The following is a 72089-nucleotide window of genomic DNA, read 5'->3' on the forward strand; positions in this document are numbered from 1 at the left end:
TTTAATTTTTATTTCTTTAATGGCTGCTGATCTTGAACATATTTTTTATGTGCTTATTTGCCATCCACAGATCTTTTTTGGTGAAGTGTCCGTTCAATTGTTTTGCCTATTTTTAAAATTAGGTTGTTAGTTTACTTGTTGAAATTTGAGAGCTTATGTATTGAATATCAGTCCACTATGAGATATGTAACTAGAAAATATTTCCTCCCACTTTGTGGCTTGTGCTCTCGGTTTCTTAACATTGTCTTTTGTGGAGCAAAATTTTTAATTTTAATAGTAAATTTTTCTTTTATGGATTCTGCTCTTGATGTATTTAAAAATTCTTTGCTAAATGAAGATCTAACAGATTTATGATGTCTCCTAGAAATTATATAGTTTAATCTTTTGCATGTAGGTCTAGATCCATTTTGAGTTCATCTTTATATAAGGTTTATAAGATTTAGATCAAGGTTTTATTTTGCATATGCATATCCAATTTATTACCATTTGTTGAGATTACTATTCTTTCTCCCATTAAATTGCCTTTGTATCTTTGTCAAAAATCAGTTGACTATATTTATATAGATCTTTTGGGGGGCTCCTTCTTCAGTCTCAGGGCTACCCACTCCTGTATTCTTGCCTGGAGAATTCCATGGACAGAAGAGCCTGGCAGATTAAAGTCCATGGGGTTGCACAGAGTTGGATATGACTGAGAAGCTAACACTTTCACTATTTTTTCTTACTTTTGAGACTTTTATTATTTTCTAATAATAAGCTTTTAATGGCACAAATTTCACTCTGAACACTATTGTAGTTGCATTTCATAACTTTTGACAAGTTATATTTTCATTTTCATTCAGCTCAAAATAAATGATTCATAGCAAAATATAAACTACCAATTCTGACCCAAGAAGAAGTAGGAAACTTAAACCAATTACAAAAGAAGAGATTGTAAAGTTGATAAGGGATCTGCCAGCTAGCTTAAAAACCTGAGGTCTAGCTAATAAATTTAACAATCAGATAATTTCAATATTATTAAAAAGTGTTCTAAACCATTTAAAGAGGGAAAGCTCTTACAATTCATTTTAGAAGATAAATACATTTTTGGCACAAAAACTTTATAAAGTGGTAGAGGGGAAAAAATACTAAAGACCAAGCTCATTTGCATCAAGACAAATATAAAAATATTATGTAAAATATTATCTGTTAGAGAGTCAAGCAGCATAAAAAAGAATAATGTATTATAATCAAGTAGGGTTTATTCTAGGATTATATCTGACATTTATGGATTAACTGATTAATAAATAAATTAAAGGAGAAAATTATATGATTTTGATAAATTTAAAAAATCAGTTGACACAACTTAGCATCTATTTCTAATAAAAAAATTGTTAAAGCTAGTAATAAAAGGAAGCTCCTTAAACATAATAAAAGTAAGTAACCAAAATTTAACACCGTTATCAATCTTACATTACACTAAACCCATTTCATTAGTTCTAGTAAACTGGATAATAAAAGAAAATTAAATAAATATTACAAATAAAATTTACTTTTATTGATATTATTGCACATATAAAAACAAGAGATTCATAAAAGAACTACTATTTATTAATAAGAGTTGGTAGGGTAGTCTAAGATAAACATACAAAGTTGATAGATTTTTCTATATACCAGCTATAATGAACCAAAAGAAATGAGAAATTATTCTATTCATATAGTGACAGAGTATCAAATTACTGGAAACAAATTTAACCTGAAAGGTACAGGATATATGTTCATGTGTGCTTAGTTGCTCAGTCGTGTCTGACTCTTGCAACACCATAGACTGTAGACTGCAGGGCTCCTCTGTCCATGGGATTCTCCAAGCAAGAATACTGGAGTGGGTTGCCATTTCCTTCTCCAGGGGGTCTTCCCAACCCAGGTATTGAACCCAGGTCTCCTTCACTGATTGCAGGCCAGATTCTTTACCAACTGAGCTACGAGGGAAGCTCTATGTTCATAGAATAAACTAATTTTAATGAAAGACACAAAATATGTTCAAACTGAAAGATATATTATACTCTTGGATGAGAAGACTTAATGTTACCCCAATACTAATATATTAGTATTCAAGCAATACTAATATATTTTTTGTCTTCGAAGGGGGAGTATGGGAATCAGTTTACATTTTTATGGAAAAATAAATATCTGAGAATGGCTAAAATTGTTACAAGATTTGAGGAATTTTAAGAAGTTGTTCCATATTGGTTTAAAAAAAGAGTAAATAAGTCGTTGAAAGGTAATTAAGAGCCCAGAAATAGATTTTGATATGTGAGAGAATTTAATATGTAAAAACAGTGATATTTTAATCTAGTGGGAAATTGACTCTTTAATAAATAATGCTGGCAAATTGGCAATCCATTTGGGGAAAAAAGTAAAGTTGAACTACTTTTTTACACAATATAAAAATAACAAATGGATAAAAGACAAATGTAAAACATAAAAGCCAAAAAATCTTAAAAGAGAAAATAGATTACATGTGTAAACTTGGATTAGAAATACCATTTTAATCAAGGCAACAAACCCAGAAATTTTAAATAAATAATAAACAGAATTTTAAAAAGTACAGCCAGAAAATATAATATAAATAGATTATTTTTTTATTTGAATATTCAAATACATTTATATAAACATAAACCATATTAATCAACTACTGGGAAACTAAGATGGCAGAATAGAAGTACATGTGCTCATCTTCTCCTGTGTGAACACCAAAATCACCACTAGCTGCTGAATAACCATCAACAGAAAAATGCTGGATCCTACCAAAAAAAGATACCCCATGTCCAAGGGCAAAGAAGCCCCAAGATGGTCTGGGAAAAAAAGATTATGAAATGCAGCACTTGGGTGCAATCTCAAAAATGACAGAATGAGTTTTGTTCATCTCCAAGGCAAACTGTTCAATATCACAATAATCCAAGTCTATGCCCCAGTCACTAATGCTGAAGAAGTTGAAGTTGAATGGTACTATGAAGGTCTACAAAATCTTCTGGAACTAACATGCAAAAAAGATGTCCTTTTCATCATAGGGGACTAGAATGCAAAAGTAAGAAGTCAAGAGGTACCTGGAGAAACAGGCAACTTTGACCTTGGAGTACAAAATGAAGCAGGGCAAAGGCTAGCAGAGTTTTGCCAAGAGAACCCACTGGTCATAGCAAACACTCTCTTGCATCAACACAAGGGAGGACCCTACACGTGGACATCACCAGATGGTCAATACTGAAATCAGATTGATTATATTATTTGCAGCCAAAGATGGAGAAGCACTATACAGTCAGCAAAGACAAGACCGGGAGCTGACTGTGGCTCAGATCATGAAATCCTTATTGCAAAATTCAGTCTTAAATTGAAGAAAGTTGGAAAAACCACTAGGCCATTCAGGTATGACCTAAATCAAATCCTTACGACTATATAGTGGAAGTGACAAACAGATTCAAGGGATTAGATCTGATAGACAGAGTGCCTGAAGAACTATGGACAGAGGTTTATAACATTGTACAAGAGGTAGTGATCAAAATCATCTCCAAGAAAAAGAAATGCAAAAAGGCAAATTGGTTGTCTGAGGAGACCTTGCAAATAGCTAAGAAGAGATGCGAAAGGCAAAGGAGCAAAGGAAAGCTATATCCATCTGAATGCAGAGTTCCAAAGAATAGCAAGGGGAGATAAGAAAGCCTTCACAAGTAATCAATGCAAAGAAGTAGAGGAAAACAATAGAATGGGAAAGACTAGAGATCTCTTCAAGAAAATTAGATACCAAGGGAACATTTCATGCAAAGATGGGCACAATAAAGGACAGAAATGGTATGGAGCTAACAGAAGCAGAAGATATTAAGAAGAAGTGACAAGAATACACAGAAGAACTAAACAAAAAACATCTTAATGACCCAGATAATCACAATAGTGTGATCACTTATCTAGAGCCAGACATCCTGGAGTGTAAAGTCAAGTGGGCCTTAGGAAGCATTACTGCGAACAACACTAGTGGAGGTGATGGAATTCCAGCTGAGCTATTTCAAATCCTACAAGATGATGCTGTGAAAGTGCTGCCTCGATATGCCAGCAAATTTGGAAAACTCAGCAGTGGCCACAGGACTGGAAAAAGTCAGTTTTCATTCCAATTGCAAAGAAAGGCAAGGCCAAAGAATGTTCAAACTACCTCACAAATGCATTAATTTCACACACTAGCAAAGCAATGCTCAAAATTCTCCAAGCTAGGTTTCAACAGTACATGAACTGAGAACTTCCAGATGTTCAAGCTGGACTTAGAAAAGGCAGAGGAACCAGAGGTCAAACTGCAAACATATGTTGGATCATCAAAAAAGCAAGAGAATTCCAGAAAAACATCCTCTTCTGCTTCACTGACTACGCAAAAGCCTTTGACTCTGTGGATCACAACAAACTGTGGAAAATTCTTAAAGATATGGGAATACCAGGCCACCTTACCTGCTTCCTGAGAAATCTGTATGCAGGTCAAGAAGCAACAGTTAGAACTGAACATGGAACAGCACACTGTTTCAAAATTGGGAAAGGAGTACATCAAGGCTGTATATTGTCACCCTGCTTATTTTACTTATATGTAGAGTACATCATGCAAAATGCTGGGCTGGATGAAGCGTAAGTTGGAATCAAGATTGCTGGGAGAAATGTCAATAACCTCAGATATGCAGATGACACCACCCTGATAGCAGAAAGTGAAGAGGAAGTAAAGAGCCTCTTGATAAAGGTGAAAGAGAAGAGTGAAAAAGCTGGCTTAGAACTCAACATTCAGAAAACGAAGATCACGGCATCGGTTCCATCACTTCATGGCAAATAGATGGGGAAACAGTGGAAACAGGGAGAGACTTTATTTTGGGGGGCTAGAAAATCACTGCAGATGGTGACTGCAGCCATGAAATTAAGACACTTGCTGCTTTGAAGAAAAGCTATGACCAACTTAGATAGCATATTAAAAAGCAGAGACATTACTTTGCTGACCAAGGTCCATCTAGTCAAAGCTATGGTTTTTCCAGTAGTCATGTATGAATGTGAAGGTTGGACCATAAAGAAGGCTGAGCACTGAAGAATTGATGTTTTTGAACTGTGGTGTTGAAGAAGACTTTTGAGAGTCCCTTGGATAGCAAAGAGATCAAACCAGCCAATCCTAAAGGAGATCAGAATTGAATATTCCTTGGAAGGACTGATGCTGAAGATGAAGCTCCAATACTTTGACTACCTGATGCTAAGAGCTGACCCATTAGAAAAACCCTGATGCTGGGAAAGATTGAAGGAAGTAGGAGAAGGGGATGACAGAGGGCAAGATGGTTGGATGGCATCACCGACTCAATGGACATGAGTTTGACCAAGTTCTGGGAGATAGTGAAGGACAAAGAAGCCTGGCTGCAGTCCCTGCTGCAGTCCATGAGGTCACAAAGAGTTGGACACGACTGAGCAACTCAACAACAACAATAACAAAACAACATTAATAGAATAAATGATGGATAAAAACGTTCAGAAAAGCACGAATTCTTTTTAAAAACAGCCAAAGAAAGTCTAATGTGTTCATATGTCTGGATATAATTACATATGTTTGCAGAAAGTTCTGGAAAATATATGTGCAGTTGTTTCCATTGGTTACATGATGGGATAGCAGAGAGAAAGAATTTGTAGGGAAGGAAATGGTAACACAAAAGTAAAAGACTTTCTAACATGTGGTCATGACAAAATATTTGTATATAAGACAACCAGTGTATCAAAACTGTATATTTGTATACAAATCCATAAAATATGTTTTAAAAGAAGGCTAACAAAATTTTGTTAATGATGGATACCTCAGAAGTTGGGATTCCATTCGATTTTGTTTACCTACAACCTCATACTTTAGTATATTGCTCATTTTTTTTATAATGAAAATGTATCATTTATTTAATCAGAAATATAAAGCATTTCCACCATGAGAAATAAAAATGAAGCAAGATGTAGTCACCAATCTAAAAGAATTTAATGAAAAATTTGAAATTCAGGTGAGAAGGTAGAGACTCAAGGTAGTCCTGAAAGCAATGAGAAACAAGTTTTCTTTTAGTCTTAGTCATGGCATTGGGGTCAAGGCAAATGCTATGAGTGGGAAAGTGTTCTCAAAGCCCCCAATTGGACTTAAGTCATGTGTTTGGTTTCTTTATCTCAACATCAAAAAACAAACAAAAAAACCCCAAACTGTATAATAGAGTCCAAATCCTGGGGCCGAACACTTAGGAAACATTTTAAGGAGCAAAGTTTTTCAATTTACACTCCAGTTTTTGGACAAAATGTAGCTCAGAAGGAGAAACCAGAAGACAGACTGTTTTGTCCCCATTCAACAAGGAAGAAAGGTTTAAACTAGTTATCATCTTGTTACAGAATGAAATAACTGATTTCTGATTCTGTTTTTGCAATAGGACCAGTGCCATTGGTGAGAAAGACTTGATCAGTTCCCCAGAGATGGTGTCAAAGAAAAGTTATACTGTTACATTCTGCAAGAATTGTTGCATTGAGATGATTTTCAAAGAAAATCCCAAGAAAGGAAAATTACAGCATTCTGTCCTCCAGATGATAAAGAGCTACATTCCAGCCTGAACTCTGGCTTTGGAATCTGGTGCTCAGAACTCAGTTTTTATCTAAAACCTATTTTCACTTATCATATTAGGTTATGGGAGTTTTTCATTCTTTCTGACTCTTAGTTTTTTCATCTATAAAATGGGAGTGATGATAATAATGTAGCATAGAAAAGAACACTTACTTGGTCTATTGTATGTGTTAGTGGCATAATTCAAATGCAAACATAATCATGAAAATATTCATTCGAGCAGGTAAAGCTCACAGATGCCATAACCAAAGAAGCTCAAATAAATGTGTATTTTTCCCCCTCTAAAGCTATAATTGGAAGCTTCTTGAGATCACTGATGAGGCCTGATAAGTAAATAGCAGCAGAAAAGGTTTTTAATGTATTGTCAAATCATGAAACAGAGGAAAGTCAGACATCATGTGGGACAATGTCTTGCTCTAGCTGAAACAATAAAGGCTCCAAGTGGTAAAGTGAGTGGCTCAAGTTTGCATGGCTTCTCTGTGATGGTTTTGGGACCGAAATTTCCTTGATTTTCCACCGTTTTGGTTCTTATGAGTCAGAGGAAACTCACTTTTTGCTAGAGACACCCCCACCCCTTTGCAAGATGTGAGCCTATAAAAATTTTCTTGGCCCTACCTCCTATCCAAGAAAATGACCTCTTCTGTTACCCTTGTATCTGCCTTTAACACTGTACCTCAATGACTTGTTGCATTGGTCTGTCTTCTCTACTAATCTAGTGATTTCTTATGGGCAGGAGCTAGGATGAAGATATATATCTTCTGTCTACTTCTCTCCCTCTATTCCTTTATATCATGGTGCCTCAGTTCTTGCTCTGATTAGATGAGGCCCATCCACATTATGGAGAGTAGCCTGATTCACTTTCTGTCTACCAATTTAAATGTTAGTGTGTGTGTGTTCAGTCATGTCTGACTCTTTACGATCCCATGGACTATAGCCCACCAGGCTCCTCTGTCCAGGAATTTTCCAGCCAAGAATACTGGAGAGGGTTGCCATTTCCTCCCCCAGGGGAATCTTCTGGACCCAGGGATCAAACTTTAATCTCTGGTGTCTCCGGCATTGGCAGGTCGATTTTTTACCTCTAAGGCCACTGAGAAGTAAAAAATACTTTCACAGCAATGTCTAGACTGAGTGCTCAGTTGCTTCAGTTGTGTATGACTCTGTGTGACTCTACGGACCATAGCCCGCTAGGCTTCTCTGTTCATGGGATTCTCTACGCAAGAATACTGGAGTGGGTTGCTATCCCCTCCTCCAGGGGATCTTCCTGACCCAGGGCTCAAACCCGTGTCTCTTACATCTACCTGCACTGGCAGGCAGATTCTTTACCATTATTGCCACCTGGGAAGCCCTATATCCAGACTGCTGCTGCTGCTGCTAAGTCGCTTCAGTTGTGTCCAACTCTGTGAAACTCCATAGACGGCAGCCCACCAGGCTCCCCTGTCCCTGGGATTATCCAGACAAGAATACTGGAATGGGTTGCCATTTCCTTCTCCAATGCATGAAAGGGAAAAGTGAAAGTGAAGTCACTCAGTCATGTCAGACTCATAGTGACCCCATGGACTGCAGCCTAGCAGGCTCCTCTGATATTCCAGGCAAGAGTACTGGAGTGGGGTGCCATTGTCTTCCCCATATATCCAGACTGGTATTGGCCAAACAACTGGGCACAAAGCCTAGCTAAATTGATATATAAATAAAATACTTAAAAATATATCTACCTAAAGAAACAAAAGACCTATATATAGAAAACTATAAAACACTGCTGAAAGAAATCAAAGAGGACACAAATAGATGGAGAAATATACCATGTTCATGGATCAGAAGAATCAATATAGTGAAAATGAGTATACTACCCAAAGCAATCTATAGATTCAATGCACTCTCTATCAAGTTACCAATGGTATTTTTCACAGAACTAGAACAAATAATTTCACAATTTGTATGGAAATACAAAAATCCTCGAATAGCCAAAGCAATCATGACAAAGAAGAATGGAACTGGAGGAATCAACCTGCCTGACTTCAGGCTATACTACAAAGCTACAGTCATCAAGACAGTATGGTACTGGCACAAAGATAGAAATATAGATCAATGGAACAAAATAGAAAGCCCAGAGATAAATCCATGTACCTGTGGACACCTTATCTTCGACAAAGGAGGCAAGAATATACAATGGAGAAAAGACAATCTCTTTAACAAGTGGTGCTGGGAAAACTGATCAACTACTTGTAAAAGAATGAAACTAGAACACTTTCTAACACCATGCACAAAAATAAATTCAAAGTGGATTAAAGATCTAAATGTAAGACCAGAAACTATAAAACTCCTAGAGGAAAACATAGGCAAAACATTCTCTGACATAAATCACAGCAGCATCCTTTATGACCCACCTCCCAGAGTAATGGAAATAAAAGCAAATAAAACAAATAGGACCTAATTAAACTTACAAGCTTTTGCACAATGAAGGAGACTACACGCAAGGTGAAAAGACAGCCTTCAGAATGGGAGAAAATAATAGCAAATGAAGCAACTGACAAAGAATTAATCTCAAAAATACAGAGGCAACTCCTGCAGCTCAATTCCAGAAAAATAAGCGACCCAATCAAAAAATGGGCCAAAGAACTAAACAGACATTTCTCCAAAGAAGTCATACAGATGCCTAACAAACACATGAAAAGATGCTCAACATCACTCATTATCAGAGAAATGCAAATCAAAACCACAATGAGGTACCATTTCACGCCCATCAGAATGGCTGCTATCCAAAAGTCTACAAGCAATAAATGCTGGAGAGGTTGTAGAGAAAAGGGAACCCTCTTACACTGTTGGTGGGAATGCAAACCAGTACAGCCACTATGGAGAATAGTGTGGAGATACCTTAAAAAACTGGAAATAGGACTGCCATATGACCCAGCAATCCCACTGCTGGGCATACACACAGAGGAAACCAGAATTGAAGGAGACACATGTACCCCAATGTTCATCGCAGCACTGTTTGTAATAGCCAGGACATGCAAGCAACCTAGATGTCCATTGACAGATGAATGGATAAGAAATTTGTGGTACATATACACAATGGAATATTACTCAGCCATTAAAAAGAATACATTTGAATCAGTTCTAATGAGGTGGGTGAAACTGGAGCCTATTATACAGAGTGAAGTAAGCCAGAAAGAAAAACATCAATACAGTATACTAAAGCATATATATGGAATTTAGAAAGATAGTAACGATAACCTTATATGCGAGACAGCAAAAGAGACACAGATGTATAGAACAGTCTTTTGGACTCTGTGGGAGAGGGCGAGAGTGGGATGATTTGGGAGAATGGCATTGAAACATGTATAGCCAGTCCAGGTTTGATGCATGAGACAGGGTGCTCTGGGCTGGTGCACTGGGATGACCCAGAGGGATGGGATGGGGAGGGAGGTGGGAGGGGGTTCATGATGGGGAATACACATACACCCGTGGCTGATTCATGTCAATGTAAGGGAAAACCACTACAATATTATAAAGTAATTAGCCTCCAGTTAAAATGAATAAATTTATTAAAAAAATAAAATAAAATAAATTGATATATAAAATTAACCATCACAATTATGATTAAAAGAGAGGAGATTGTAGTCAGAAACTTGGATGCTTGAATTAGTGAATTTGTAGGTGCAGCCTCCAAATTGACAGAGTCTGTGAAGTGATCATGGATACAGATAGCTAGGGTGGAGAAGGGCTAGTGATGTGAAGGCCAAGGAACTGAGACACCAGCATAATGACTGGATTCATCTATGTGGACCATGAAGTCCTGGAGGATGCTGTCAAGTGAAGCAGAGAGGAAGAATTTGAGCCACAATCTAAGTATTTACTGAATGATAGGTAATGGTCAGGAGGAAGAAAGATGACCAAGAAAGAGGAGAGAGGATGATATGGTCAAATGGCATGAACCTCAATGAAGAGGACTCTTAACTGTCAGCTCCACCACTGGGTAGCTCTAAGCAAATTACTTAATCCCTATGTGCCTGTGCTTCTTCATGTCTCAAGCAGAAACTGCAATCCTACCTTTCTGTCCAAGGACTGTTGTAGGAATCAAACATGGTGGTAAGTAAAAAAGCAGATTGAAAAATGGAAAGGCCACAAAACTGATTAATGATAGGATTTCTTAATAACGATATTTACTAACACTGGAGTGTGCCTCAAAAGTTAGGGAATTTCTAGTTTTGATTCAATGAAATTGAGGTAGCCAGCCTCCAAGATGGCCCCCAAATAACCCCCTACTTCTGGTATTCACACTTTTATGTAGCACCCCCCCCCCCCCGCAGCATTTAATAGAACTGACTCCTGTAAAGAATGCAACCGAAGTGACACTTTGTGATTTACAAGACTAGGTCAAAGAACGCTGTGGTTTCCACCTTGCTCTTGCATCACGTGCTCTGGCAGAAGCCAGTTGTCATGTCATGTGGGAGTCTATTACTAGGAGCTGAGGCCTCCTGCCAACAGCCACATGAGGAAGTTGGGTTGGCTGAAAATCCTGTAGTTCCAGTTAGGTTTCCAAACAGCTGCAGTCCAGTCAGTATACTGACTGCAAGATGAGGGAGCCTGAGCCAAGAACATCCACTTAAGCTGCTCCTGAACCCCCGATCAACAGAAGTTGTGCATGAAAAACATTTATTGTTCCAAGCTACTAAACTTTAGAGTAGTTTGTTATGCAGCAGTAAATAACATAAGAGGTATTCGTTCTGACTGTATCTTAAACTTCTTTATTCATATTTCATACATGTGTATAGAAGTTGAAATACATATTTAGAAATGCAAACTGACAGAAATCAGGAGGTATTTCTCTCTGTCATGAGGCATTGGTGAGTCTTTTTTACTCCTCAGACTTTGACTTACCCAGGTGTAAAGTGAAGGGCCTGATCCTCTCCAGGCCTGTCTAGCTGCCAGTTCTGTAAGCAACCTCTTCATGAGAAGGTTGACACCCAAAACATATGATCTTACTATGATGTCAAATTGAAGTTTAACATATCAATTTTATTGACTGAATTTTCATAAAACTGTTTTTCTTGGAGAAGGCAGAGTAGAACAAGGCTAAGGAAAGGTTGTCAGAGTTCAGGTCTCAGGTCCAGAGGCAGGAAGCACGGTCAAAACAACTTGAGAGAACGTAGGCAAGTCTAAATTCAACCTTTATAAAGAGGCTTCTTCTGCCAGACACCAAAAATGTGTCCCTGGCATATCTGCCTTAGTGATATTCTTGGTAACATATAAAAATGAAAGTCGCTCATTCATGTCCGATTCTTTGCAACCTCATGGACTATACAGTTCATGGAATTCTCCAGGCCAGAACACTGGAGTGGGTAGCCGTTCCCTTCTGCAGGGGATCTTCCCTACCCAGGGATTGAACCGAGGTCTCCCTCATTGCAGGTGGATTTTTTACCAGCTGAGCCACTAGGGAAGCCCAAGAATACTGGAGTGGGTAGCCTATCCCTTCTCCAGGAATCGAACCAGGGTCTCCTGCATTGCAGGCAGATTCTTTACCAGCTGAGCTACCAGGAATATAATAAATAATATTATATATTATTTATAATATATATACATATATAAATATATATATTTGTTCCTTTTAGATTTGCTTCACTTTATAAATAATACTGAATTTCACTAAATTAAAGTTTTTACTTCCTTCTATAACTATGTCTTTCCAATAACTAAGTGATTTGAAAATTGAAAAAAAATAGAATAGGTTATATAGTATTTTAGGTATGTGTAATATTCACACAGCAATTTTTTTTCAGCTATGATTAACTCCATAGATTTCCCCCATTTGCCCATTTTAAAAAGTAGGAGATTAATATTAAATTAAATTGTTTTGATATTTTTTTATCCTCTGACCTATGTTTCCATACTACTCCATTGGCTTTAATGTCTATAGGACAGTCTTAATAGTCAAAACTGACCTGGTGAAATAACAGTATAGCTAAATTGATGTCTCCAAGAGAGTGCCAAATCTATGTCATTCTCTATTATATTTTTTTGGTATAACTAGATGATTCTTCTCCCAATCCATGTTTCACTCTTCCTCTTGTCGCACACACATACATTATCAATATGATATTGTGAAGTATATGTATATGTATATATTTACCTCATATATGAGATATATGTATGTGAGATATATATATCATATGTGAGATATCTATCATAAGTGAGAGATATATATGTGAGACACATATGTGAGAGAGAGAGAGAGATATGTATATATCTCACTAATCTCCGACACAATTTATCCCAAACAGAGAAATGAGACTCCTGTCTCACTTGTTTTTAGGGCTGTATAAACATTTGCTTTTGATAAATATGGCTTCCCTGGTGGCTCAGAGGTTAAAGCGTCTGCCTCCAATGCAGGAGACCCGGGTTCGATCCATGAGTCAGAAAGATCCCCTGGAGAAGGAAATGGCAACCCACTCCAGTAATCTTGCCTGGAGAATCCCATGGATGGAGGAGCCTGGTAGGCTACAGTCCACAGGGTCACAAAGAGTCGGACACAACTGAGCGACTTCAATTTCACTTTCACTTTTGATAAATATTGCTATTTACTGATTATATCAGATATATCTTTTGTGCCTTCTCAGATGCCTCAGCATTGCCACCGCTAGGCCATCCGTCACTTGCTCTGTCTCAGTCGCTGCTCCTGCCTACCAAGCCCACCCAGACTCCATATTTCCCACTGCTTATGGCCAAGCAGTTGCTGGCCTGGGGATGCTGGGTCATTCCCCTCAGCTGTTGCTGTGCATCCAGGTTAACCGGATGTAGGTCTAGTCTCCGTCCCCTTCTGCCATTTTTAGACTTTAGGGAGATGCTACACCACAGGCATGGGAACTGGACAAGGGAGCCAGACTTCACAACCTGGAAGTTCCAAGCGAGAGTGTTATAGAAAGTGAGGTTCGGCTGCTTGCTACTCAAAAACCAGTAAAGAGGCCAAGTTGGTGGAAATGAAAGTTTGCTCCATTTTAGATGCCTGAAACTGGGGAGAGGGTGGACTCCGGTCTAAAAGCTAGCTCCCCCACTGACAACCAGAGGGTAAGAGCTTTTATATGCAGAGGGAGGGGGCTACATGCAGAAATAACACAGTCAGTTCTGATCGTCATCTTGAGATTGGTCATTGGTGGTCTGACCAGCATCATCTTAGTTGTTTTAGGTAGTTTATCTTCGGTTCCAGCGTTGGTCTATTCCCATTTCCTTGAGGACAGTTCTTGCAACTGTGGCAGCTTATGTCATTGCTATAGTCTGGTCATCATGTAGTTAACTTCTCCCACTTGGTGGGAATTTCAGTCTCAGTTGTTCAGACAAAACAACTCACAGGATGTGGCTCTGAACATTATCTATAGTCTTTGAGGAGGAACTAAAAGTCCTTTATTTTGCTTAATGACTAAACTGTTATTGTTTTGTTTAACTACTTATCTTTACTTTTGTATTTTTTCACTTCTCTGATTTAACTTATTTTTTGGCTAAAGATTTTTTGTAGACAAAAGGCAGGTAGACAACATGGTGTGTGTGTGTGTGTGTGTGTGTGTGTGTGTGTGTGTGTGTGTGTGTTGGCGGGGGGGGGGTCCTGCTCATTTCAGGAGTTAGGGGTAGGTAGTCATGGTTAACTACTTTCAAGATGAAATCTGACCAGTGGGAAACAGGTGATGACAGGGAGCCCACCTGTAAATTTCCTTTTCTTTCTCCCTCCCATGGATGGGACCAAACACAGGTTCTGGAGCGGCCCTGCATGGCTCTGCAGTTGCCCCTGGGAGGTCACCTATGCTTCTTCCAGGCTCCTGAGAGACATGACCAAAGTCATCCACCATCTTGACCTGCTTCCCCTCCTCCCTGCCTCACTTCCCTCTCTGTCCTTGGATTTTACCTCTCAGAAACTTAGCTATTCATCTCTGACTCAGATGTTGCTTTCTAGGGAACCTGGGCTAAAACACTAACATTCCAGTACTGTTTTTTGATAGTAATGCATTTATACGTCTTTCCTGTCTTTCTGTATAAAACTCATGTCTAGGTTTTGGAGATCCACCTGCCCATGTGGGTCTATATTCAACTTTCATACACATATACCTAGATGATAGAATTTCTCTTCTATGATTAGAGGTACTTGAGCTACCCTGACTTCACTGCTACTTTGTAGACATTTTGGGCACATTCCCACCTTCATATTTGCTTTTCCTCCAGATGTCCATATTCCTTCATCTCCTTCCAGTCTGTGTTTGTGAGTTTCCCCCTGATCTTTCTGTGTAAAACTGTAGCCTTTCCCTCTTCTACCAACTCCCTATCTCCTCTCCTGCTTCATTTTTCTCTATGGCTTTGTTTATATATTTCTTTCAACTGGAATATGGGCAACTCAATGAGGGCAAACATTTTCTGTATGTTTTCTTTACTTCTATATTCCCCAATGCCTAGAATAGTAGCTGGCACCTAAAAGTGATCAAAAGAGTTTTTTAAATGTGTGAGTGAATTGATCAATCATTGCTATATTATCTGTTAGATAGACACTTCCTAGTGTTTCAGCATTGATTCATTTGTCTCAATTTTGAGGAAGAGTAGGATAACACTTGTTCTAAGCATTAGAACACGTAAATTGGGTTTACACAGCAGTTGAGTGATTGTGGTGAAAATGATCAAGTTCATAGGGAAAATCCATACCTTTATTATTAAGTAGTTTCTGACAATCTACTGTGTACCTATTCCAAATGAGAACCTGGGGAGATACAAACAAATATGATATATGATTGTCCTTTTCACAAAGTTTTTCACTTTCCTTAAGAAAATTGATGTTGTCATATGAAATAATCACAGAACTTTAAACCACTAATCCATGTGCGTTTTGACTTTCACAGTTAGGGACAAGAGACGATGAATATGTTAGAACCCTACCTCCAACTCTCCCACTCAAGCCTTATTTGACCTTTGACATTCAACCTAGCCTTTCTCTAGTCCCAGACCTCACCTATGAGGTTGGGATAATCTCCTAAGGGATTATTAAAAGGATTACATGATACAACCCAAGTAAGTTGCCTAAGATACTGGAAATACTTCATAAATATTCACAGTTTTCATTATTATAATATTCAAGATTTCATTATTGTTATTTTTAAGAAGTTACATAGAGATACTGTCACAGAAAATGGGACCTGAGGAATAAGTAGAACTTGAGGGAAGAGGAAAAAATAGAGGAAATGAGGGAAAAACAAGTCCAGAAACCCAGAGACAGAGATGCATGAGATAGATTAGAAGGGGCAGTGCCACAGGTGATGGAGTGGGGAAAGGAGGGGGCAGGTAGACAGGTTATGTCGGGAGCTTGGACTTTAAATATCACTCTCTTCACTGGGCTTTGAAGGTCTTAGGAATGGAGAAAATAGGGGAGAGAGGGCAGGTAGATAAAGGGAAAGAAGGAAAGATGGAAAAAAGTTGAGAAGAAAAAGTAAAGGCTGGCCATTGGCCAAAAATAGCCTTCTCATGTGTGATATTCTCTTAAAATGTCTTTAAAGCAATAAGATGAGAGGGCAGTTCAGAGCACTGGATTAATTCCCTTTTCTCTCTCCCCCTCTCTTTCTCTTGCCCTTTTATTAAGAAAATAAAAGAGACTTTGAAATATTAAGAGATAGTGGGATTAGAACCTTCTCCTGCCAGCCCCAGTCTTTCCTCTATTAATTTCCACTTGATTAGAATTCTTTTTGAAGTGTTTAAATATGGACAATAGGAAATAGAAGGGTGAGTTATTGAATATCAGTTAGACAGTATTAATATAATCACAGCTCCCATTTTTTTATATAGACGCTTCATCTATATGTAGAGTTTCCATTAGGAATAAAGTAGATACCCTCTCTCCCCTACCTCAAGTAATTATGGTTTTTAAACTATAATGAAACTCTTAAAAGTTAATAGCTGATTTGTAAATCCTCGGCTTAAAATCTTTAATTTAAAAAATAAGTCTTAAAACTAGAAAACTGAGAATTATTTTTTCTGCTTGCTTAAGAAAAAAAGACATAAGGAAATTCCCTAGCACTAAATGCTCTTGAATGAGTGAAGGCTTTTAGCACATGCACAGTTTATAACGAGCCAGTTTATAATCATGGACATGAGTTTGAGTAGGCTCCGGGAGTTGCTGATGAACAGGGATGCCTGGAGTGCTATAGTCCATGGGGTTGCAAAGAGTCAGATATGACTGAGTGACTGAGCTGAACTGATAAAAACAGGGAAAACGCAGACACACAGAAGAGAGGGTCATGTGATGATACAGAAGTTGGAGTGATGTGTCCACAAGCCAGGGAACCCCAGGGATAACAACAGAGCTGGAAAGAGGTAGAGCTGTGGCAGGGAGCAATATGGGCCACCCCAAAATGTGTCTCTTTGGCATGGGGGTTATTTTAGGCTGATTATTTTTAAGAACTGGAAGACTCAGGAAGTCTTACTTTTTACCTTTCCCTTGGCTACCTAAAGAATTTAAATAAAGGGCCTCTTCCCAGAAGAGAGCTATCACCAATGATGCCTGCAAAGAAAAGGGCCAGGTGAGATGGGGACAGTGGCAGGGCCTAGAGACCAGGGTTCACCTGTGTCCATTGTCCCTGCAGGCCCAGAAAACACTTATTTACCAGACGTTTGCTTTTCCATCTCTATGAGAATCACTTCCTTCCACTTTGAAGCCCCATCCATTTCCCCAACCTCCTCTTTTGTCTTTAGCTGAAGATAGTGTTTAAGGGAAGGACTTCAGCCGTTTTAGTGAGTTACTCTGTTTTCCTGGGTCTCTCCCATGTGGACATTATTAAGCTTTTGTTTGCTTTCTTTTGTTAATCTGTCTCATGTCAATTTAATTATTAAATCAGTCAGAAGAAGCTAAGAGAGGAAAACGTTTTCCTCCACAGCGAGCAGCAGTCCCCAAACTTTTTGACATCAGGGTCTGGTAGTTTAAGCAATCTCTCTCCCCATAGGAGAAAAAGTATCAATGCAGCTGTGGCAGGTGCTTCAGTGAGATATTAATGTGTATTCTTTCCTTCTGAATTTTTCCTTTCTCTTTCGAAGAAAGTAGCCAGGCTATATGAGTGTCCTACTGCTATGTAATAAATACCACTAACTTAGTGACTTGAGACAAAATCTATTTATAGCTTACAGTTCTGGATTTCTGGTTCAGAAATCCAGGCAGGGCTCAACTCATTTCTGTGCTCAAGGTTTCACAAGATTTAAATCACAGTGGTCAGCAGCCTGCTTTCATTGCTGGTGGCTCTAGGGGCAGATCTACTTGCAAGCTCATTCTGATTGGTGGCAGAGTTCAATTTCCTGGGTTTGTAGCACTGAAGTCCCTCTTTCTTGAGGACCATCAGTCACAGGTGCTGGAGAAGACTCTTGAGAGTCCCTTAGACTGAAAGGAAATCAACCCTAAATATTGATTGAAAGGACTGATTCTGAAGATGAAGTTCCAATACTTTAACCACCTGATGTGAAGAGCCAACTCATTGGAAAGGACCCTGATGCTGGAAAAGGTTGAAGGCAAAAGGAGAAGGGGGCGGCAGAGGATAAGATGTTTAGATAGTATCACTGACTCAATGGACATGAATTTGAGCAAACTGTGGGAGATAGTGAAGGACAGGGGAGCCTGGAATGCTGCATTCCATGGGATCACAAAGAAGCGGAGACAACTTAGAGACTGAACAACAGCAACACCACCACTGTCTAGTCCTGACATTGGCTTTCATGTTGAAAGCTTGATCTGAAGACCCCGGAGGAACAAAACAGAGGTCTCAGAGATGGGGCTTTCTGAGATCATCATTATGTAATTCCTGGAGTTTTCTAGCACCAAAAATGCATAGCTCTTTAAAAATAAGTTCTTGATTAACATCAATTCACAAATCTTTTTTAAAAATTTAGAAATGTTATGGGATTTATAAATTGTATCTTTTAACATTAGTATTAACTACTTGAGATCCCAACCATTTAACTGACTTACAAGAAAAGCATTCTTCACAAATCCCTCTACCCAGACACAAACTATGCTAATACATTATTTTACTTTAAACAAGCTGAACTGTGTACATATGAAACCTGATGATTCCTTTGGTGCATATGAAACTGAGCCCCTGTCACTGGTGTGGGAAAGGCCAGAGATACAGGACTAATTTGAAATTTGAGCAACAGTAGGAAATATGAACCAATGAAAGAGATAGGGAACCAGGACACAGATACACAGATACAGAAGAAGTTCAGCAAAAGCTCTGTCAGACTAATTAGGAGATTAACAGTCTGAATAAGTAAAAAGCGTAACTCACATTCATCCATTAGTATTTTAGAGGAGTAAATTCTCTGCCCCTCATTATTCCCCTACCTTGTAAATACTGCTGCACCACAGAATTAGTCCCATGAACTATGCAGGTAATGGTAAATGAAGTGATCCAAAGCCACAGGGAAAGGCAGATGTGATTGAGTGGTGGGCTCGTCAACCCCAGCCTGTAGACCTGAATCAAACGTGTGCTTCAGGGACTTCCCTGGTGGTCCAGTGGCTAAGACTGCACTTCCAATGCAGGGGGCCTGGGCTTGATCCCTGATTGGGGAACTAAGATTTCAAATGCTGCATGGTGTGACCAGAAAAAAAAAATTGTGTTTCAGCAAAGAGTTTTAACTAAAATAGTTTAGTCATCTTTGAATCTCTGTCAAATTACCAAACTCCTGAATGCTAAGCCTGAAAATGTCACAGGTCTGATCCACAGACTACTGTTAAAAGAAAGTCTGTTTATTGTGTCCAAATTTACAAAATTGCATCTGATGACTGACAAAGTATCTGAATGAAGAGGACTTCTGGGCTTGCTTTGTCCAGTGGTTGAGCATCATTACTCCTTGAAGCCCAGGGCATTGTCCCTATCACCATTTGCATCTTCCAGTACAACCTAGAACATTAATCCAATACATAATTTTTGGATTGAAATAAAAGGACCAAAATATATACACATTTTTATATATTTGATGTCTGTCTTCTGAGCAAAAAACAACAAAAAATAAATCATGAGATTAGTCAGGCAGTGGACAATAATTCTAGAAAATGCTTTTAATTATAATCACAATACCAGACCACCTGACCTGTCTCTTGAGAAACCTGTATGCATGTCAGGAAACAACAGTTAGAACTGGACATGGAACAACAGACTGGTTCCAAATAGGAAAAGGAGTACATCGAGGCTGTATATTGTCACCTTGCTTATTTAACTTATATACAGAGAGCATCATGAGAAACGCTGGGCTGGAAGAAGCACAAGCTGGAATCAAGATTGCCAGGAGAAATATCAATAACCTCAAATATGCAGATGACACCACCCTTATGGCAGAAAGTGAAGAGGAACTACAAAGCCTCTTGATGAAAGTGAAGAGGAGAGTGAAAAAGTTGGCTTAAAGCTCAACATTCAGAAAACTAAGATCATGGCATCCAGTCCCATCACTTCATGGGAAGTAGATGGGGAAACAATGGAAACAGTGCCAGACTTTATTTTGGGGGGCTCCAAAATCACTGCAGATGGTGACTGCAGCCATGAAATTAAAAGACGCTTACTCCTTGGAAGGAAAGTTATGACCAACCTAGATAGCATATTAAAAAGCAGAGACATTACTTTGTCAACAAAGGTCCGTGTAGTCAAGGCTATGGTTTTTCCAGTAGTCATGTATGGATGTGAGAGTTGTACTGTGAAGAAAGCTGAGCACCGAAGAATTGATACTTTTGAACTGTGGTGTTGGAGAAGACTCTTGAGAGTCCCTTGGACTGCAAGGAGATCCAACCAGTCCATCCTAGGGGAGATCAGTCCTGGGTGTTCATTGGAAGGACTGATGTTGAAGCTGAAACTCCAATACTTTGGCCACCTCGTGACGAGTTGACTCATTGGAAAAGATCTTGATGCTGGGAAGGATTGGGGGTGGGAGGAGAAGGGGATGACAGAGGATGAGATGGTTGGATGGCATCATCGACTTGATGGACATGGGTTTGGGTGGACTCCAGGAGTTGGTGATGGACAGGGAGGCCTGGCATGCTGCAATTCATGGGGTCACAAAGAGTCGGACACAACTGAGCGACTGAACTAAACTGAAAAGGCACAGAAAATTTTAAGCTTATACATACCCTCTGTGTGGAACCCAGTCAGTTGGATGCTAGGCTGAGTTCATCGCACAAAGTAAGCAACATGACCTCTCTGGACCATCCTCATTCTGCTGGCACAGTAGTCACCTTCCTTACCTCCTCTGTGAGGGCACCTAGCAGGGCCAACTTCATGGGGATGTAACCCGTGTGGTAGGACAGGCTCCGCCCTTACAAGGGGGCTCATGCTTGGTTTAATGTTCTGCTCTTTTCAGTTGAGAAACTGAATCATTTCTGAACAGGGGACTCCATATCTTCATTTTTCACTAGACCCCACAAACTATGTAGCTGGTCGACTCCCCAGGTCCACCACTTAAAGGACCAATTGTTGTAAAATGAATTAAAGCTATAGATTTTTTTTTTTTTTTTGCTGAAGTCACTTCACATTTCTTTCCTGTTGCCCCAAATTCCTGAATTTAAAATATAGGAATTTTATTCTTGGGCTCTTGTCCCATATTTCCCTTTCAAGTGAAGCCAGGGCAGCTCTCACTGTAATAATGTTTAAGGCTCTCTCTTGGAATCCTGGGTGTCTTTTCTATGACTACATATCTCCAATTTTAGATGTCTCCGTGGTCATTGCCTACTGGCCACACCAGAAATGAGGATCTATGTGCAACTCAGGAGGGAGTATTTGCACTTGCCAACTCCTCAACACCACAGGTTGTCGCAGGGCAAGGAAGTGTGGCTGACCTAGCACACGTGGCTATCGGTGTCTTGAGGGCTGCAGCCCAAGAGAACCTTAGGACTCATGTAATCAGATTACTAGCAAGGATTAGGAAATAGAAGCTCAAGGATGAGGAAGTATTCACCCAAGGTTGATGCTGGTGATTTACAAGCAGTGAGGACTGAATCTAGGTCTCTGCTGATTTCTCGTGATCCTCTTCACCCACGTTGGAGCCTTGGTTGTGTGGAGCAAGTCTGACGTTATTTCAGTGCTAGTGGGATGCAGTGGGGAGAAATCAGAAACCATCAACACTGAAGTGATGTCAGATCCAGTACCCTCTGTTCTGGGCAAGTGTTCTTGGAGATTCAAAACAGGATAGAAAGTAGCCTCAGGAAAGCATGTATGTTCACCTTCCTAAGTTGCAGGTTGTGAGCTTTATGTAACCATGAAGATAGTCCTTAAGGGAGGCCTGGAGGTCAGTGGCTTCTCTCTGGAAGCCCATGGTCAAGAAGAGATCTTCATCCTGTAAGGCCTAGACAAAGCTTACTTTGTCGTTGGTGGTGGCCTCAAGCCATCACCATTTTCCTGGTACTGTTGGTTCACTAGCACCTGGTATATCTCACTACATGAACCAGAACCTGACTATTACACTTTTGTGTGTTTTTAATCCATAATTAATTCATCTGTGTTAATTTGGGCCCAAGGTTACATTCCTGGAGATCAGCAACCAGTCCTTGTACATCTTCTGAGTCTGAGTAAAATCTGCTTATTAGCTTGATTCACCCATAGATATGGCTTTAAATGATGAGAGAAGAGCATGACTGAAAAACATCCTGGATTGACTAATGTCTCCCTCCTCCTGCCCTCCCCCACCCCCTACCACACACATGTGGAAGGAATTGGGTCTCACGGTCAGAGAACTCCTAAGCCTTACCTATACTCCTTCTCTTAGAGTACAAAAGTGAGACAGAAAAACAATGGGGAAGTTCCAGCTGGGTTGCCCCACCCCCAACCTATTCCTTGCATCTATTCCCCTGCTATCTATTTTTATCTGTTCTGCCTTGACCAGGCAGGAAATATAGGCTTCTGGCCCCACTGAGAAAAGAAAACTAAAAAAAATCCCTCCCCTATCTCTGCTCCCTCTTGTTTCCAGGTTGCTTTAAGACAACCTGCCTTTGGACTGAATCCACATCTTCTGTGCTTTTAAATTGTGTTTGCTGTAATGGCCTGAATTTCTAAATGTAGTGAACCCTAGAATTTGCTTTCACCAAATTCTAGCTGAAAGATAGAGTGAGAGAAAGAGAGAGGTTGATTGAGAGAGATCCCAAAGACAACAGACCACAGGCAGGAAAATGAGAAGAGAAAAAGAAAAAATGTCATAAAAGAATGGCTGCAAGTTTTTTGTTTGAGGCTTTTGTAAAAGATTTTTAAAGCCAAGAATAAGTCAAGGTAGAAAATTGTATGGAAACACCGTACAACTAAAGAAAGGAAAGGGACAAATACAATTGTTCCTTCTCTGGTTTTTCTCAATACAGAAAAGGAAAGGAAAAAAAAAAACCTGAATGAGAAAAGCAGAATTATTCTGAAAACCTCTCATGATATAAAATCAGTTGGTGAGGAGTATTACTAGCTTGGAGCTAGGAAAAAAATTATTTCTGAAGTGCATGTTTAGAGAGTGGTTTCTTTAATGCAATAAAAATGGAAAAGAATTTGGGGGCGGGGTGGGGGGAAGCCTTCCAGCAGCAGTCACTGCTTCTGTCTTGAGGCTCTGGGCTAAGAGGCCTCGGCCCATCCTTTCAGCAACCTATTATCGGTTTCACTCCTCCACATTCTTCTCCAGCAACCTTATCAGACACAAGCATCGCCTCAGATGCTGCGACTGGAGTCTTGTAATTGTCCCCGGTTAGAGCTCAATAGCACCTTGAACCATCAGAGCAATCTCAGCTTTTAAGAAAAGGTCTCCACAAGGAGATGCGGTGAGAGAATTTGCCTGTGGCTATGTGAGTTCTTTAATAGCGAACTCTCCTCTGCCAGCCCCGCTGCTGAGCCTGTGGAGAGATGAGAAGTCTCTTTATTTATCACAGGACTCTTCTGTGTGTCTGTTAGGCAATGATCATATTATTTATTACCAGGTGTGTGGTGCTATTGGGGGCAGGGTGGGAAATGATTTCTTTAATGGGCCTTCTGCAGACACCAGGACCCAGGAGATCAAGCTGGGGAAGGGGAGGAAGAAAATTCGAAGACACGAGAGGACCAGAAGGGGTTCTGTGGCTGCTTAAAGGTGATATGTAAAAGCCTGAACAGAAAACATAATTTATAGCAAATATACATTATTATACATTATGATTATGTTAATTCAGGCGTAAAAAAGGAGGACGAATGATGTTCTTCAATATGTGTCTACATACAATCACGACACCTAAGGCTTGCAGAAAATTTGAGGAAGCCTTGGAACTTTTAGCATCTCTGCTCTGTTTCCTCCCCTCATTCTTCAACTCAACAAAGAAGAACTTTTCCTTCTAGAGAACTAGCAGGTCTAGACTGGGGTCCTGAAAACTAAATGTTCAAAAGTTGGGAAGACCTGGAGCTCAAGATGTGATGGGGAAATATCAGGTATTCTCCAGGCCAGGGGTTCTTAATTTAAACAAATCAGCCAATTTTCTCCTCCAATACATAAGTAATATCAAGAGACAATGGAACATAGACTTTGGAATCTTGGAGAAAAAGATCTTGTCAGAATTCTTTCCAAATGTGAAAGTTGATCAGGTTTGATGGAATCTTGGATTAGCAGACTTCTCTGGGCAGACCAAGGGATGGACAACAGGCAGGTGGTGAGTTTTGGGTGAAGCTGCCAGGGCAGTTTTTTGCTTCTGCTTGTTCTATGCTAATTGTCAGGTCCTCCAGACAATTAGCATAGAATTATAGGAAACAATTAGCATTGTTAGGAAACAATTAGCATTGATAGGAAACAATTAGCATTGTTTCCTCCCAAATGCCCACCTCTTTCCAGTACCCAACTGGAAAGAACAGCTGAGTCAAAGAAGTCCTTACTGAAAACCATGTCATCTATCCATGGGAATCAAATACAACAGATCTTCTAAAGTGAAGGAGACACTTCCTCCTGCCATCCAACCTCTCACTCCTATCCTAAATGGTCCAGCTAGAAGATATGGATCTCAGGACAAGATTAAGCTGCAAAATACAGATGCCCAACTATAGTGACATTAATAAGATAAGGATTTAGTCTTTCATGTGAAATCTGGAGGTTGACATGTAGGACTATTGTTGCTGATGCTCTGCAAACCTTAGAGCATGGTTTCTGGCTTCAGGTTTGCTTCATGGTCACAAAATGATTACTGTGGCTCTGGCAATCATATCAGAGTTCCAGGCAGGAAGCAAGAAGAAGGAAGAAAGAGCAGGAGCAGAAGGAAAAGGAGAAGAGGGAAAGAAAAAATAAAGGGGTAAAGAAGGGCATATGAAAAGGAATCTGCCTAGCCAGTCAGCATTCTTTTTTTAAGTCACTTCCCTAGAAGCACACTATAACTCAGCTTTCAGTGCTCAGTGAATCTTGTCCCAGCAAGAAGACACCTCATTTACCAGAACATCACATGGCCACTTCTATCCATTAAGGAACTAGGAAGTGTGTTTCATTTTGTTTTCAAGCAGGGCATACCATTAGCCCCAACAAAACCAATTTTCTAGTAAGTTAGAAGGGAAGAGTGGATATTAGGAATAACTAACCACTAGCCATAACACAGAGATCCTGGCCCTGATGAACAAGTATAGAACAGGAGATCTAGAAACTAAAGGCTCCTTACTGGATGAGGAAGACCATCTCTTCCAGGAGATGCAAAGCATCTTGACTACCCCAAGCCTAAGGCCCCTGGTGGAAGGTCCCCTAAGGGCAAGGCCAGAGCTCCATGATAGAAACAAACGGTAGACCCTTGAGTTCTTCTTGGCGCCAAGTCACACCCAGTGAATCCTCTTTCTCGCCCCTGTGTTACATGTGCATCTAATCTAACCAAACCTGTCCAGCTTCACTCGTATTGGCTCCCTGGCACTGACCATCTGGTCATCACAGGACCTGTCCTGCTATACCGGCCCAAGCTCATACAGTGTGACCATTTCTTCTAAAACAATGAGGCTTGAGAGCCCCCCTCTGGCCACATTTTACTCTCAACTCTCTTTCAGCTGTTTCACCTAAGGGCCTGGCCTGTCTTTGCTCTGTACCTATCAGGCTCCAGCAGTCTCCCGCATCTCATCTGTGGGATTTGCTGCTATTTACATTCTAGACTAAAATTTGGTTTCCAGAACTCTATTGCTAACTCTACTTTCTGTGTCAGAACCCTCACTTCACCCAAGACCCCTCAGCTCATCCTGTGGTGACTGGCTCTTTGTCTGGTCTCTGTCTGAGCTTCCCTCCCAGTGTCTGCCCCGTGCCTCAACCTGGTCAGACCCAGCCCCTGAGGCAGAGGCTCTCTGGGTTCTCCTGTTCATCAGAACATGAGTGTCTGCGATCCTCCTCACTGTCTCCAGACTCTAAATACCATGCCTTCCCACTGGCTTGTATGAAACTCGAGAGGTCTGCCCCTGGCCTGGGTAGCCATTGCTGCCTGCCTTTAAGTCCCTCTAAAGCCACACTCTGGTCAGATTCTTTTATGTTACTGACTGAGGGACTCTTTTCTACCTGTCTGCCCCATTGTGATATGTTTTCTAAGAGGTCCCTAGGACCTGGCCCATCCCAGCCTGGTAGTCACTTTTTTAAAAAATTAATTAATGAATTAATTAATTTTTGGCTGCTCCAGGTCTTAATTGCAACATGCGAAATCATCAATCTTTATTGCCATGAGATCTTTAGCTGCAGCATGCAAACTCTTAGTTGCAACATGTGGGAACTAATTCCCTGACCAGGAATTGAACCTGGGCTCCCTACATTGGGAGTGCAGAATCTTAGCCACTGGACCACCAGGGAGAGTCCCTGGTGAGTCACTTCCAATGGAAAAGCAGGCTCTGAAGGTTGGGGGATCAAAGGACAGTAGCTGCTGATCTGGGCCATTCTTGGCTGGAGCCACTTAGAGGTCAGCCGTGCATATCCTGGTATCATCAAGTGCCTGGAGAGTCCTGTTAATTAGGGCCCTTACCTCTGAACTCTGGTGTGTACATGGCCCTACAGTTGACAACTGTTCATTGCTGGTATCTCATTGTAATCATCCCAGTTACCCTGTAAAACAGTGAAGTTGAAATAATTTCCTTCGATTTTCTTTGGTGTCAGAGACTTCCTAGTGCTTAGAAATCATCATAGTAATGTGGAAATAATAATATAATCATAATAATATTACAGGCACTGGTCCCAGAGAGGGCAAAGTGGGGTCTCTAGTGAGTTGGAATTGGTGCCAACAATTCCTTTGTGCATTATAATTTTAAAAGCTCTGTCCACAAAACCCTTGTGAATAAAGTAGAACAGTTTTCATTACCACTTTACAGAGGGTTTGCCAAGATTCCCAGAGGCATTAAGAGCTCTGTCACAAGTCACTGAGCTTTAAAGCAGCAGGCCAGCTCCAAGAGAAGCTATGGTTGTCAAGTCCACGGTTCTTTTCGCTCTTCCAGGGGTGGTATGCGTGGACCTCCAGAAGCTTCAGCATTAGGGTGATGGTGCTCTGTGTCTTGATTTCTGAGGGGATAAAGGAGTGTTTTTGAATTGCAATCAAGAGCTTCCCACAGTTCCTCCAACACTTGGAGTGTTCTGGATCATTCTCATAAGGAAAGAGGCTATTGGGCTCCTAAGAGGAGGTCTGTTCTGATCTGATGGGCCTCTGGTGCCTACTCAGAAGAATATTAGGGGAGAATGTTTAATGCCCTCAGAAGTTGAAATTGCTCAGAAGACCACCATTATATATAATCATATGACTTTGCATATCTATCAATAATAATAGAAGTTATCTTTTCCCCAAGCCCATCATCCCTATATTATAAACTGAAAAAAAGTCTCCACCACATCTGAGATTTTGTATGATTACACCTGACTTAAACTCTCTATAAGAAGCTAATACTTTAGACAAGTTTTTGAACTTGAAATATCCAAATTGTGCCTTTATATCTGTTTCATTGTTCACTAAATTTCCTGAGGACACCAAGATTCTCTCTTTTGGCTGACAAAGTAGATAACAGAATTGAGGATTAACTTGTCTAACACAGAAATCTGGAAAAAGCGAAGAAAACTTAAGTATCAAATAACATTATTATCTTCATGTAAAATTAGTTATTAAGCTCTTACTTAAATATAATACCTTGCATGTGCATAGTACTTGACAAGACTCTTTCCATCCATTATCTTACCCAATCCTCTGCAAAATCCTAAAACATAGGTCAGTCTCATTAGCTCCATCTCCCTCACAGAGGAGGTAACTGAGACTCCAGGAGGCCATGAATCATGCATCCAAAACTAGGCTTTGGAAGAAGTTAAGAACCAAACTACATATATGTGCAGAGGCAGTTTGTTCACCAACCCCTACGCTCTCCCCTTGACACTGACCTCCCTCTCTTGGGCTCCAGTGGAATCTTGGGACACATGGAAAAGCTCACCATGGTAGCCGAAATTTATTTATTTAATATACATATTTTTAAATTTTTATTTACTTATTAATTTTTTGGCTGCACTGGGTCTTCATTGTTGCACATAGGCTTTCTCTCTTTGCAGCAAATGGGAGTGTGGTGTACAGGCTTCTCATTGCAGTGGCTTCTCTTGTTGTGGAGCACAGGTTCTAAGGCTTTAGTAGTTGCAGCTGCAGGCTCAGTAGTTGTGGCTCTTGGGCTCTAGAGGGCAGGCTTAATAGTTGTGGCTCACAGGCTTAGTTGCCTCAAAGGGGGTGGGATCTTCCCAGAGCAGGGATCGAACTGGTGTCCCCTGTATTGCAAGATGGATTCTTAACCACTAGACCACCAGGGAAGCCCTTATCAGCCACAGCCATGCTTTAGAACTGTCATCACCTGCTCATCTGAGCCGTTGTATCATGAGGACTACCAATTCCAAAGGCAGAGGTGACAGTCCTATGTCCATTGGTGACCACAATTTTCAAGGTTTCCGTAGTTACTTCCAGGATCTACCTGATGTGGCCCCAGGGTTCTCTTTCTACTCCAAAGGCATCCAATAGGTATTCAGCAGTGTTGACCCCTACACTTTTTCCTGCCTCTCTGACTTAAGAATGATGTGATCTAATTCATAGTTGTGAACACAGAAATTCAATGATTTAGGAAAGCTCCACCACCTCCTTCAACTGCCTTTCTAAGGAAAGTGGCCCCCAAAGAACTTGAGAGTTGTGACATGAAGGTAAAAACATATGACCAGATGGCAGCTCCTTGAAGCCTGGTAGGATGTTTCTTCAACAAATGTTCAGTGTGTTACATCCATTGGAATGGGGAAGTTTCAAACAGTAGGTCCTGAGATTGGAACTCTGTGATCCTGGTGAAGGAGGAGCATCTCCACAGTTGCCAATCAATTATGAGAGCCCTCAGAATGCCTGATATCATAGGCCAGTGGTGTAAATGCCAAAAGAGGATTGATTCCATCAACAGCATCAGCTCAGTCTTGGGCCCAGCTTTAGATATAGCATCACAATCCCAGAACCAGCAGCATGCAGGGTCCCATAGCTTAGTAGAAGGACCAGAAGTGGAATGGTGACTTTTTTCCTGTTTGAATTCATTCTGGAAGTTTACTAGTTATAGAACATGGGGCTAAGGATGTGCCCACAAGCTTCTATCACAGCTCTTCCCTCCCAAGGTTGAGGGCTACATAAGAATGCCCACTGCCTGTCCCCTTCCTCTATCTTAGCCCCTTCCCAAGGGTGGATTCTGTGCTGTGTTTTAATTTTCAATTTCACTTCAGTCATAGTCTGTCAGATTGCCATTGACTCCAGGCCCACAGCTAAAACCAGGTAACCCAAGTCCCAGGGCTCAAGACTCCAGCCTCATGGGTTTAGGAAGCTTAAACAGAGTGTCTCAGATGGTAAAGAATCTGTCTCCAGTGTAGGAGAGCCAAATTTGATCCCTCATTTGGGTTGGGAAAATCCCCTGGAGAAGGGAACGGCAACCCACTTCAGTATTCTTGCCTGGAAAATTTCATGGACAGAGGAGCCTGGCAGACTACAGTCCATGGGGTCCCAAAGAATTGGACAGGACTGAGAGATTAACACTTTACTTTCACTTTTGCTTTTTAAACAGAGTAGAATTTCTAAACAGACAACTCAAATCAGAAAAATCAAATTGTAAAGTGAAGGCAGTCTAAGAAAAAAAAGCAGCAGGCAAACCGGAAATTAAAGTTTTGGGGCCCAGGATGAATGGAGGTGGCAGGAGATGTCCAAGCATCAAGTGGGTGTGGAAAAGGTCACGATGCATTGGCAAGAGCCGCAGGCCCTCAAAGGGAATCACTGGTGGCATGGTGGGGCTGGCTGGAAGCAGCTGCAGGCCCTCAGTCTGTCCACCGTCCTCTGTCTGGTCCCTACTGTTGTTAATGGCCTTGATACACCTGTGATGATACCTGCCGTCACCTTTTGGCATTTGAGCCCCTACTGTCACTACGTGGCAGTGCAATCTTTAACTCTCCTGGGAGAACTGCATCCCTCTCCCACCCCTTCACTCCTGTCCAGTGGACACAAGGCTGTCACATTCATCAGCTGCCCTACTGGTGTTAGAGGACTGAGCAGTGGAGGTCGCTGCACATCTCCTGACTCGTTTACTCCCAGATCCAGTTTCTTTTGACAGGGAGTCCTGCCACCTCCTGACTTATCTCCTCTCTGGATTCATGTAGGTCCACAGCTTGAAGCACAGCTCTCTGACAAGTCAAGCAAAAACCGAGCAAAATACCAAGTTTTGGGAAGCACTACAAGAGATACCCCAGTTCCCCCATCCATAGCCCACAGTAAACATACATTTCTGAATGTTTGAAGGCAATCACACAGAACAGGTGAAATAAGAAATTTATGAAAATAGCATTGGTGCTTATTTGAAAAAGACAGAACAAACATTTACTGGGCTTCCAGAAAGTTCCAGGTAGCATGCTAGATACACTGGTTAGAGTTTATCGTCTAATTCTTATAAGGACCCTGTGACTTTGGACTGTGTTCTTCCAGCTGACAAATGAGGGAACTGAGGCTCGGAGAACTTAAATAATTTGTACCACCAGCTCACAAAGCTAGAATGTAGCTGGAATTCAAGCTAAGTTTGGCCTAACTTAAAAACTTATGTATGTTCAATGATTCTCTGTATTCTGTGATGAACATGTGTCAATTCCAGGTTGATGCTATACCAATGGCACCCATCCATGTCTGTCTGCCTGCCTCTTTCAAGCATTAGACTATAAACCACTGGCAGGCAGAGGTCTGTCTTATTGGCCTCTAGGCAATCTATATCTAGGATGAAGACAAGAATCTGGCAGCAGTGGAGCTTAGTAAATGTTGATTGATGTGTGACTCTCCACAGGAGACTGCATCTGTGTCCAGGAGATAATATATCTTGTCCCTACTCTCAAGGAACCCCAAATCAGATCAAGGACAGGTGCGTAAGAAGCTTAACAATTGCAGTTTAATCCCCAAGATCTGCAAAAACTGCCATAGAAAACACCTTTGGAAAGAATTGATTCTTTTTGTGCAATCTGCTTGTTCTTGATAGACAATGACTCTTGTGTGCTGATGGTGGTTACCAAACACTTCTTTCCCTTTCACTAAATTTGTGAAAGATAAACATCTTATTAAGGTTCCAATGCTGCTCTTATGTTTTTCCAGATTAACATGGAATAAACATGGTTGGCATTTAAGAAGTCCCTGTTTGCCTCAAGCACAGGAATATAGATATTTTGAATCTTTTCACTTTCAAAGAAGAACAATTCTTATATCTTACTCTAGAAAGTGAGATATAGCTCTCATCTTCACCTCCTGATGAAAAATCTTCTTTCTTATAATAATGTCACCCTCTACTGAAAGTTTAGGATGTTGCTGTTCCTGTTTCTTAAAGGCAAGGTACTTGGCACTGAGAAAAAACAATTACTAGTATTCATGCCCAGGAACAAATCTCTGTTTTTCTTAATCTCCCACCTCTGGGCTTAGAATAAAGTTGTACACATTTTATAAATGTAGTTAGCAGATTAATTCAGGAAACTATGTCCTCAGGAAAAACTATTGCCTGGCCTGAAAATGTGCAAATAATAGTCTTTGAGCTCTGTGCAGAGTTAGCATCCACTGTTTCACTGCTAGAAATCAGGGAAGTGGGAGGAGATTTGGTTTTTCCTCCACTCTATGTGTCCAGTGCCTAGAACAACACCCAGCATACAGGATACAGCTCTTGAATGCTTGTGAAGTTTATAAGTGAATGAGAAATAAGATTTGCAAGGACAGAAGATCTTTTTCCAAAAATGAAATTATTTCCGTCTATATTAGCCCAGACTGCTCTGATAAAATACCACAGAATGGGTGGCCTAAATAGTAGAAATTTATTTTCCGAAAGTCTGAGATCAAGGGGACATGATTGTCCAGTTCTGGTGAGGCCCCTTTTTCCTGGCTTGCAGATGGCTGTTTTCTCACTGTGTGCCTGTATGTTCTTTCCTCAGCCTCTTCTTCATTATAAAAAGCCACCAATCCCATCAAAGTAGGACTCCACCCTTATAATGGCATGCATCCTTAATTATCTCCTAAAAGCCCTATCTCCAAACACAGTCACATTTAGGGCTTCAGTATGTGAACTGGGTGGGGACAGGGAGGGAGTGGAAGAGGGGACACAATTTAATCCATAGCAACATTTCTTCTCTTTTCAGGCTCTGAGCCATTGTCTCTGCTGTGATCACTTACTAGATAGTAACCATAATCATTCTAAGACTCAATGTTCCAAGAGCCAAATGTGGCCTGCCACCTGTTTTTTGCATGGCCTGTAAGCTAAGGATGGATTAACATTTTTAAATGTTTGCCAAAAAAATGTTAATTAGAATATTTCACAACATGTGAAAATTACATGCTATTCCCATTTCGGTGCCACACTCACTCATTTAAATATTGTTTGTAGCTGCTTCTGCACCATAATAGCAGATGGAGTAGTCAAGACACATCTTATGACCCACCAAGCCTGAAATATTTACTATCTGGCCCTTTACACTAAAATTTATGGACCCTTGTTCTAGGCTAATGGTTCTCCAGGGAACTTGTTGGAAATTTAAATTATCTGGCTTCATCCACTGAATCAAATTGTGTATATAGAGCTTAGCAATTTGAGTTTTAATCATCTTCCTGGTGATTCTGATGCACACTGGGGTTTGAGGAGCACAGGTCTAGACTCCTGAATCGCATTCTGAGATAAACTGATCTTTATTAAGCACCCACTGGTTTTCTCAGGTGGTTTAGTGGTAAAGAATCTGCCTGCCAACGCAGGAGACACCGGCTCATCCCTGGATTGGGAAGATCCCCTGGAGAAGGAAATGGCAACCCACTCCAGTATTCTTGCCTGGAAAATCCTGTGGACAGAGGTGTCTGGCAGGCTACAGTCCACGGGGTCGCAAAGAGTCAGACATGACTGAGCACTCCAGGAAGCACCCACTGTGTGTCTGGACCCAGGCTCACAGGTCGTGATTTGGTTCAAGTAGCAAGAAACCATTAAAAAATAAAACAAAATAACGATGCTTGGGAAATCCCTTCGGAGTGGCGGTTGTTTCCATTGCAAAGTAGCCGCCTGTCTTAAAAGAAGTAGCATAAAGCGATTCCGAGCTTGATAGGCAAGCATCCCTGGGGGGGTTTCAGGCAAAATGAGTTCTTAAATATTTGATTTTTCTCTCCAGTCACTGGCTGCCTTTCTATTTGGTTTGGGGCTGAAATAAGACAGCTTGTAAGTAACTGGAGAGGGTGTTTACCCAGTGAATTAGTTCGGCTTTCATTGTGCAAGGGATTAGCGCCAAGCAGTGGATGAGGCTCCGTTTCAGGTTAGAGGGGCTCGCCGTTTGCTAGCTCCAGGCCAGGACTAATTATCATAGGACTGAGGCCATTAAAGGGCTTAACTACCAGTGTCCCCTTCCAGGACTGGATTAGCCGTTAGCCTGCAGCTTTTGGCCGATAACCATTCCCAGTTCCGTCTGCTCTCTGCCGTGATATGAGCCGGAAAATGCGGTGGACTCACAGCTCGGAACTGCCAGGCGCATGGGCGCCTGCCTGGAAAGCTCTGCTGCTTTAAGGGGCCAGGCATACACTTGTCCTGGGAAAGGACTAGAGGCCACCTGAGGTTTCTCTTATATCGGGATGTTTCTGGGAAGATGGACAAGAGAGCCTGTGCAAGAGAGGATTGGGAATGAGGCTCCTGTCCGGCTCTGGGAAAGCCCGGGCGCTGTCCAAGGTACCAGGAGCCCTGGGGGACCTGGCGAGACCGCCGGTTGAGTGCGGAGCTGCACTGACTCCAGGACCCTCAGGACCTCGGGACAGAGGGATGAGGGCATTCACTGCACTACCCCAGCAACATTCCTCCCTTGCACTTTTTCTTTCAGAGTCAGAGGGGCTGTCTGCACAATTGTGGGAGGAGCAGAGAAACAGAGTTTTGGGGTGTTTTATTTTTCTTTCCTCTCTCAGTGGAATCAGGCAAGTAAGTTAACTCATGTCCCTAAATCTTGGCTCCTCATCTATAAAATCAAACTAAAGTAGTGCCTAGTCAAAAGAGCTCTTTGTGGGTTCAAGTATAAGGAGCACTGATTCATCTGAAGGCTCAGTATGTGAGAGCTCTTAGGCTGATGAGCACCTTGAAAGAAAGAGCCCTTTCTCGCCTGAACCTGCAGTGAGGAAGAGCCCTTAAAGATTTTCTGGTTTTCAACTTCCTATATTTTCCAAAATGAGAACTAGCTTAAACACTAGTAACAACTGTAACATTCTTTGAAAAAGCAAATAGAAATATATGTGTGTGTGTGTTAGTCACTCAGTCGTGTCCAACTCTTTGTGACCCCATGGACTGTAACCACCAAGGATTTTCTGTCCGTGGGGTTCTCCAGGCATGGAGAACCTACCCATGGAGTGGGTAGCCATTTCCTTCTCAGGATCTTCCCTAACCCCTGGGATTGAACCTGAGTCTCCCATATTACAGGAAGACTCTTTACCATTTGAACCATCAGGGAAGCCTAAATATATATGGATCTCACCAAAAATAAAAATAAAAAAATAAATATGTGAAGTGATAAGTGTGTTAATTAACGTGATGGGAGGAATCTTTTCACAATATAGCCATGTATCAAGCCATCATGACATGCACTTTAAATATCTCACAACTGTATTTGTCAATTATACCTCAGTAAAACTGAAAAAAAAAATAGTGGGTGAAAGGAGAGACCATCCATCTGAAAGTAGTAATAAAACTGGTGAATGGAAAATATATATACATATATACACACACATGTATAGGTGGATCTGAAGACCCCTCACAATTAGTGCATGGGCCCCCAGGGGTCCAAAGCCCATAGGTTTAGAAAGGCTCATATGTTCAACTCCCCACCTTGGCAGAAAGGCCAACTGCTGTTGGCACACCTCCAAAGCTGGGGCACCCCAACTTTCTACACAGGTCAATTAATTTCAGTGTTGTTCTGATGAAAGAAAATTCTTTTTAAAAACAGTGCATTTATGATAGTTACCAAAATAACAGTGATTATTTCCATTTGACGGGATTATGAGAAATTTTTTTCAGATTTTTCATATATTTGCAAAAACTCTTACATTTAATAGCCCTGCATTGTAAAATATTAAACCAAAATTAAACAAAAAGCCATCATAGTTAACAAAAGAGTCCAAAATGCAGTACTTGGATGCCATCTCAAAAACGACAGAATGATATCTGTTTGTTTCCAAGGAAAACCATTCAATATCACAGTAATCCAAATCTTTGCCCCAACCAGTAATACTGAAGAAGCTGAAGTTGAAAAGTGCTATGAAGACCTACAAGACCTTCTAGAACTAAAACCCAGAAAAGATGTCTTTTTCATTATAGAAGACTGGAATGCAAAAGTAGGAAGTCAAGAGATACCTGGAGTAACAGGCAAATTTGGCCTTGGAGTACAAAATGAAGCAGGGCAAAGGCTAACAGAGTTTTGCCAAGAGAACACACCGGTCATAGCAAACACCCTCTTCCAATAATACAAGAGAAGACTCTACACATAGACGTCACCAGAGGGTCATTAGTAAAATCAGATTGATTATATTCTTTGCAGTCAAAGATGAAGAAGCTCTATACAGTCAGCAAAAACAAGACTAGGAGCTGACTGTGACACAGACCATGAACTTCTTATTGCCAAATTCAGACTTAAATTGAAGAAAGTAGGGAAAACCACTAGACCCATCAGGTATGACCTAAATCAAATCCCTTACTATTATACAGTGGAAATGACAAATTGATTCAAGGGATTGGATCTGATAGAGAGAGTGCCTGAAGAACTATGGACAGAGGTTCATGACATTGTACAGGAGGCAGGGATCAAGACCATCCCCAAGAAAAAGAAATGCAAAAAGGCAAAATGGTTGTCTGAGGAGGCCTTACAAATAGTTGTGAAAAGAAGAAAAGCAAAAGGCAAAGGAGAAAAGAAAAGATATACCCATTTGAATGCAGAGTTACAAAGAATAGCAAGGGGAGATAAGAAAGCCTTCCTCAGAAATCAATGCAAAAAAATAGAGGAAAACAATAGAATGGGAAAGACTGGAGATCGCTTCAAGAAAATTAGAGGTACCAAGGGAACATTTCATGCAAAGATGGGAACAATAAAGGGCAGAAATGGTATGGGCCTAAAAGAAGCAGAAGATATTAATAAGAGGTGGCAAGAATACACAGAACTGTACACAAAAGATCTTCACAACCCAGATAATCACGATGGTGTGATCACTCACCTAGAGCCAGACATCCTGGAATGTAAAGTCAAGTGGGCCTTAGGAAGCATCGCTACTAATAAAGCTAGTGGAGGTGATGGAATTCCAGTTGAGCTATTTCAAATCCTAAAAGATAATGCTGTGAAAGTGCTGCATTCAATATGTCAGCAAAGTTGGAAAACTCAGCAGTGGCCACAGGACTGGAAAATGTCAATTTGCATTACAATCCCAAAGAAAGGCAATGCCAAAGAATGCTCAAACTACCACACAATTGCACTCATCTCACACAATAGTAAAGTAATGCTCAAAATTCTTCAAGCCAGGCTTTAATAGTACATGAGCCATGAACTTACAGATGTTCAAGCTGGTTTTAGGAAAGGCAGAGGAACCAGAGATCAAATTGCAAACATCCGCTGGATCACTGAAAAAGGAAGAGAGTTCCAGAAAAACATCTACTTCTGGTTTATTGACTATGCCAAAGCCTCTGACTGTTTGGCCCACAACAAAGTGTGGAAAATCCTGAAAGAGATGGGAATACCAGACCACCTGATCTGCCTCTTGAGAAACCTGTATGCAGGTCAGGAAACAACAGTTAGAACTGAACATGGAACAACAGACTGGTTCCAAATAGGGAAAGGAGTACATCAAGGCTGTATATTGTCACCCTGCTTATTTAACTTATATGCAGAGTACATCATGAGAAACACTGGGCTGGATGAAGCACAAGCTGGAATAAAGATTGCCAGGAGAAATATCAATAACCTCATATATGCAGATGATACCACCCTTATGGCAGAAAGCGAAGAACTAAAGAGTCTCTTGATGAAAGTGAAAGAGGAGAGTGAAAATGTTGACTTAAAACTCACCATTCAGAAAACTAAGATCATGGCATCTGGTCCCATCACTTCATGGCAAATAGATGGGGAAACAGTGGAAACAGTGAGAGACTTTATTTTCTTGGGCTGCAAAATCACTGTGGACAGTGACTGAAGCCATGAAACTAAAAGACACTTGCTCCTTGGAAGAAAGTCACGAACAACCTAGACAGCATATTAAAAAGCAGAGACATTACTTTGCCAACAAAGTCCATCTAGTCAAAGCTATGGTTTTTCCAGTAGTCATGTATGAATGTGAAAGTTGGACTATAAAAAAAGCTGAGTGCCGAAGAATTGATGCTTTTGCACTGTGGTATTGGAGAAGGCTCTTGAGAGTCCCTTGAACTGCAAGGAAATCCAACCAGTCTATCCTAAAGGAAATCAGTCCTGAATTATCATTGAAGGGATTGATGTTGAAGCTGAAACTCCAATACTTTGGCCACCTGATGCAAAGGACTGACTCATTTGAAAAGGCCCTTATGCTGGGAAAAATTGGAGGCAGGAGGATAAGGGAACGACAGAGGATGAGATGGTTGGATGCCATCACTGGCTCAACAGACATGAGTTTAGGTAAACTCTGGGAGTTGGTGATGGACAGGGAGGCCTGGTGTGCTGCAGTCCATGGGGTCTCAAAGTGTTGGACATGACTGAGCAACTGAACTGGACTGAAACCAAAACCCCTGTAACTTTATCATTTGGTTCTAATTTTAGCCCTTGTTCTACAAACAAGTCTAATACTACCCGTGACAATTCTTCAAGAACATAAAGTCAGCAGTCAGGTAGGGCCCCAAGGAGAATGTGTTAGTGAAAAAAGCTGAATCAGAAGTGACTGCATTCTTCAGGTTTGCACTGTTGCTTCCTTTCTTAATGGAGACATCTAGGCTGTTTGCAAGGATACTTTAAAAATCACAGCCAAATTTACGCAAGCCACTGGCATAATCATACCCAAATATATCGATTGAGGTTTTTTAAAAATCAATTTCAGTAATTATCGGGAAACCAAATAAATACCAAGAATCTTCTCAGTTGCCAATTACTATTCTTTTAGCTTTTAAAATATTTGAGTGTCATTTGGATAGAGAAGGAATTTAACAATATGTGAAAATATGGATTTAAGTTGTAGCACAATGAAACCATGGCAGTATCTTTAATTTGTGATTTTAAAGAAGACTTCTCAGGTTCCACCTTGGGAATGGGGTTGGTCACAACTTAGAAGCCTTCTCTGGCTAATTGCTGAGTGATTAGTCCTTTATCAAAAGATTTCCTGATGCACTTGTTTGGATTCTGGTAAATGGGTTCCAAGAGTAAATCAACTCAATTCATTAAATATTAATTGAGTACCTACCACATGGCACATTGCACAAAGAAATAATAAGCCAAAGCATTTCCAGAAATCACAGTAAATAAGAGAAAACTCACTATGAAAGATTTGAAGCATTTATAAGTTAATAATCTCCATGAATTCATCAAACTCTTCACCATTGGGCTTTGGGGAAGTTTAGGTTGATTGCATTCAATACAGCTAAAAAGGGCAAGGCAACTATTGGCATATTTGGAAAGACACCAAGCTCTGAGACTTGTTTTAAGAATGTTCTCAAAAAGCAAAGTGTAATAATCAGTCAAAACAGAGAAATCAAAACTGGAATAAGAGTTAGTGTTCAATATAGAACATAAACATATTTGGATAACTTCAACAAATATTTTGGAGAAGACAATGGCAACCCACTCCAGTACTCTTGCCTGGAAAATCTCATGGACAGAGGAGCCTGGTAGACTGCAGTTCATGGGGTCGCTAAGAGTCGGACACGACCGAGCGACTTCACTTTCACTTTTCCCTTTCATGCATTGGAGAAGGAAATGGCAACCGACTCCATTGTTCTTGCCTGGAGAATCCCAGGGACGGGGGAGCCTGGTGGGCTGCCGTCTATGGGGTCGCACAGAGTCGGACACGACTGAAGCAACTTAAAAGCAGCAGCAGCATGTAGTATGGACATTTAAATTGTTTGCTTTTTTGTTTTCTTGGTTTTACTAACAATTCCAAAATAGATATTCTTCTACATACACATTTATACAATATGCAAGTACATCTGAAAGTTAAATGCTTAGACTTGGAATTGCTGAGGTAAAATTGCCAAAGTTCTCTTTAAAAAGCTTTCATTAATTTGCAGTCTCACCCACAGGTGTGAAAATATCTATTGCACCACTGTACAGTATTTTTAAAATTTTGATGTGAAAGACAAAACAGATCTTGATTTTATTTCAATCCATATTTTCATAATTATTACAAACATTGCATAATTATTATAATTTAATTCCTCAATGATTATTTTTATGATTAGATTTTTCATGTTTAAATTTTTGATGTAATTTATTTTTTATATAATAAGAAGATGGTGCTTAAGGTTTATTTATTCTAAATGGCTAATCCATTGCCATAACATCATTTGCTTACTAATTCATCATTTTTCCACTGAATGAATGGTAATGCCACGTTTCATAAACTTAATACCCATATAGTCTTGAATCTATTTCTGAACTCTCTTTTCCAGTGGTCTGTTTGTTTATATACCAGTACCAGGTTTTTTTAGTTACTGTAAGTTTATCATATGTTTTACTATTTGGTATACTGCCCTCTCATGATTCTTCTTTCACAGATTTGTTCTGGCTGTTCTCAAAGATGTATTTTTCATCTGAAAATTGGAATACTCTTGTCTAAAAGAAAAATCATTTTGCTTTTCATTGCATGATTATTCAAATTACAGATTAACTTAGAAATAATCAACATTTTTATCACTTCAGGTCCTTATTAGCAAGAACATGATTGCTGTTGTTATTTAGTCACTAAGTCATGATCCACTCTTTGTATCCCCATGGACTGCAGCACACTAGGCTTTTCTGTCCTTCACTATCTCCCAGAGTTTGCTCAAACTTACGTCCATTGAGTCAGTGATGCCATCCAACCATCTCATCCTCTGTCATCCCCTTTTCCTCTTGCCTTCAATCTTTCTCAGCATCAAGATCTTTTCCAATGAGTCAACTCTTCGCATGAGATGGCCAAAGTATTGGAGTTTCAGCTTCAGCATCAGTCCTTCCAATGAACACCCGGGACTGATCTCCTTTAGGATTGACTGGTTTCATCTCTTTTTTGTCCAAGGGACTCTCAGGAATCTTCTTCAGTACCACAGTTCGAAAGCATCAATTCTATGGTGCTCAGCCATTCTATGGTCCAGCTCTCACACCCATACATGACTACTGGAAAAACCATAGCTTTGACTAGATGGACCTTTGTTGGCAAAGTAATGTCTCTGCTTTTAAATATGCTGTCTGAGTTTGTCATAGCTTTTCTTCCAAGGAACAAGCGTCTTTTAATTTCATGGCTGCAGTCACTGTCTGCAGTGATTTTGGAGCCCAAGAAAATAAAATCTGTCACTGCTTTCACTTTTTCCCCTTCTGTTGGCCATGAAGTGATGCGACCAGATGCCATGATCTTAGCATTTTTGAATGCTGAGTTTTAAGCCAGGTTTTTCACTCTACTCTTCTACCTTCATGAAAAGGCTCTTTAGTTCCTCTTCGCTTTCTGCCATAAGGGTGTTGTCGTCTGCGTATCTGAGGTTATTGATATTTCTCCTGGCAATTTTGATTCCAGTTTGAGCTTTATGCAGCCTGGAATTTCACATGATGTACTCTGCGTATAAGTTAAATAAGCAGGGTGACAACATACAGCCTTGACATACTTCTTTCCCAACTTCAAACCAGTCTGTTGTTCCATGTCCAGTTCTAACTGTTGCTTCTTGACCTGCATAGAGGTTTCTCAAGAAGTAGATAAGGTGGTCTGGTATTCCCATCTCTAAGAATTTTCCAGTTTGTTGTGGTCCACACAATCAAAAGCTTTAGCATACTCAGTGAAGCAGAAGTAGATATTTTTCTGGAATTGCCTTGCTTTCTCCATGAGCCAATGAATGTTGGCAATTTGTTCTTTGGTTCCTCTGCTTCTTTGAAACCAGGTTATACATGTGGATGTTCTCAGTTCATGTACTGTTGAAGCCTAGCTGAAGGATTTGGAACATGATAGATCTATCATTAGTCAAGTTTTCTTTGTCTTTCAACAAGTTCAGGACTTTTCTTTATATAGGTAATAGCACAGTTCTGTTTTCCTTTAGTAATTCATGCTTTTTAATGCTGTTTTAAGTAACATATTTTTTCATCAGCGTTTAGTTTTTCTTTGGCCACTGAAAAGCTATTTTTTGTGCTTACTATTGTAACTAGGCACCCTTTTGAATTCTTTCTTAAAAATATTTTTCAATTGATCCTCTTGAATTTTCCAGGTTAAAAGTATATACCATATAATAAAATAATTGCTTTGCCTCCTTTTTAAAAAAATTATACCACTTTTATTCCTTTTCTTGCTGAACTGCATTTCCCTGAATTTCTAGAGCAATGCCTAATAAATTTGTTCATGGTAGCTTTCTTTTCTTGTTTTCTACTTTCATGGAAATGCTTCTAGTGAAATTAACCATAACACTATATATATAAACTTAACCATATTGTTGTATATTTAAACTTACACTAAGAAACTTTCTATTAATTTTACTATAGTAAAACGTTTCAGATGAGAAATGTATGTTATTTTTTTAAATACTTTGATTGTCTCAAATTTTCTTCTTTTGTCTGCTAATGTAGATCATTCTATTAAAATGTTTCTAGTAGCAAATAATATTTTGCTACTAGATTGTGGTACATTCTGCTTTTATTTTGTTGCTGAATTGTATTTTAAAATAGGCAAGCAATATTATGTTTATGACTTTGCAGTGATAGTCTGAGTAAATTGATTTGTAGTTTTCTATTTTTGTGCCATCTTGGTCACGTTCCATTGTCAAAATTATTCACATTTTCCAGACGGAGTTTGGAAGAATTATTTTTCTTTTTATGGCTTAGGACAGTTTGCATAGTGTTGAAATTTTATTTGTCTCAATTATTTGATTGTGTTCTCTGAATCCATTTCAGTTACATATTTTCTTTGAGGTAGAGTTTGGAAAAGTAATTTTTTATAGAAAAGCTATCATTTCATTCAGTTGTCTTACTTACATAGTGTAAAAGAAACTACCTGCTATGTCATTGAGTTCCTTCACTATTGGAGGTCACTTCTCACACTCATTTCTCATTTTGTACTGGCTCCTGATTAACTAACTACATTACCTAGCATCGTTTATTTTTTAGCCCTTTTAAAAAGACTGACTTCTTAAATTCTTAAAAATATTTATTTATTTACTCATTTACTCTTGGCTGCATTGGGTCTTAGTTGCAACATGTGAGATCTTACTTGCAAAACACAGGTTTCTTTCTAATTGTGGCACACAGGCTCCATAGAGGGCTCTGTAGTTTGTGGCACATGGGCTTAGTTGCCTCACAGCGTGTGGGATCTTAATTCCCCAACCAGGGATGGAACCCGTGACCCCTGCATTGGAAGGTGGATTCTTATTTTTTTTTTCCCCTTTCTTTTTTTTTATTTTCTATTTTTTAACTTTACAACATTGTATTTATTTTGCCATACACTGACATGAATCCACCATGGGTGTACATGTTTTCCCCTTCCAGAACCCCCCTTCCACCTCCCTCCCCATCCCATCCCTCTGGGTCATCCCGGTGCACCAGCCCTGAGCACCCTGTATCATGCATTGAACCTGGACTGGCGATTCGTTTCACATATGATAATTTACATGAGAAAGGTGGATTCTTAAACACTGGTCCAACAGGGAAGCTCCCCCAAAACTGGCTTTTAGATAGCATTTTAATTAAGGTAAAAGCTGAGCTGATATAACAAAAGACACCAAAGTATAGTGGCTTAAACCAGATAGAAGTTGAGTTCTCTGCTGTTCACACAACAGTCCAGCTGTTCAAAGTGGTCAGAGATCTGTTCACAAAGCATCTCCCTTAATGGTTCTGTTCTATTGCTTAGTATGATGTGTGATACTGCTGCTGCTAAGTCGCTTCAGTCGTGTCCGACTCCGTGCGACCCCATAGATGGAAGCCCATCAGGCTCCACTGTCCCTGGGATTCTCCAGGCAAAATTACTGGAGTGGGTTGCCGTTTCCTTCTCCAATGCATGAAAGTGAAAAATGAAAGTGAGGTCGCTAGTCGTGTCCGACTCCTAGCGACCTCATGGACTGCAACCTACCAGGCTCCTCTGTCCATGGGATTTTCCAGGCAAGAGTATTGGAGTGGGGTGCCAGTGCCTTCTCCGATGTGTGATATAGCACTGTGCAGAATATGGTGACTCTTAGAGTCTTCCCAGATCATGCCAAAAAGCAAATAGTTCATTCTCATAGAGGTTGGTATTACATACCTTCTAGATCTTTTTATAAATTCTTATTTTAGAGGGGTCATAGCTTTTGTTGTTGTGATTGCTTTGTTTTCCTGTTTGTATTTTATTTCGTGAGAGAATATTTATTTTCAATGAAACAAATGAAACAAAATGAAAACAAATATTTTCATTTGTTTCTGATGTAATGTTTGGTATTATATTTTATGTTTTATTGGTCATTTGTCCTTTTTCCTCAGTATTTCCCTGTGGGATTTTGAAATTGGGACCTGATATTTACTGAGGGAGAGTGGGAAGGGGGGTCGAGAGAGTGAGCTGGACAGTGGCAACATGGATTTCATTCTGTCATCAAGGGATAGATCTGTCTGGTTCAAGAGAAATTCTGAATATGAAGTACCCTGTGGATGATGAACCACCCTGTGGTTCTCAAATTCAAGTTGAATCAGAACACTAATGGGCTTATTATAAAAAGTTTTATCTTTCTGATTCAGTTGGTGTGTGGTGGGGCCCAAGGATTTGCATTTCTAAAAAGTTCCCAGGTGATTCTGGTAATGATGCTATTGGGATCATATTTGGCAAATTGCTGGTTTAAAATTTTTCTTTGACTGACCCAGATCAGCCACCACAATGTCAATGTCACCTGCCACGCTTTCAGCAGACTTCCTGCAAATATAGTATGTCCGTGTCTCTATGTTCAGCCCTTCCTGCGCCTAAGCCTGTGTATCACACTGAATCCAGAGATGCCACTACAGACTGTCTACACACCTGAGCTTGCTTTTCCAAAGAAGGGAGATTTTGGTTTCTTGGGATGGACCATCTCTCCTAAAGAACCCAAGTACTGCCTGAAATCCACAGAGGCATGTGTTTATTTTCCTTTACTTAGCTCTATTTTTTAAGACACTGGGTAGCCACTTTTTATGGCTTTGCTTCAGAATTGTGTCTCTTCCAAGTTTCATCTGATGTGAAAGATTTTTTAATTTTTTAAATTCCCTGTGTTATTTTCAACTGACTTCATTAAGGAGTGTAGGCCAGAAATACCTTTCCTAACAGGAGATGAAGTCCTGAATATCTTGTCCCCAAGGCCTATTTAATTCCAAATATATGTTTAAACATTTCAGTTATTTGCTTCTCCTAATGCAGTAGTCAGGGTAGGTTAGGGATACAAAGTAACAAACACTCTCAAAAATCTTGGTGACTTAAAGCAACAAAAAATGTTTTTCATTTACTTTACCTGGCCATTGTAGATTGGCAGAAATCCAAGCTTCTGAAGCAGCTACATCTCAAATATCGCTGTTCACCATGTCAGATGGGAAAGCAGAAGTACACACTGGTTCTTGAAGTTTCTGCTCACATCTCACTTAGCAGGAAAATCCCATGGCCACCAGTGACTTCAGGTAGCTAATGAAATACTGCTGCTAAGTCGCTTCAGTCGTGTCCGACTCTGTGCGACCCCATAGACGGCAGCCCACCAGGCTCCGCCGTCCCTGGGATTCTCCAGGCAAGAATACTGGAGTGGGTTGCCATTTCCTTCTCCAGTGCATGAAAGGGAAAAGTGAAAGTGAAGTCGCTCAGTCGTCTCCGACTCTTAGTGACCCCATGGACTGTAGCCTACCAGGCTTCTCCATCCATGGGATTTTCCAGGCAAGAGTACTGGAGTGGGGTGCCATTGCCTTCTCCGTAATGAAATACAGTTCTACAATATTCCCAAAGGGAACAGCTCTAGTGATTTTCACATGCAGAATTCCCTAAGGTAGAGCTTAGTTTCACAGCCTGGGTTTACTTACCTAAGGATCTGGCTATACATTTGCTTTCATTCTGGAGTTTCTTAATCACTTCAGTATTTGCTTCCACATTCTCAAGAAGTCCCACACATTTCCACAGCTCTGTTTATCCCTCCTCCATCCAAACCCAAGGTGACAGGACATGTATCCACATCTTTGGGTCTTATTCTTTTCTCAAACAAAATCCATTTTCAGAACTGAGTCCAAATGATTGTCATATGGTCATCAGGGTTGCTTTTAGAACTTGAAAATGGTTTCTCCAGTCTTCTGAGTTTTGCTGCTCCTTGGGCAACTTTAAGAGCATGTCCAATGAGATGGTCTTAGTCTTGCTGGGTTACTTCTAGAAAGCTTGAATTTACATTAAAGTGAAAAACATTCTGAATTCAGAATCCTTGAAAATGACTATATGGGTTGGGGGGGATGGGACAGATGTGAGTAGGGTGATTAATTGTATCCCAAGTATGAGATCTTGTCTGAAGGAGACTGTTTAAGGGACCAGCTCATCAAGAAATGGTTTATTGTGGGCAGAGCTCTCTGGGAGAGATTTGCCAGACTAGATCATAACCAGGAGATGCTTCAGTTAGATAAAGTCAGTCCACATTCCTCATCCTCCACTATTCAAAATATATATTTTCCTCCTGGTTTTATTTTCCATTCACATTTAACTTTGTTACGTGTAGGCTCTTCTGTTACAAATACTCAATAAAATTAAATATGATGCCTGTAAATCCCATTTCATATTCTGCACAAAACCCCTAATTCAAATGCCAGCTTCCCCTTAAAGTCTGGGATAAGTCCACTGTGGAGGTTCTGTGTGCTTGAGTTTATAAAGGGATGAAATCAGGCCAATAAAGCTGTCAACACGTCTCTTAACTTAAGGCCAGTTCAGGAGCATAAATTAATCCTGACCTTGGGTAAAGTAGTATTTCAGCTGAGACTAAAGGAGATTCTTGTCAATGCATTTATGTATCTAAGCATTCTTGGCTATTAAAAAAGTCAGTCCTGGGGACTGTTGGGGACAAAAGCATCATGCCAACCCAGGGAGCTTACTGAAGGATGCAGCCCTCACAGTTCCAGAAATCCTGAAAGCAGCAGTAAAGATGCTTCTGTGCTTTTGATATCTTCCCCTGGGCTGTGGGGGCTTGTTTGGAGGCAGGAGAATGCCATGTGGCACCCCTTGGCCCTTACCAGTCACCGTGGACAGGAATCATAGCCTCAGTCTGACCTGTACTGCTGTCAGGACAAGTCTTTGAGCTATGCTACCAATGATGCAGAAACTGTCTAAGGCTTCTGTTATGAATGGGAAATAAATTCAGACTTTGTATAAAAACTTAACTTTGAGAATACTAGCTGATAAATTGCTATATTTTCTTATAGAAAAGCCAAAGAAAGCTTCAGGTGGAAGAAAAATATTCCGTTTTAGGATTTTCAGAGACAGTATTGCGTAGCGGTCATAACTATAGGATCTGGAAGCAGACTGCCTGGGTTCAAATCACAGCTGTGTTCTGTAATCTTGGGAAATGTATTTAAATCTCGGTGCTGGTTTTATTTGAAGAATGAATGTCGTAATCTTCAGTTCAGTTCAGTGGCTCAGTCTTGTCCACCTATTTGAGGCCCCATGGACTGCAGCACTCCAGGCTTCCCAGTCTATCACTAACTCCCAGAGCTTGCTCAAACTCATGTCCATTGAGTTGGTGATGGCATCCAACCATCTCATCCTCTGTCATCCCCTTCTCCTCCTGCCTTCAATCTTTCCCATCATGAGTCAGTTCTTCCATCACATCAGGTGGCCAAAGTGTTAGAGCTTCACTTTCAACATCAGTCCTTCAAATGAATATTCAGGACTGATTTCCTTTAGGATATACTGGTTTGATCTCCTTGCAGTCCAAGGGACTCTCAAGAGTCTTCTCCAACACCACAGTTCAAAAGCATCAATACTTCAGTGCTCAGCTCTCTTTATGGTCCAATTCTCATATCCTTACATGACTACTGGCAAAATCATAGCTTTGACTATATCGACCTTTGTCATAATCTTACCTATCTCATAAACCATTGTGAGAATTAAATGAGTTAATACATAGGAAATAGTTAAAGCAGTGCCTGACAAAGAGCTTTAATACATGCTGGCCATTACTGCTATTACTATTACTGTTTCCCACATGTAGGCCGAGAAGAAGACTGATGACAAGATTTACCCTTTGCCTTCCTGTTGGGCACTATCTAGAGTTTATTTTATTTAGCCCTCTCAACAATACCATGACATCAATATTGTTCGTGTGCTCTTTTATCCTAGCTTATTTGTTTCAGTCACTCATCCAGTACATATTTATTGAGTGCCTATTACATACCAGGTATTTTTCTCAATGCTAAAAATAGAGCAGTAAGGAAAACAGGGGAAAAAAACATAGGCTCTGTCATCATAGAACTTCCATTCAAGGAAAGGAACAGAGACAAACTAAAAAAAAAACACAAAAAATATAGAGTGTGTTAGATCATAATAAGTTCTATGAATAATAATTAAGCAGGGGAGTTGAATTGGAAGAGCTAAGGGTGAAGGTGTCCAAGCAGACCTTAGTGAGGCCCTCACTGGAAGGTAAGATTTGAGCAAAGACCCAAACGGCATGAGGGTATGAGCATGAACTGATCCTTGGTACTGGTATCCCATGCGGTTCAGAAGTAAAGAATCTTCATGCTGATGCGGAAGACACAAGTTTGATCCCTGGGACAAGAAGACCCTTTGGAGGAGCAAATGGCAACCCACTCCTGTATTCTTGCCTGGAAAATCCCATGGAGAGAGGAGCCTGGTGGGCTACAGTCCATGGGATCACAAAGAGTCCAACACAACTGAGCAACTGAGCATGCACTGGCATCCCAGCCAGACAAATGCAGAAATCTAAAGGGACAGTGAGCTTAGAGTATTGAGAAAAACACCAAAGGCATTGGTCCCAGCCTGAAATGAATGCAGTAATGTGTACGTGATGGGGGTGTATGGGGAGCGGCAGAATTTATATATATATCTTTGCAAGACTGTAAAGACTGATTTTGCTCTGTATGGCTAGAAAACCATTGCCTGTATTTAAGGGGACTAGATTTGTTCTAAGATTCGAATATATTGTGCAACAAAGTTTCATTTTTCAATTATGAAACTGTCATTTTATATATTTTAATCTGGGTTTGGGAGTGTTTATTTAATTCTTTCAGGCAGGAGGGTAAATCTGGAACCTCTTGCTTGTTCTTGGTTGGAAGCAGATGTTTGCCATTATGCTCTTGCTTTCTCTAATATTTCATTAAATACAATCATACATTTCATATTCTTTTGTGTTCTGCTTCTTTCACTCAGCATGATGTTTCAAAGATTCATCCATCCATGTTGTCATGTATCTCAGTAGTTTGTTCCTTATTAACGCTGAGTAGAATTTAATTTTATGGAGGCACCACAGTTTTTTAAAAATTACTTACTGTGAGTGACCAATATTTAAAAAGCTTACCTAAATTATATTTGACATTCAATAAGATGCACATGATTAAATTTACACACTTTATAAGTTTTGACATATGCATATGCCTGTGAAATCACCACCACAATCAAGATAATAAATAGATCCATCAGTCTAAAGATTTCCTCATATAGCATTCTAATCTCTCCCTCCACCCCTCTTCATCCTCAGGCAACCATTGGTTAGCTTTCTGCATTTTCTAAAATCTTATAAAATTCAATCATACAGTATGATTGTCTATTTTTGTTTGGCTTCTTTCATTCAGAATGAAAACATATGTCCATTCAAAGCTTGTGCATGAACGTTCGTGTCTGGTGTATCTGCAATAGCCCCAAACTGGAAGTAACTCAAGTGTCTAAGACCAAGTGAATGGATAAACCAATATGGTATGTCCATATAATAGAATATTACTCAGCAATAAAAAGGAATGAACTCTTGAAACACCACAAACATGGATGAATCTCACAAAATTATGCTGAATGAAAGAAGCCAGACAAAATACAACATGTATTTTATGATTCTATTTACATAAAATTGCAAACTACAGAAATGCAAACTGTATTATAGGAAGTAATTCCCTTGGGATAGGGAATGATGAGGATGGGTGGGAGGGAGTGATTATAAGAGTACATGAGGAATCATTCAGGAATGATAGATATGTCATCTTGCATGCAGTGATGATTTCATGGTTTATATATATAGGTTAGAGCTTAATAAATAAATTTCATTTTAAATATGTGTTTTATTGTGTGTCAATTATATCTCAATAAATCCATTAAATCAAAACAACAACTAGGGAGCATTTACTCAATACAATTGCTTGAATGAAGAGAGCTACTAAAGTATCTCAAAATTAGATTCAGAAATTTTAAACACACACACACAAGACTCTCTCTCCCTCTCTCTCTCTCTCACACACACACACACACACACACACACATATATATACACATATATATGAAGATGAAATGGTTGGATGGCATCACCAACTCAACGGACATAAATTTGAGCAAACTCTGAGAGCTAGTGAAGGACAGGGAAGCCTGCTGTGCTGCAGTCCACAGGGTCTCAAAGAGTTGGACATACCTTAGCAGCTAAACAAAATATAATCCATGGTTGTCAGGGGCTGGCAGAAGAGTGGGATTAACTGCCAAAAAGCAGGAGAGAAATTTGGGATGATGAAAATGTACTATATCATGATTGTGGTAAGTGTTACCTAATTGTACACATCTGACTTATACTCCTAAAATAGCTGAATTTCTTTGTATGTAAACTAACCCCCCCAAAAAAGTCTTATTAAAAAGCAATCAAATCACTGATATAATAGAGTCATTAATCTTGGTGCTAAAGACATAGTCAACATACAGTCAGGGATATAAATTCAGTGGAAGAGACAGATGATAAACATGTAAACAAAGAAGATCAAGTAATTTCAACAGGAGATACACTAAAATTGCCATGGCCATGTGTATAGAAAGGCTACTTTAGCCTCAGAGTTCATGGAAGGCTTCTCTGAGATGGAGATATTGGAGCTGACACTGAAATGACATGAAAGGACAACATGTTAAGAACACATGTCAGAGCCTTGCAGACAGAGAAAGCAGCTAGTACAAAGGGTCTCCAGTGGAACCTACTTGTCACATTCAGGGAATGGGGGTGGAGGCACTGGGGTTGGAGGAAGTGAGTTATGGGGAGAGGCCAGCATCATTGCAATCATCAGATTCTTGAGGTTCTCACAAGGAAAGCTACATGGCCTTATGGTCCTTTCCTCTTCCAAGGTCTACTGCATACATTTTGTCACTGTAATGGTATTATAAATGTTTGAGATCAGTGACTATTGCTTTGGTTATTTTCTAGGTCTCAGATGACTTCATATTGGATGTTTGGTTTAGTGTTTAATAATGAATGTATTGGCTTCTTATGTGAATTATACCTAAAATAAACTGGGTTTACTCTCCTTGAAGACTGTTCTATATTGTTTTTTAAATCAGATCCATTATTCCTTTCCATCACAGCAAGAGATCCTTTGATTTTAAGGAATGAACTCTTGAAAACACCCAAATGATGCGGCTCCTTGCATCACTGCTATTTCTGAATTCTGGAAGTTTTGCTTTTGACTGTCTGACAGGCAAAATAATGTTTAGACAGGAAAGCTGAGATTTGTTGGGAAAGATCCCTATATATAACCAGATCCTAGAAAATATATCACCCAGATCACTAAAATATACCAGACAAATATTTGGCACCTGCTCTGTGCCAGGCCTTGTGCTAAACCTTGGTGGCATTATGCTGTTGGGTTATAAGCATAGTCTCTGCATTTAGACTTTCTGGGTTCTGTGAGATCCTGATTCTAACAATTATAAACTGCGGTATCTGGGACAAGTTCGCTGACCAGTCGTATCTCTCATGTCACTTTCTATAAATCAAGGATGGTTACAAAACCTGCTTTAGAAATAGTAATGAGGATCAGAAGAGATGCTACAGGGTGGTCCAGTGGTTAAGAATTTGCCAGCCAATGCAAGGGACACAGTTTCGACCCCTGCTCCTGGAAGATTCCACATGCCATGAGGCAACTAAGCCTTTGCCTCATAATTACTGAGCCTGCATTCTAGAGCCCACAAGATGCAACTACTGAAGCCCACACCCATAGAGCTCATGCTCGGCAACAAGAGAAGAGAGAAACCCACACACCGCAGCTAGAGAAAGCCCACGTGCAGCAATGACGATCCAGTGCAACCAAAAATTAAAAATAAATAAATAAAATGTTTAAGAAAGAAGAGATGCTATATATAAGGCACTTGTAACAACACCTGAAACAATTTTGCATGAGCATTCAAAAACTTGGTTTTGGATATGAGCATTTGAGGCCCTTGTGTTGAATTCAAGGACCCTAGGTAACAGCAGCGGCCCTCAAGAAGTCCAGGGCCTGCCTATGGTGGATGTGCTCTGAGGCCATAGGGTGGGGGTGGACTGGCTTTGCAGAATGTCAGCATGAACTACAGCTGCACAGAAACAGCTTTACACAGCGGGACACCTCGGAGTCATATTGACCTGGGCCCTCATTACTTGCCCATCTTTTCATTTGACATTCTATTAAAATCATGGCAGGAAAGAACTGGAGGTTAGGGTATGTGTCAGTCCTTACTTCTCTATCATCACATTATACTAGCACCCTGGGACTAGGGCAATAGAAAGACAATTTTTATAAGACCAGTAAATAACCTTCAAGCAGATAAAGAATTATTACATAAGGAATGGTGTATCATTAATTATTCTCCATCTCTGCAAGGAACAGACAGTAGAAGCTGGTTTGGTGTTCTATAGGAGAGACGGAGTTGGCTAATGGAAAGAACTTCCTGACAAGGGAGTTCTTAAATGTTGTTATTAAGGATGGTGGAGCATACTATTACTAGAAAGAAACTGGAATTAGCAGAGCAAGTTGCTTATGTGGAATGTGTAAGTCAGTCCTGGTTGATGGCAGTGAACAAAGAAAGGTTCCTGGAAACCTGCGGATGCAGTGAAATTGACAGTGGTGCTTGACAGATGCTTCCTGAGTGCTCACTCTGTGCTGGAAGGGCTGGGTGCTAGAGACACAGATCCAGATGGGAAACAGAATCTGCCCTTGGTTAGCTCAGAGTATGCGACCAAATGTCCCAGGGATCGAGGTGTTCTGCTGTGCGTGCAGGTTGGTTGAAGACTACAGAGAACCACAGGTGACTGACCACATGTTTCCATACCAGACCTTACATTCCTGATAGATGCGCCCCATGTCTGAGATCCTAGGAGGAGTCTGCCGACTTAGCATGCCCAGCTGAACGAGGCAGGTCTTCCTGGTCCCTGTGGAACAGGTGACCACGAAGCCACCTCTCGGTGGTCAGCGCCAGTCTCTGCCCTGTGGACCTATGGATTTCCATCACAACCACTGTCCTGTCCAGACAAGTCCCTCACCCACTTCCACATCTCACAGTATGAGGCTAAGATTTCCCTCTTCCACCCTCTCATCCTTGTAAGAATGCAACAAGTCCTTCTTAGGACTTGTCTAAGAAAGATTCATTAAAATGACTTTGCTATGGACAAACCACTTGGTTCTGAGAGTGCACAGTCCTGAAAACACCAGTCCCTAACCTTGTCGGGACAGTATAGTCCTTGTAAAAGCACAGCCTTAGGAAGTAGGCTGAAGATCTATCAATTCCTAACTAAAAAACTGGGACCACTTAGACAACTCTACCAGGCATCAGCTTTTGTATCTATAAGGAAGTGAAATAAGATGGCGTATTGTTACAGAACCTGGCAAATAATACTAATAATATAAGATAATCATAGCACTCAATAAGTTGCAATTACTCTTGTATTATTATCATTCTATTAGCTAACCAAATGAGGCCCATGGAATCCTTCCTCCCTTCTGATTTATTTGTGGCATCTGCTTACTCAGTCTTGGTGTGGGAGGTGTGACCAGTTACCCTTAACTGGCATGGGACACAGGATCTCTTCTATCTGTATCCTCTGGAGTGAAAGTGAAAGTCGCTCAGTCGTGTCCAACTCTTTGCGACCCCATGGACTGTCCATGGAATTCTCTAGGCCAGAATACTCGAGTGGGTAGCCTTTCCCTTCTCCAGGGGATCTTCCCAACCCAGGGATTGAGCCCAGGTCTCCTGCATTGCAGGTGGATTCTTTACCAGCTGAGCCACAAGGGAAGCCCAAGAACACTGAAGTGGATAGCCTATCCCTTCTCCAGGGGATCTTCCTGACCCAGGAATCAAACTGGAGTCTCCTGCATTGCAGGCAGATTCTTTGCTAACTGAGCCTTCAGGGAAGCCCTGATACCTATATCCTCTAAAACCCAACAAAACAGGATGTTTTGTGTACACACACCTCAGAGGCCCCTGAGATGTCTGTCTCCCCAGGCCCTTAAGCCCACAGAATGGTAGATCCATTGAGTGAGTAAAAGGAGAGAAAAAAAATGTGGAGCCCCAAGGATGCCAATATTTATGGACAAGTTTGGTAACAAAACATGTTTTCCTTGTGCTGTTTGTTTTGCTAGTGATATTTAGTACCAGTTAGATTTTCATCTGTTCTTCAAACTCTCTATCAGAACTACTTCACACCAATAGCCCCCTATATCTGTGTATGTATGTATATGTATATACACATTGTTGTTGTTGTTTAGTTGCTCAGTCATGTCCAACTCTTTGTGACCCCATGGACTGTAGCCCAACAGGCATCTCTGTCCATGGAATTTCCCGGAAAAGAATAATGGAGTGGGTTGCTATTTCCTTCTCCAGGGGATCTTCCTGACCCAGGGATCGAACTAGCATCTCCTGCATTGCAAGCAGACTCTTTGCCACTGACCCACCAGGGAAGCCCCATATATATGTATATGTGTGTGTATATATATACACACACACACACTTTGACCATTTAGGGATGATTTGCATCTAGAAAATGGAAGAGAGTTTAAAATTCCCAAATGTAATTTTTCTGGACTCCTGTAGCAGAGTTCTCATCCATTCTTGGTATTCTACAAGCCCTGCTGTGCCTAGTAGCAATGTTTCCATTGCCCTCGGAGCACAGAGAAATTATCAGACAGACAAACTGATAGACACTCCCTGGGAACAGTCCGTTGAATTCCAGTACTTCTTCAAAGCCACTTCCACCTGCTGAGACCTTTTCCCCTGCTTTCCCGCTGGAGATGTGACCACAAGCTCCTCTGTCCCTCCCCTTCCTGTGTAGCCCCTTCTCATCCCACCCTTGCTCACATAAGCTTTTCAGTTCTGCAGCCATATATAGGGCTAGCCCTTCTTCGTTGTCATTACAGTGTCCTCATATTTCCCACCAGTTCTTATCCTAGGACCCTGAATATTTGTGGTGTGGGTAGAGCCTGGAAAATCAGGAATATTTTACCCAGGGGATGTGTGTGTGTAGAGGGAGTGTGAAAGAGAGAAAGGGGTGTGATCAGTGGGGGCAGAGTGTTGACCCAGGGAGCAGCAACAGATGGGGCGACGTGGGGTGTTCTGTTCTCTATCCCGCTGCTCCCTCCAGTAACATGTGGAACAAATGTCTCTTTTGGACCATGATGAGGTAGCAAGGATAGGTCTGTAGCATCATTGCTTTTGGACTCTCAGCTGGTTTTATTTCCTATTGAACCTTTAATGGAAACGCATACACAGCAAGTCAAGGCCTGTCCCTTTCCCCTTTTTTCTTTCTTTCTTTTTTTTTCTTTCTTTCTTTTTTTTTTATTTCTTCCAGGAGTGCTGATGATAAGGAAAGCGATGTCTAAATCTTCTTAATGGTGTTTATGCAAGCAGTTTTGCTTAGCTGCGGACTGCACTGCCCCCTCGCCAGCCCCCTCCCCTCCCATCGCCCTGCTAATATTTGCTGCTTCATTCCTTTCCCTGTTGGCTATTACTATGGACTACAGCAAATCTAAAACTAAATAATCCCCTTAGTGTCAAGTTTTCGGGGCTGAGCAAATAAATCTAACGAAATGCATTATCTAGGCGGAGGAGGCTGTTGTAAGGGGGAAAAGATGAAAGCTATTTTATTTTAAGGCACAGAATAAACTGTCAATCGTTTGGGGCTCAACTGTAATTTTAAGTATTGTTATTTTATATTACTTAACTATTGTACATGCCCTTTTTTGATTGTAATTAAAAATGCTGCAAAGATTCTAAAGGCCAGAATTAAAGGGAGGAAGAGGGCATGAGGAACTGGTGAGGGAGTTTATGCAAATTTTTTGTAGTCCAGATAGTTTCAATATTCTGATGAGGCCTGAGGTGCTGGAAATAAACAATAGCTTCTTCTTTCCTTCTCTTCTGTACCCTTTCCCATCTCTGTCGGGGATAGAGCAAGATCAAAGATACTGGCACAACAGAGAAATGGGAGGTTTTATTTACTTAGGAAAAGAAATCCCAGTCGGTGAAGCAGCTTTTCATGCAGAAAGAAAAGAGGCATTTCATCCCCTGCCTACCCATGTCCTGCCAGCTTCAGGGTCTAGCAGGGCTATGAGTGAGGCTCTGGCTAAGTTGGGCTGGGGTCTTCTCTACCAGGTCGCTCCTGGTTCTTTCTCCTGTTGACTTTTACTAGCTTGGCTTTAAAAAAAAAATATCCCCAGAGAGGCACAGTTCAGTGAAGCTTGGTTTTCACAACTCTAGAACGAGAGTTGTACCCTAGATGGGTGGAAATAATCACCAAATGTTCTGTATTTATTTGTTCATGTATTCATCCATTTATTTATTTATTCACTCTTCAAAAAATCGATAGATATTAACCTCTTTTCAGGCATTATTCTGGGCACAGGGGTTATATAGCAATGAATAAAACAAAATTCATGTCCTTGTGGAGAGGGGAGACAGATAGTGAACAAGAACAAACAGATAAATATAGAGATTGTCAGGACTTCCCAGCTGGCACAGTGGTAAGGAATTTGCCTGCCAATGCAGAAGACGCAGGTTTGATCCCTGGGTCAGGACAATCCCAGGAGGAAATGGCAACCCACTCCAGTATTCTTGTCTGGAAAATTCTACGGACAGAGGAGGCTGGTGGGTTACAGTCTGTGGGGTTGCAAAGAGTCAGACACAACTGAGGGACTGAGCACACACAAGAGTTTGTCAAGTGGTGACAAGAGTTACGTTGAACAATTAAGTAGAATAAGTGTGATAGGAAGAAACAGAGGTCAGGAAAGGCCTCTTGATATCATTCTTTCATCCATTCATTCAACAAATGTTAATTGAGCACTTAGTAGAACCAAGGTGGGTGCAACTGTGGTCAAATTAGATAAATTAAGCTTCTATTCAACTATAGAAAATATCGATAAGAAATACAAGCAAAGTAAAACTTAAAGTCTAAAGAAAAAGGGGATGGAGTTTTAGGGAAATTAAAATTTTAACCAGGGTGATATTTGAGCAGAAACCTCAAGCAAATGAGAAAGCAAAGTGCATGAATACCTGGGAGGAGAATGTTACAATCCAAGAGAACATCCATTCAAAGGCCCAAAGGTGGAGCCTGAGCTTGGCATGTTGGAAGAACAGAATCCAGGTTAAGTGAAGGCAAGGGAATGGCACTAACATGGCACTGGGCAAAGCAGGGCTCCCCAACCTCCATCCTCCCAGGGCCTCTGCGCCTTCTTCTGTCCTTGCAGTCATTGCTGTTTGTCCCTGATTGTTGACACATTTGTCTCCTATGTCACAAAGAGAGATGTCTTTTTATCTTCAGTATCCTCAGCTCTTGGCACTATTACATAAAAATGTAATGAGTGAATGACACCTAGCCTTTTTCCTGACTTCAAAATTTTAATCTATTCTTGTTACGAGAAAAATTGTTCTCTACAACCTACCTTAAAATTCCTCTCTACGGTGATACTTCAGTTTGAACCTCCTTCACCCTTGAGAAAGAAACCTGGTAAAAGAGAATTACTGACTTCCTGCTGCAAAGGAGAATATCACCACACAAGCAATCCTGAAATAGTATCTTATTAGGAAGACTGGGTGCAAAATTTTTATTGCTTATGGGTTGAGCTGAGAAATTCTTAGGTTGGGATATCAGAAGAGGGTGAAACTCTGGGTTGGTTGTTCTCTTAAGTGTTGATGCAAGCAGTCACAAGACATTCTGCAGTCATAATGGCATAGACGATGGGAGTGGGTTTTATGGTTCTCCTTACTACTTTTACAGGTTACACACATGCATGCTAAATTGCTTTAGCTGTGTCTGACTCTTTGTGACCCTATGGACCATAGCCTGCCAGGCTCCTCTGTCCATGGGATTCTCCAAGCATGAATACCTGAGTGGGTTGCCATGCCTTCCTGCAGGGGATCTTCTCAACCCAGAGATCAAACCTGCATCTCTTATGTCTTTTGCATTGGTGAGTGGTTTCTTTACCACTAGCACCACCTGGGAAGCTCTTTACAGGGTAAAGTGAAAGTGAAAGTTGCTCAGTGATATCAAACTCTTTGTGAGCCCATGGACCATACAGTCCATGGGATTCTCCAGGCCAGAATACTGGAGTGGTGGCGGTTCCCTTCTCCAGGGTATCTTCCCAGCCCAGGGATCGAACCCAAGTCTCCAAGTGACCCCCAGTTACTTTAGTTTTTGCTGTCATCTCTGTTTGCTATCCCTTTAGATAGGGCCACTATAAGCCTTGTAGAGAAGTTGCAGAAGTTCTCTGCAACATCTGAGTACAGAATTCTGAGATGGATAGGGCCCAGGTAGAAATATGCTGATCTGCATTTCTTATATGATGACAAGGCCACTCTAAGATTTCTGGGAGATTTAAATAGGTTGTTTGGTCAAACAGACAGGCACACAACTGCCTCTGACAATTTTCCATGAGAAAGATTGCATTCTGCAAAAGAGACAAAGAAGAATGAGGCATAGAGAAAAAGACTTCTTTTTTGTTCTGAAATCATTTTAGATGTAAAAAGAAGTTACAAAAAACAGCTCAGAGTGTTCAATTATATCCTGTACTCAGCCTAATGTCTATAATTTATGTAACCATTGCACAGTTATCCAAACTAGGAATTCACATTGGTATAACAATGTTAACTAAACTACAGACATCATTTGAAGGGGATTTCTTTTTAAGGTAGACTCTAGCTTTTCTCTGAAAGTGTGAGACTCTGGCAACAGGAAAATCCAGCAACCTAGTAAAGTTCTATCAGCAAATATTGCTGCATAGCAAACTACTGGAAATGTAAGGCCTTAAAAAAACAGTTGCATATTGTTACATCCTATGATTCTGTGTGTAAGAAATTTGAACAGGATATAAAGGATGGATAGCTTATCTCTGCTTCATGATTTCTGGGTCCCCAGCTGGAAGTCTCAAATGGCACAGGGGTGAAGCAACTGAGGACTGACTGTGGGTCAGCTTCTCTGTTTTCACAAGGCCTTCCCACATGGCTAGCTTGGGCTTCCTTACAATGTGGTGGCCTTGGGCTAGCTGAGCTTCTTTCTTTGTGGCTCAGGGTACAAAAATAAGGAAGCAGAAACTGACAGTCCTCTTAAAAGCTGGGACTGATACTGGAGTTTCATCACTTTCACCATATTCTGTAGGTCAAAGCAGACATGGGTGAGCCCAGATTCAAGAGGCACGCATGCATGTATCCCCATGATCAGAGGATGGCGAATTTGCTGTCAATTTTATTTTGCTGTGGGAAACCACTGTAGCAGTTGATTTCACATTTTGCAGAGGGACAAATTATCTTAGAGAAGATTCCCTTTGTTCTGTAAGTCCCTTGACTCCTTATTTTGGGAGAAAAAATCTAAGAATATCTTTCTTTCTCTACCTGGTTTAGCAAAGTCTATCCCACCCCTTGATATCCAGAGCTCTGAAGAAGGACCACACAAACCTACACTAACCAAGGGCTGTCTGGGAAGTCAGTTTCTCTTCTAAAGCAGACTGGAATGGATGGTGGTGATTCTGGTCAAAGTCTAAGGACAGAAAAAGACAGCAAGATCCCTAGAGGGGAAGTTATTGTGAGGAAGGGACATCTGGACTAGTGACCCAGGCCACCCAGGAGACTACAGGGTCAAGTAGTTTCCTTAAGGGCCACACCATGAAGCAAGAGTCATGAAGTTTCAGAATACCAACCCCAGTAATATTCTATCAAGAGCAAACTGTGTGTGTCATTACTCAGAGACTCTAAAGATCACTTCCCTAGCAAATAACCACTCTGTAAATTAAGAATCAATACCACAGTAGCTCTAGTCTTTATACTGTGATTCCCAATATGAACTGAGCCCCTAAGAAATAACTCACTAACACTATAAAATCCTAAAAAGGCTTATCCTACTAAATTATCCTGGCTACCCTTCAAGTCTCCTTCTCTCAGCTTCCTTGAACTTGAAGACAAACATCATTCATTATCTCTAGTAAAGTGGACCTGGGAATATGAATTTTATTCTTTTTTTTATGGGATGGGGGCCACACTGCATGGCATGGGGGATCTTAGTTCCCCAATCAGGGATCGAACCCAGGCCCCTGAAGTGGAAGGGCAGAGTCCATATAAATATACATTCTTTTTCATATTTTTTTCCATTATGGTTTATCACAGGATATTGAATATAGTTCCCTGTGCTACACCGTTAGACCCTGTTGTTTATTCGTCCTGTACATGATAGCTTGCACCTGGTAATCCCAAACTCCCAGTCCACCCCTCCCCTTCCCTACCTCCACCTTGGCAACCACTAGTATGTTCTCTACGACTGTGAATCTGTTTCTGTTTCCTAGATAAGTTCGTTTATGTCATATTTTGTGTCAGCTTCCGCATACAAGTGATGTCATATGGGATTTGTCTTTCTCTTTCTGACTTACTTCACTTAGTGTGATAATCTCTAGGTCCACCCATGTTGTTTAAAATGGCATAATTTCACTGTCCTTTATGGCTGAGTAGTATTCCATATATTTATATATACCAAGTCTTCTTAATCCATTTATCTGTCAATGGACATTAAATTGTTTCCATCTCTTGGCTATTGTGAATAGTGTTCCCTTGAACATAGAGGGTATATGTATCTTTTTGAATTATAGTTTTGTCTGGCTATATCCCTAGGAATGGGATTGCTGAATCATATGGTAATTCTATTTTTAGTTTGTTGAGGAACCTCCTCTTTTTCTTAGTGGCTGCACCAATTAATTTTATATCTTAACAATTCCAGATATATTGAGTTAAATTATATGCATTTAATATATATGGAGTTAACCTGATGGCTCAGTGGGTAAAGAATTTGCCTGCAATACAGGAGACTCAGTTTCGATCCCTGAGTCAGGAAGAAGAAACGGTAACACATTCCAGTATTCTTGCCTGGAAAATTCCATGGACAGAGGAGCCTGGCAGGCTATAGTCCATGGGGTCACAAGGAGTCAGACATGATTGAGCACATGGCACAATTTATATATAGATATAATAGACATAATTGTACCAGTTTCTTTCTGGCTTCCTTTAAAAATATGACTTTTAGAAAATTTAAAATTGCATATGAAACTAAATCCTCATGTATATGGTCAAAAACGATCTTTGAGAAGGCTTCCAAAGTTATACAAAGGGAAAAGGTCTGTTTCTTCAACAAGTGGTGCTGGGAAAACTGGATATCCACATTAAAAAAAAAAGAATGAAGTAGGACCATTACTTTATACCACATCCAAAAATTAATTCAATATGGATTAAAGACCTAAACAAAAGACCTGAAACTATAAAACCCCTAGAAGAAAACACAGGAAGAAACCTTAATGACATTGGACCTACCAATGATTTCTTGGATATGACACCAAAAATGCAAGCAACAGATGCAAAAATAGGCAAATGCAACCACATCGAGCTCAAAAATTTCTACACAGCAAAGGAAGAAACAGAGTGAAAAGGCAACCTATGGAATGAGAGAAAAATAAGCAAATCATATATCTGATAAAGGGTTAATATCTAGAATATATAAAGAATTCAACAACCACAAAACAAACAATCCAATTAAGAAATGGAGAAAAGATTTGAATAGACTTTTTCTGTGAAAAGGATATGCAAATGGTTCACAAACAGATGAAGAGATGCTCACCTTCCCTAATCATCAGAGAAATGCAAATAAAACCCACAATGAGATACCTCCTCACACTTGTTAGGATGGCTACTGTCCAAGAAAATTATAAAATAGCAAATATTGAAAATGATGTGGAGAAATTGGAACCTTTTTGCACTGTGAGTGGGAGTGTAAAATGGTACAGTCACTTGGAAAACAATATGGAAGTTTCTTAGAAAGCTGAAAGTAGAATTATCTTGTGATCCAACAATCCTACTGCTGGGTATATATCCAAAAGAACTGAAAGCAGGATCTTGGAGATGTATTTGCATACTCATGTCCATCACAGCATTACTCACAATAGCCATGATGTGGAAGAACCTAAATGTCCAGCAATGGATGAATGGATTAAAAAAAAGTGGTCTGTACATAAAATGAAATATTACACATCCTTTAAAAAGGAAGAAAGTCTTATCATGAGCTACCACATGCATAAACCTCAAGGATATTATTCAAAGTTAAATAAACTGGTCACCAAAGGACAAACGCTGTATGAGTCTACTCATAGGAAGTGTCTAAAAGTCAAAATCATAGAAACCGACAGTAGAAAAGAATGTGCTAAAGACTGGAAGGGGGGAAGGGGCATTAATAAGTATAGATTTTAGTTTTTCAAGATGAAAAATTCTGGAGATCTGCTGTATAAGAAGGTGCATATAGCTTACTGTACACTTAAAATGATGAAGACAGTAAATTTTATGTTAGTGTTTTTTACCACAAATTTTTCAAAAGCACGTATGGCTCACATTTTTCTCTCCCATTTCTATGAGACCACACTGCTGCAAATAGCCACTGCCTGTCAGTCAGAGCTGGCATACAGGATGAAAGCTATTGGCCATGCCAGCCCTGAACAGGGGTACCCTGTTTTCCCAGATATGGAGCTAAATTGAGATTTTCCACTTGACTTTTTAAAGCATGTTTTATTAGAACAACTGAGTGCAAACAATTGGGTGCAAAGCATTTTTAAAATCTAAAACTGAAGGATAATAACTTTACAGTAAATAACTTAGTAATTTGGAGATAAAATCGTAGATTGTGGGGACAACACAAAGGACTTTAAGATTCATTAACCAGAGGCTTCAGACTTTATTGACTAGGAACCTTGGGCCCAGGCAATGAGTTTTCCTAAAGTCACACAGGGCTCTGAGGACCCAGAAACCCCACTCTTAACTTTTCCACTGCAACCCCAGCATGCTTCATTGTCCTGCCTCTTTCTAATTCCTCGTATAACTTACAGACAGTCATCAGGTGGTTTTATAACATGCTGTGCTTTTCTCAATTTAGAGCCAGAGCCCTTCCCACGGTCCTTTCTTAATCATCCTGTAGCCCTTTCATTCTCTGAGTCCTTCCAAGGAACCCAAGAACAGATATAGTTTATTTTTCTACCATTGCCTTATCTTCCTGCCCCCCCCCCAGTCATAATAAAAGAAAGAAATGAATAGAGATGTGTTCCTTTACAGGTTCAGAACACGGGACTATGGGACTATAATGGGACAACATGGGACTATAACGTTTTCCCATTAAACATTTTCCCTGAGAGTAAACCATCTTAAATGAAAGAAGGCATACATCTCTTTCCTTAACTTTTTTCCCTTCTATTAGGATAAGTTTCTACCCATGGAAATTAATGACCAACTGCAAAGTTTCCTGTGGCTCCCTTAGCAATGACTCCGTCAGAAACTTTCTTCAAGCACAAACTTCTTTCTATTAAAGGGACTGTGTTCACTTCTAGCAAAGAAAACTTTTTATAGTAACAGTTTAAACAGATTAGAACAAGTTTGGAATTAGTTTTTTATATGTGTGTGTGTATTTTTTAAACTGGTTTCATCTCATTTATTTTGTCGGGATTGGAAACCTGAAGTTCTGTATTCCTTAGAAGAATAGACCTTTTTTTTCCCACCTTGTTTCCCTTTGGACTAATTATCTAGGAGGGTCCCTTCTGTGCCAAACAAGGCTTGGCAGGAGACACTTGTAACACTGTCAGCTGGGGCTCAGAAATGGAGTTAGGAGTAAGGGGCAAATTTTTTTTAAGGAACAAAGCTTTAGGTATTTTTTAAGATGCTGATTTAGTGGGTTATTGAAAATGCTGCCCACATAGCCTTTTAACCCTCAAAGATATCAGATAACTTTTTTCTTGCAGTGAGATGAAGTGGCTGTCATTATCTCCGAAGGTCTGTATCATATTGGAATCTGTCAGTGCAGGTCAGGGAGTCCGCCGTGCTCTGGGCCCAGCTCGGGGACTGAATTACATTTCCCCGGCACAATGGCTGCAGAATGGGTGGGTGCTTTGTCATTTAAACTGCATAAAGAGGCAGAAATTGATTTTTATTGTGGATCTTCATATCTAATAAAGCTCCAAGGGGCTCTTTTCTTCTCCGATTGAATAGCCATTGAATGCTTTCAATCTAGTTCTGTGTTTCATGCCTAAACTGAATAGCGGGAAGGCAGAAAATAGATGGGGGAAAAGAGGCCAAGTCACTTTCCAGATTGAAAAGGATATGGCAGAGAAATAAATAAAAAAAATAAAATAAAATAAGACTATTTGGAAAAGCATTTAAGTGGAAAGGGGAACTTTCTTGATGCTCTGGGGGGGGGGGAAATTGCTTTTTGAGGTGTGTGTGTTCGTGTATGTGTGTGTGTGTGTGTCTGCATACACATGCACACATGTGCAAATCCACTTATAGGGGTGTGTGGGCAACTGGAGTACTTTATGTGTACCTGTAAAAACCTATTTATAGTCAACTGAACCAGAGCTAAAGTGCTAACCACAATTTACCTCTTAAAGTACACACTGCCTGTCTCCAGGCCCCTGGCCCAGAGAAACCTCAGCCAGAACAGGCTCCCAATATGGAGGCTCAGCTCAGGGGAGGAGGAATGTGCTATTTCTCCCTTCTGTGGAAGACACCCCACTCCAGATTCTTGTCTGCTACATGCAGAAGTCAGGTAATCTCTCAATCTAATAATCCACTTCCATCTGCTGAAGCCTGACTTCCCTCCTTGAAAAGGGCTTTCAGTCATTAAAGCTTTTGAATTGTCACCTTAGTCAATCATAGCAGCCTGCATCTTAAGAGCTCTGCAAGTATTTGTGCTTTCCACTGTGGATCTCGGTGTCTAGCTAACTAAAAGTGTACTCAATGCCTTCTCCATACACAGGTCTACACTAACAATACTATCCTCTCTGCTGTGGATATCCAACTTTTGATGTTTGCCTCCCAGGACCCATTCTACCTTCTTTTAGCAAGAGCCCCCCAGTGTTCATTCAGGGATCTGCCTCTCCTCTCTCAGGCCAGTGATCTGCATGTGATCCATTCTATCTCCAAGCCTAAGAAAAATAGCCAGTTATTTTCCCCAGTCACTTTGATTGGCCAGGAAGGAGGCAAGTGATCTAAACTTATATAATCAGAATAATATATATGCAGGAAGGATAAAAAAAGGGACTCTTCTTCCTTTTTTCCAGAACTGGAACCTGGGATACTGGCAGGCTGGAATGCTGCAACCAAGTTGACCCCATGAGGTTGGAAAGCCTCACTGAGAATAGAAGCACCACACAGAGGAGAGCAGAGCTCAGCTGAGAGTGGAGCAAAATCAGGAACCTCTGGATCCAGCTGTACTTGAAGCTAACCTATGTCTACACTTTCTACTTGAAAGAGCTGATATGTTTCATTTGCACCCAATTGTGTTTAGACTGGCTTTTATCCCTTGCAAACAAAAAAAGACTATACTTATGCACTAGGTAACTACTATTTGTAGAAAGTTCCTAGGATTCAGTTTATAAATTCCTTTTCACATGCATAATCTCACTTAATGTAATCATGTAAATATCTTCATGAGATAGGATCTTTACACACATAAGCCTCCAAAAAAGTCTGTTTTCAGATAAAATGCCACATTTCAGAAATTACGATATTGAGACCTAGAGAAAGACCGAGTGACATCCCAGTTTGGAGCATCAGAAAAAAACAAAAATCATTGTTTACAAAGTCAGACTCAGTTCCCTCAGAACTGGCCCTGCTCTTATGAGCTCTATCTTAGATGGGCATGCCCACCCATCTAGGGGCCTAAGTTGGAACATCAAGGGTGAACAAAGATTCCTTCTTCTGCAGTATCTCTCAAATTCAAAGGATTACCAAGGCCCTGGGTTCTACCTCTTTAACAGGTCTGGAATCTGCCCCTCCTTCCATTTTCACCATCACCTAGATTCTTTCCTCCTGTTCAGATTCCATAGCGACCTGTGAACCACTGTTCTCTCCCCACCTCACTCCCCTCTGCTCAATCCTTTTCACAGCTTTTGGAGAAAGGTTTCTGTAACTGAACCTTAGTCTGGTGATTCCTGCACTTGAAATCCTTCCTTGGCATTTATCTAAAACGTAAAACATATTCCTTGGCTCAATGTTTTTCTATTTGGCCTACTTTCATATCATGATCCAGCACACACACACAGTCATTTTATTCAATATTCCATATAATATTTCTTTCTATGTGAAATATTCCCTGATATCTTTCATTCTATTCTGTTCCACTCTGCTCCACTCTACATTTCCCTTTAAAATGTTGTTCATGATCCTCTCAATCAGAGGTTCTTAACACAGGGTCAAAAGATACTTTCATGGGGGCTGTGAATATAATTCTGGGGAGTCATAAATTATAAGAGGAAAACTTACATCTTCACTTCACCAGCTGAAACTGTAATGTAATGTTTCCTTCTGTTATTAATGTAGGCAACAAACTACAGTCATATTAGCCATACCTGGAAATCGATGACTCAGAGCCCTCACAGATATATCTAGAGCACTGAATATATCTTGAAATAGTGCTCATGCTCATCCATACTTTAAAATTACACTCCAGTCTTCCCAGAAAGTTCTTCCCTCCTCTCTGAACCTATTATGTTTCCCCTTGGCCACGCTTTTCTCCAGCCTCCCTGTTCTGTGTATTTCTGGACTGTGACACATCTGTATGCATTGTTCTCAAACTCACACGCAAATACATAATGAAGTTCATATATGTGCTAGTTTTGAGCACATTGCCATATACACTCACTTGTAGCACATTGCCATACACACTCACTTTTTTTTTTTTCAAATTCACACACATTCCACGGTCACACACCTGCTTATAAGATATGCATACACAAACATACCTGTTGCAGGAAGGGGGACCCCCTCCAGGGCCCAAAAGTAGGCTTTTGTCTAACACTCAGAAAAGAAGTGTCCGAGGAGACACATGAGCTGACAAAGGAAGAGACTATTGGGAAGGGGTGCCCTGGCGGAGAGCCGAAGTGTATGCCTGGCCAAGGTTGGTGGTTTCAGTCAGGTGCTTCCCCTGACATACCCATACCTACAGTTTTCTAGATGTGCTTCAGAGAAAGAATCCTCACCTAGTCTCTTCTCTTTGCCATACTTAGGGACTCGGGGCCTTCCCAAAGCCATTTTGAAGCCAAATCTGGCCTCTGCACCCCAATACCAAATTAAATCTCAGAGATGGAGTTTAGAGTGAAGTAGAAAAGAATAACTTTATTGCTTTGCCAGACAAAGAAGGCTGCAGCCAGCTAATGCACTCAAAACTGTGTGTCCCAAACTGGAGTGGTAGTGAGGAGTTTTATAGTAATGATTCAAAGAAGGCGTGATCGGCCCATGGGCATTCTTCTGATTGGTTAGTGATGAGGTGAATGGGCGTCAGCATCATCAACGTTCTGGTTTCAACCAGTCTGAGGTCTATGTGCTTGTGAGCAGTGTACCAATAATTTCTCCCAGCTGGTGGGGGGTTTCAGTATCTGCAAAACAGTTCAAAGAAATTGTTATGTAAATCCCTTGAGGGGGAACCAGGACCCTATCCCAAGGCTGCACTATTGTTTCTTTTGACTATTCTTCTCTTGTCTCCATATCCTCTTCTTTCCTTAGTTAGCAACTATTTGAACCTGCCCATTGGAACTCAGGGAAGGTCATAGAGGCTGAATGAAGCCTATTTCCTATAATTAAGAAATGGCAGACACAGAAAGAGTATTGTGCGCAGGAGCCCCGTATCAATTTCTCCTCTGAGGCCCTGTTGAGAGGCAACAGCCTAGAAGCACCCAATAACCATGAATAATGAGTGGTCCAGACAGACTCAGAAAGAAGGGATCTTGGGCCAACCAGTCAGATCAGCTCTATCAGCCCTCACTTTATCGTGAGGGCCACCAGGGAATTCCCCCAGCCCTCTTGTTAAATGTTTGGTCCTAATTTATTATAACTTTTATGTTAGGGACATCTTTGTAAATAATCTTAAGTTTTTTGGAATAAGATGGGGAGAAAATATGTAAAGTTTACAAACAATCATTGACTGTTTTGAAACATAGACAATTTTAAGAATCTAAAGAAAGTTATCAAATGTCTTCTCAACAAACAAACAAACTTCTTCTTCTTCACGTAAGATGTTGTATATAACTTTAAGGTTTCAAACCTAAAGCTCCAATACTTTGGCTGCCTGATGTGAAGAACTGATTCATTGGAAAAGACTGATGCTGAAAAAGATTGAAGGCAGGAGGAGAAGGGGACGACAGAGAATGAGATGCTTGGATGGTATCACTGACTTGATGGACATGAGTTTGAGCAAGCTCTGGGAGTTGGTGATGGACAGGGAAGCCTGGCATGCTACAGTCCATGGGGTCACAAAGAGTTGGACATGACTGAGCAACTGAATTGAACTGAAACCTCCTAAAGCTATAGCTGAATTCCAGGAAATTATTCTCCACAATCACATTAAGATCTGTGGATTTGACATTCATGAATGAGCCAAGCTGGCCTGCTCCCAAATCCATGGTGTTTATTCAGATCTGAACTACTGTCTACAACAGTGGATGCTGTTCTGTACGAAGTTGGCCTTGACCGGTCACTGACCCCAAGATCACTCAGCTACTGCCCACACCCACCTACCCACAGTCCTCAACTGGTCTCTAATTCAAATTTAGGACATGATAACCCACAATAAGTGATTCCTTACTTTTAAAAAATACTTTTTTAAAAATTTGGACCAAGAGACTTTATTGAATTTGTTACCACACTGCTTCTGTTTTATGTTTTGGTTTTTTGGCTGCGAGGCGTATGGAATCTTAGCTGCCTGACCAGGGATTGAACCCATACCCCCTGCATTGGAAGGTGAAGTCTTAGCCACTGGACCACCAAGGAAGTAACTGATTATACATTTTGTTTCTTATGAAAGTGGCTCTAAGAAGACAGCCAAACTGCTAGAGCTGATGATGGAAATGAAGAGATGAAAGGAAGTGATGACTTGTGACCAAGACTTGGCAATTTGCAGGGAGAAATACATGCTGTCCTAGAATATCCCACCATAGTATGGTTAATTCCCAAAGAGCTCAGGGTCTCAACCATACTCATGCCCAGGGATTATAAAAACAGATAGCCACAGGGGCCAGGCAAGTGCCAAACATGAGTGAGGCATGCTAGCCAAACATACAGCCCTCGGGGGCCCTCATTTCCCCAGAGAGAGACATAGGAGCAAATAAGAGTCCATTTTTTCTTTATTGTAAGATGGACAGCAGCACAAGCAGGACAACAAAGGCAGTGCTAGCTGGCCTCAGAGCAGGGTGTGTGCCCACCTTGCCTAACGGGCGCAGCTGCACCTGCTGTCCTGAGGATTGTCACCAGGTGGAACACAGCACAGAGTTACCACAGCTCTCAAAGTTTGCATATCTCAGGAATCCGACTGATGTGAAGGGCACTCTTCTCCCCACAATGTTGTATAAGCTAACTCAGTGCTGAGCTGCAAACCTATATGTGAGTTGGACCCCACCTGCAGACAGCTGTGATGGTTATTTCTGCACATCCTCCCACCTCCCCAATCAGTCTTCAGGGACGAGATGGTCCACGTGTTTCCCAGAAAAGGAGTTGCAGTGCATAACTAAGACTGAAACAGATGAGGACACATTACACAGAAAGCGTGTTCAGAAAGTGATTCATTCTCCAGGAGCGTGTGAACCAAGCTCCTTCCCAGGAGTTCAGAGGAGTGGGGCTGTCTTCTACCTCAAGCAGCACTATCTGGGTACCACAAGCAGCCCTGACTCTAGAAATGAGAAAAGAGGCAGCAACGTGAACCTGCCCTGGAGACTCAGACTCTTTTAGAGACCCAGGCTTGGCACAATGTAATAGGGGCTGTCCCCTTCAGGGTTGCACAGACTTGTGGGGTGTATGATGCTATCTCTGGTTGAGTCCTGTGTGCACAGCTGATAGGTTGGGACAGCTCATCGTCCCTGCTGGCCTGGGAAACACCTGTCTGCAGAGCCAAAGCAGTTCTCCTGCTGGTGGGGGTGGAATCTGGCCTCAGCACACACAGCACGCATCCCAGCAGCTCACCGTTACCCTCCACGTCAGTCCCGCTGTGGCCATCCTTCTGATTTGGATTAGGCTGTTAGATAAAAATTGAGAATATTATCTGAATCCAACCATTTTCTTCTCTCTTCCCATCTCTTCCTTGTGTTTTCTAGCCAATGCTTTATCGGTGGAACTCTTTAATTTTCCTGAACTGTCTCTTCAAGGGTGCAGGGAATTTAAAACATACTTCAACTGTATGTGTGTTTAAAATCATAAAGTGTATGTAATTGAAGTTGAAGATAATTGCAAACTAGTCTTGATTTTACTGGTGTTTTATTAACAGATCTGCCTTAATCCAGGATTAAAACCAAGTGAGATTAGAGGATTTCTCTCATCTGCCGCTTGGAGCAAGAGACTCTGGGTAATAGAAGTGCCTCCTTGCTTGTCGTAAAGCTGTCCTATTATAGTCACAGCAGTTCTATGTGCTGCCCTGTTGCCACCTGCCCCTGTGATGCACATGTGCAGTGACAAGCAAGAGAGGCACCCAACATGGTTCAATGCCACCCCATGTCCCTCAGAAAAGGTATCAGGACAAACTCCACTTTCTCTTAACCTCTGTGTTCTGAGTTGCCTTTTCAGAAACATATGGCCCTTCCTCTAAATTTGGCGTTTCATTTCAACATACATCACAGGGCACATTATTCCAGAAAAACAGGCAGTGACTAGAGTAGTAAGTATCTTGTGTCAGGTGTGGCTAGTTTGCTCCATTGATCAGAGCTCCATTAACAAGGGGAAGGTCACAGGACCTCCATTCTCATGGGGGCCATTCAGTTTCCTCCTGCTCCAAGGCCTCTGGCTGCACCTGTAATCTGGACCAGCTGCCACTGTGAAAATGTCTTCACCCAAGGAATGATGGGAACTCTGAGGGTTTCTCCTGTAGCCAACAGGTAGTGGGGTTATATCCATAGATACGTAGACACATAGACGTCACTTGATTTATTGAAGGTCATCATTGCAGGGAAAATGTCATACTAGTCAGAGGTGACTGAAGACAAAGCAGGTCTAGGTCCTCCCACAACCCTGTGACTTTTCACATAGTTCCTTTCCTGACCCTAATTGTAATCTGAACTTCCTAGGGAAGATGCATCCTTCTTCTGTGTTCATTTTAATCACCCAAACAACCCCCTGTGTCAGTTGGATTCTGTGTTTCCTGTTTTAATGTTAATAGTTGTTATCAGGGAGATGGTGTGTAGGCACATGTGCACATTTGTATGAACAGTCTGTGTACCTGAACTCATTCTTTCACCCCTCCCTCCCGGGAGAGTTCAGGAATAATCCCACCATCCAAGAAGGCACACTGGCTGTCACTTTCTCTACTATTTTCTGTCCTCAGGCTTCTGTATAAAACTGATCTCAAAGTCCTGTCAAATCCTCCATTAAAAATCTCTCCCTCTCTCCCTTCCACGATTCCAGTTCAGATCATGACCCTCTCTCCAGAGAGTTTCCAGTTGGTCTCCTGCTGTTGCAAGGTGCCCCCACCTGTATCTACTCACCATTGGTGTGTTAGTTTAGGTGTACATCAAAGTGATTCAGTTCATATATATATATATATAAATTGATCGTTTATAGAGATAGATATAAAGTGATTCTTTTTTTTCAGATTCTTTTCCATTATAGGTTGTGTTAGATATTGAAGAGAGTTCCCTGTGCTATATAGTAATTCCTATTTATATTTCTAACTGTGTATCTGTTAATCCCAGACTCTTAATTTATCTCTCTTCTCCCTTCCCCTTTGGTAACCATAAGTTTGTTTTCTATGTCAGTGAATCTATGCCTGTTTCATAAAAGAGTTTATTTGTATCATTTTTTAGATTCTACATATAAGTGATATATGATGTTTGTCTTTGTCTGACCTATTTCACTTAGTATGATAATCTCTAGGTCCATCCATATTGCTGCAAATGGTATTATTTTGTTCTTTTTATTGCTGAGTAATAATCTGTTGTATATATGTACCAAATCTTCTATCTGTCAATGAATATCTAGGTTGTTTCCATGTCTTGGCTGTTACAAATAGTGTTGCAATGAACACTGGGTTGCATGTATTTTTTCAAATTAGTTTTCATCTTTTCTGGATATATGCCCAGGAGTAAGATTGCTGGATCATATGGCAACTCTATTCTTAGTTTTTTAAGGAAACTCCATACTGTTCTCCATAGTGGCTGCCCCAATTTAAATTCCCACCAACAGTGTAGGAAGGTTCCCTTTTTCATTAGATTTTCTAATCCTCCTCTGAGACCATTCCCCAGGTGACCCAGGTAGAGTCAGCCAGGTCTGCCTGTGCAAGGCATGGGTCCTATCTCCCTCACTTAGCTGAAGCACCAGACTTCATTCATCTTTGTGTTAACATGGACCACCAAATCAGTCAGGTGTCACCCAACCACTTTCCAGTTACATATTGAGCAGCTATAC

At 40.7% G+C, this 72089-nt stretch overlaps 1 long non-coding RNA gene and 1 other non-coding gene across 2 annotated transcripts in view; both read right to left on the reverse strand.

The window, feature by feature from the left end:
- Window positions 1-26319: 26319 nt before the first annotated feature.
- Window positions 26320-26392, reverse strand: TRNAG-CCC (transfer RNA glycine (anticodon CCC)). The gene has a single exon. It is a non-coding gene; the product is annotated as a tRNA-Gly (tRNA).
- A 40412-nt stretch (window positions 26393-66804) lies between these two features.
- The window catches only part of LOC145538143 (uncharacterized), a 108587-nt gene continuing 103302 nt past the window's right edge, over window positions 66805-72089 (reverse strand). Inside the window, exon 3 of the long non-coding RNA XR_014076670.1 lies at window positions 66805-67084. This is a non-coding gene — a long non-coding RNA (uncharacterized LOC145538143). The remainder of the gene's footprint in view (window positions 67085-72089) is intronic.

The sequence above is a fragment of the Giraffa tippelskirchi genome, chromosome 2, assembly GCF_054371585.1.
Source record: "Giraffa tippelskirchi isolate mGirTip1 chromosome 2, T2T-mGirTip1v1.2.pri, whole genome shotgun sequence".
NCBI lineage: Eukaryota > Metazoa > Chordata > Mammalia > Artiodactyla > Giraffidae > Giraffa > Giraffa tippelskirchi.